General features: G+C 37.5%; 2 protein-coding genes and 1 pseudogene across 2 annotated transcripts; all 3 read right to left on the bottom strand.

Annotated features, from left to right (window-relative positions):
• Positions 1-29,094: 29,094 nt before the first annotated feature.
• Positions 29,095-30,072, bottom strand: LOC127081522 (beta-galactosidase-like). Its single transcript, XM_051021771.1, has one exon. It carries the CDS (start codon positions 30,070-30,072, stop codon positions 29,095-29,097), a length of 978 nt encoding a protein of 325 aa, XP_050877728.1.
• A 23,276-nt stretch (positions 30,073-53,348) lies between these two features.
• On the bottom strand, positions 53,349-55,158 carry LOC127081521 (probable 6-phosphogluconolactonase 4, chloroplastic). The gene is made up of 3 exons (XM_051021770.1): positions 55,148-55,158; positions 53,937-54,072; positions 53,349-53,849 (listed from the first exon to the last, which is right to left on the bottom strand). Exons 1-3 carry the CDS (start codon positions 55,156-55,158, stop codon positions 53,349-53,351), a joined length of 648 nt encoding a protein of 215 aa, XP_050877727.1.
• A 7,539-nt stretch (positions 55,159-62,697) lies between these two features.
• Positions 62,698-65,058, bottom strand: LOC127081520 (beta-galactosidase 7-like; annotated as a pseudogene).
• Between the last annotated feature and the right edge of the window lie 7,031 nt (positions 65,059-72,089).

The raw sequence follows: 72,089 nt of genomic DNA, 5'->3' as shown, positions 1-72,089 counted from the left end.
TGGTTTGGACTTCAAGTCTCATCAAACTCAATGGATCTTGGGTGTTGATGGGGTGGAAACCCTAATCCACCAAAATAGATGATTGATTTTGAAGATGACTTGATCAAAATTTTGATCCAATTTGGGTGTGACTTCTCTTGATTCCTTCTTCTTCATCTCCTTCTTTTTCCCTTTGATTAATTGGATGGCTTGTGTCCATCTTGTTCATGATGTGTGGATTGGTACTTGATGAACTTTCATCATTTCAAATCTACCTTCTAAGTGATCATGAATCATTTAAGGTACTTTGAATTGATGCATAAGTTTTTCCTAAGTGTCATGAAGTGCGCATTGAAGTAATGAACCATCATCCTAGCCTTTGTGCTTGATCATCCCCTTTTTTTTTGTGGCATGGCTTTAGGAGAATGATTTGCATATTATTTCTCTAGCATGTATTAACACAAACATTATTATTAACCGGCCTCAGATAGTTGTGACTTCTACATAAGTCCAATTACGACTGCTTAACATAGCGCTAAATTTGTCCCAAAGGCAATGGCATTTTATTAGTTAGATTGTAAGTCTCTTATTCCTCATGGTATTGTACGAAAATGTTGCTCCTTTTCCATTTGTGAGAGTTAGTGGCATACTTGTTGATTTTATCCAAGTTGGAGCCCTTCTCATAAATGGTGTATAGGTTCAATTTTTATGCTTGTGAGTGGATAGTTGAGTTTTCTTCAAAAATGACCAAAATATCTTTTCATCTTCACTAACATCTTTTACTAACTCTTCACTTGTATTAGCCTTTATTTTCAATTCATTTACTCTATGCTTTTATTTTATGTTATTTACTGTATACTTTATGTTTAACATTTCATATCATATTGTTTGTGATTATGTTATTTTGTTCTTTGTCCATTTGGACCTTTCTTTTGATATCATTGTAATAAAAGACACTAATAAAGAAAAACCTAAAAGGAATTTATTTCTCCTAACTCATGGACTTGTGGTTACTGTCCTTGGCATCATTGTGGAGTTATGGGCTCAGAATTAGGATCTTGAACTTTGCTTTGGGACTTGTGGTTTGAGACCTTAGAATTCATCTGATACCTTTGACTTTGGACTTCTTTGTGAAGACTTGGCTTGATTACTTTGGGTTCATCTGATACATGTATTATGATTTACTTATCTTAGCTTGTTTGAGGCTTGACCCAAAGGAGGGAATTATTGCTTGACTTATGTCATAAAGCTTGCTATCTCTTGGTTAGATATTTCCTCCCTAGCTTTTACTTTATGCTTTAGGATAGTCTCTTCTTCTCCTCCCCTTCTTTAATTTTCAAATCTTCTCCCTCTTTTCAAAAACCTTCTTGTTATTCAAACTTGAATAATTTTTCTCAATAAACCTTGACTTTTGTCAAGTGATTTTCAAAACTTTTTATTAATAAATTCTAATGCATCTTAAGCATATTTAGACCAATTTCAAAAGACTAAAAAATGTCTAACTCATTCAAACCATTTTTGTTCCCTTGTGCAATTTTCCTTTTAAAACTTTTATCAAGGCATTAGACATGAGTCATCTCCATGGTTGAGTTATAATTCTCCTATATCCATAGTATTGATGATAATCATTTTCCATTTATAAGAGTTGGTGGCATACTTGTTGATCCTTATCCAAGTTGGAGCTTTTCTCATGATGATGCAAAGTTCTCATACTAGTGGGTGACTAGTTGAGTATTCTTCTTAAAATGACAAAATATATTTTCCATAAAAATGAATCTAAACAAACTCCCTTTGTTATTTTTACCGCGAACTAAGACGTTTTGATCCTCCATTGCTCTTTGTTGGTACGTAGGCACGAGACTTCAAAAGTCTTGGCAAACATCAAAATAAAGAAAATATACTTCTTTTTCCATCTCTCAAATCTTTTAACAAACAACACATTTTTCAAACCAAAATGTACATCTTTTTAAAGAGGTTCCCATGGAGTACTATGGATGTTTATGGTGTTAATATATTCCCTTTGCATAACTAACCCCCAGGCCCTTGTTCTCTTTTTATTAGTTTTGTTTTTAAAACATCTTTGGGTTTTGTTCGTAGTTTTTCCCTTTTCCTTTGGAAACAATAAAAGCGCGGTGGCGAATCTTGCTTTGCGAGTTAAGTTAATCAATAGCTTAATCTCAAAAAATTTACTGCTAAGGTATCCTATGCATATGCATGTCCATTGTTGTAAATGAATCATTGATGTGTGTATTTAATACTTGTTTCGGGCGTTCCTTTTTTGTAGGCAAGAATTGAAAATCAAGGGGTTGCGTCAATTTCTCAATGGTAGATACAAGAACAAAATCAAATTTAGGACTACTTGAGCCAATGTACTAGAGGCCCTCTGATCGACTTGGTTTTGTTCTTTTACTTATAATATCTTGGGATTTTGGTTTGTAAAGATACCATGTTAGGGTCTTATATTATGGGTAACGATGCCACCTTTTAGTGTTCCTTGTAATTTTGCATGCGTTTGTTACTGTCTTTATGTGATTCTTGGGCATGTTACAAGAAGTTTCTTTTAGTAAATATAATGACTTTTAATAAGGACACAAAATTATTTACTACATATATTGCTCATTTCTTTTCCAACATTCTAAAATCTTGCAATGTAAGACAGATTCAAAGAAAATTTGGATAAATGGCCAAAAGAAAATTTCATCCATAGGAAACCTCAAATCCCCAACTTTTTAAGAGGTTTAGTTTTTTTCTTAAAAAGTGAACGAAATATGTATCAATTCTCAAGGCCAAGAATTCAACTTCTTAATTTTCAAATTAAGTCTATCACAACTTGTAATCATAACAAGTCATAACATGATGTGAACGGGCCTTGAGCATTGCCTAATATCATAGCCAATCATAGTTTTAATAATGCAATTCAAACAAAACCCCTCATCTACTCTCAAAATGCGACTAAGTGTAAATAGGGAAAATAAAGTTTTACACAGCTCAAAGTCCAATAACATGACTTTGGATGACGCATGAACAATAGGCCAAATGTCACGACCTAAGTGCACACGCATGCAACTTTTTAAGCAAAACTGAATGGGTGTACTTGAAGTACAAGAATATGCAGTGCAACATGTGACACTAGATTTGACGGAAAAAAGGTAAGACAAAATTGGGGTATGATATTAGCTAATATGATATATGTCACATCATTGACTTAAACATGAGTTACGATGAGAGCAATAGGTGGTAATTGTCAATATTCAGATAAAAAGATGCAGTAATAACAGAAGATGTAGTAATAACAGAAATATTGAAGATGGAATCAAGATCCATTGAAGAAGAATATGCAATAACATAATTTTTTATGAAACTGTTAGAAGGAAGCAAAATGATTAGTGTCTATTGTATTCACATTATCCACATAAAATGAATAATAAATATATGTATAATATACAAGGATATATATATGCTAATATCCCCCCTCAAGTTGGGCAGTGGATGGTACAAACTCCCAACTTGTCCAAACTACTCTTCAAAGATGGTGAATGGAGGGGTTTAGTAAAAATATTCGCCAATTGGTTATATGTAGAGAGAGGAAGCAGATGAGTAAGTCTTGAATTTATCTTCTCCCTTATCACATGACAATCCAATTCAATGTGTTTTCAAAGTTCATGAAATGTAGGATTATCTGCCAAGTAAATTGCAGACTTGCTGTCACAAAACACAGATGTAGGCTGCTCAAAATGAACTAAGAAATCTCGAAACAGAAAATTCAGCCATTGTAATTTACAAGTAATAGAAGCCAATGCACGATACTCTGCCTCAATGGAAGAACGTGAAACTGTGTGTTGCTTTTTGGATTTCCAGTATAGAATAAGAGGAGCCTAACATGACACAATATCCAGTGACTGATTTCCTGGTATCAGGGCATCTAGCCCAGTCAGAATCAGCAAAACCAAAAAGCTATAATTTGCTATTGGAGGAAAAGAAAATGCCTTTAGATAGGACGTCTTTGAGGTACCTGAGAATTTGAATTGTAACCTGATAATGAGAAGCACGTGGCTTGGACACATATTGACTCAAATGTTATACTGCAAATTCAATTTCAGGTCGTCAGTTGGTGAGGTAAATCAACCTACCAATTAACCTTCTATATAGGGAAGGATCCTCCAAAACATTGCCTTCATCAACAAACAACTTTAGGGTAGGGTTGAAGGGAACTGCAGATGGTTTTGCTGCCAAGAGACCAACATCCTCCAAGAGTTTAAGAGCATATTTTCTTTGATTAAGAAAAATACCAGTAGGAGATCTAGCAATCTCAAATCCTAAGAAGAAACGCAATTGACCAAGGTCTTCGATTCGAAACTTTTGATTCAAGAGACGCTTGACCTGTTGAATCTCAGGAAAAGAATTACCTGCCAACACCATATCATCTACATAAACAAGTAATTCAGTGAATTCATGTTTGACCTTTTTAACATAAAGGGAATGGTCGGCCTGGGATTGTGTGTAGCCAAGTGAGAGAAGGAAGGTGGAAAGTTTTGAGTACCATTGTCTGCTGGCCTGTTTGAGGCCATATAAAGACTTCTGCAGTTTGCACACTTTAGATTCGTCATAACCAAATAAGCCATGAGGGAGAGTCATATAGACCTCCTCATGTAAATCACCATGAAGAAATGCATTGTTCACATCTAACTGTTCTAAGTACCAACCTTTAACATCACCTAATGATAAAAGAACTCTGATTATAGTAATTTTTGCTACAGGAGAGAAGGTGTCAAAGTAATCAATACCCTCCATTTGTGTATATCCCTTTGCCACTAGCCTGGATTTAAATCTCTTAATAGCACCATCTTCCTTATGTTTGATTTTGTAAACCCATCTGCAGCCTATGGGTGTTTTTCCATGAGGTAGATCAACAACCTGCCAAGTATGATTTTCCTTAAGAGCAATCAACTCTGCATCCATTGCCTTCTTCCAACAGTTATGTTTATTGGCTTGGTTAAAGGTCTTTGGTTCAACATGAGAGGATATAGAAAGGCAATAATGTTTATAAGAGGGAGAATAATTATCATAGGACAACACAGAGGATAAGGGATAATCAACATTGGAAGGTTTTGGTTTGGTGTTAGAAGAGTGATGTATAGTATTATAGCAATGGTAATCCACCACATAACTTGTAGGATGAGACACTCTAGTAGAATATTGATTATGTAAAGGTTTAGCATTATTATCTGGCTCTGGTTCAGGCAAAGGAACATGTGATTGTTCAGTTATAGCAGAAGGTTGTATAGTAGTGGGTACAGCAGGGGAAACAAGGTATTATCCATTAGGTAATGGTAAAGGTGGAGATAAGGTATAAGGTGAAGGTGTTAAAGAGGTTCTGAGAGGTACAGTTTGAGTAGCATACCTATGTGCACCCAACAAGGGGCTAGAGTTGGACATTTGTGTAGAGTCATTCATGACAGGTTGTAAAGTTGGACTGATGATAGGTTATAAAGTTGGACTTATATGAGAAGGGTCATTAGTGACCAACTGCTGGGGTGTACCAACAGCAGGATGAATAGGAAAACAAGGTGAAAGTCTGTCATGAGTTGTAGAAGAGGGAATAGGCTGAATAGGTGGGTCATCATACATGGGAAAGGACACGAGAGTGCGGTTTTCAGGTTCAGGTACAGATGTGTTAGGAGTTTTAAATGGAAAGTAAGTTTCATAAAAGCTACATGCCTAGACACAAATAGATTATGATGTTGTAAGTCATAGAGAATATATCCCTTAGTCCCTTCCTTAAAACCAAGAAAAACAGCTTTTCTAGCTCTAGGTGCAAACTTAATTCTGTGAGCTTGTAATGAGGTAGCATAACTCAAACATCCAAAGGTTTTTAAATGGATGAGAATAGGAGGATGTTGATGTAGCAATTCATAAGGACTCTTGAGTTTTAGTAGGGGAGTAGGGAGTCGATTTATGAGGTGTATGGCATGTTGGATACATAAATTCCACATATTTAAAGGAATTGAGGAATGAATCAAAAGGGTTCTAGCTACATTCAATATATGTTGATGTTTCTTCTCTATTACCCTATTCTTCTTGGGTGTTTCAACGCAGGACTTTTGGTGAATGATACCTTTAGATAAAAGAAAATCACTAAGGACAACAAACTCACTTCCATTATCAGATCTAAGGCATTTCAAAGAAGTTTTGAATTGAGTCTCAATGTATGCTACAAACTGTATTAAACTATTCTTTGTTTGATCTTTGGATTTGAGGAATATGGTCCATATATACCTAGTATAATCATTTACCAAAGTCAAAAAGTATCTATGACCCAATATAGAAGTGGTGGCAAACGGTCCCCCACAAGTCAGCATGTAATATTTCAAAAGGAAAAGAGGAAACAGTAGTATTGTTAGGAAATGATAGTTTCTTTTGTTTGCCAAAATGACAAGAACCACGTGGAATATTATTGTGTACATAAGGAATAAATGGAAAAACTTCGGAAATGTATTTCAAACCATCATTAGAGATGTGGCCTAATCTTATATGCCAAAGATTACAAGAGGAAGCAGAATTGGAATGAAGGGCTTGTGATTGAGGAGTAGCATCAAGCACATATAATCCTCTTTGTAGGTTAGTTATACCAATCACTGTCTTGGAATGGTTCTGCAGAATGGTGCAAGAATTAGCAGTGAAGTTAACATGACAGTTATTGCTATTAACAAGTTTAGAAATAGAGAGTAAGTTAACATGGAAGGTGGGAATGTAAAGTACATTATGAAGAGTAAGGGTGGGAGATAAAATTATGCTACCAGACATAGAAGCACCTATTTGAGAACCATCTGGTAAACTAACATGGACAGGAGTTATGTCTTTGTATGTTTCAAAAGAGGCTAAATCATATGAAATATGATCTGTTGCACCAGTCTCAAATATCCATAAATTAGGGTTCTTACCTTGATCATTGTAAGCATGAGAAGTTAGGCCAAAAGGGGATGAGGATATGGAATTGGCTTGAGGTGTGAGCTGGGACTGTTGAATTAAGGCCAGAATGTTGTTGTATTGTTCTTGTGTAAAACCAAAACTTGGTTGAGATTCATTTGACCCTGCATGAAGAGATGCAACAACAGACTGATTTGAAGCATTGGAATATTTATGTTTACCTTTGAAGTCAGGTGGATAGCCATGCTTGAGGAAACAAGTCTCAACTGTATGATTATTTCTCCCATAATGAGTGCATACACGGTTGTGTCCTCGAGCTCTACCTTCTGGCTTGCCTCTGAAAGTCTGACCAGTCTTGCCATTAGCGTGTCCTGAATAAGAACTGTGAAGCTTAAATGCAGTCACTTCTTCGTTTGCTGAAGCAGTAAGAGTTACCATAGATGACCCTGTATAATTCATCTCTCTTTCTTGTTGAATCACCAATGAAAATGCATTGTCAATAGTGGGAAGGGGCTGCATCATCATTATTTGAGATTTGGAATGTGTAAACTTTTCATTCAACCCTTTAAGAAATCTGATAACATAGTCTTGCTCTATGTATTTTCGAATTGAACCAATGGCACCACAAGAACACGGTATGTGTTCGCTGTTGATTTTGGCGAACAACCTCCGGTTTTCCAAAACTTATTGAATTGGGTTACTTGCAGGATCAACGATACAAATCCTGGGACATGTGCAAATTTAAATAACTTTGTAACTCTTTAGAACAACCTTTGTATCCTTTATTTGGTTTACTAAGTCTTTCATGTACGAAAGGTATTGACTAAAGGTGCTTAAGTAAAAGTAAACTTAACAAGACTAAGATAAATGGCGAAAAATAAATGGCGAAGAATAAATTGCATAAAGTAAATGCAAAGGATAAATGACTGGTAAATGTAAAGGAAAATTGGTAAAGAACTTCGAAATTTATAAGATAAAACTTTAAAGAAATGGTGTTTGTTCACACGTACATTTTCCAAATAAGACTCTTTTCTCTCACACGGGTACTTTGAGTATTTTGCAAGAAATTTGTACAAGTTTTCCACCCCCATTCTGATAACAACTATCCTATTTATATACAAACAAAATAACTGTCACTAACGAATAAATCCTAAAACTATGACACTTGGCTCTCTGCATGACTTCCTTTCGCCAGGTGCTTCCACGCATCTTCTGCCAAACGTTATAACTCTTTTGAATTTGAACTTCCGCTTTACGTCGAAACGACGCGTCTCCTCAGACTTGTGGAATTGTCGAAATATCATAACATCATCCATACTTGTCGAAGACGTCTTTTCATCTGCAGACATCTTCTTCTATCGAAATATCGAACCACCAATTTGTCGAAGTGTCGAAAACACTTATCAACTAAACTGTTGAAAATTCTCTTCAAGTATATATATTTCCAGTTTTTTTTCTTTTTGCAAGCATCTCCATTTGTCGAAAACACTATTCTGCTTATCAATTTCATGGAGTCAAAAATACATGTATACAAATTGCCCCCCAGCAAAAATGTTTCGACTACTCTGGAGAAACAATCATTTGTTGTCAACCAATATTTCGATGCCATGTTATTTAATTCCACTATTTCCAAGATTTTATAATCTCAAGTCCCCAAACAGATTCATCATTACACTTTTTCAAAATCATCATGTCTAGCCCATGTTTAGACCTTACCCCCATCATTTCCTAGACCTGACATCATGGCCTTTTTCAACTTCCACATCTTCATCATCACCGTTGTGATTCAGCCACGTGTCCCACGATTATCATCAAAAACTCAAACGTTTTTATCATCTTCCCTTATAAATACTCACAACCTATTTTCTCTGAAACTTTTTTACGCTTCAAACTTTCTTCTTCATACCCATTTTCATACTTTCAACTTTCCTGAAAAAATTTCTTTGTTCTTCTCAACAATGGCTCCTCCAAAATCTTCCAGCAGCAAACACTCCAAGAAGACCCAAGATTCAACTCTTCATCCTGCGCACGAGTTGAATGGACCAATGATTATTGGAAACCAACAATACGTTCCTGAACCTCCCAATGAGAGAGAGAAGGAATGTATCTACAAATCCCAGGTATTAATTCCTGCTCTTGTTTCTGGTATTTGTCACGCTATGTTAAGTCCACTCCCAATCCAGATATTAAACCAGATCGTCTGAAAGAATTTTTTCCCACCTATTTCCGTACCAAACCCATAGGTGCTGGAGTAAAACCTCAACCTCAAGAGAAAACTGTAGAACAAATTGACCCACAAAGTTCGACTGATGATGGAGAGTTGAATTTAACTTATTTGAATTATGCTAGGATCTTTAGAACTTGTCCATGGTCGAAAGACCCTTCAGACTATTTATCCTGGCTAGATAAGGTTGAAAAGATTAAAGGAGATTTCTGGAAGGAAATAGGTATTTTCGACCTCATTCAATTGTCGAAAGTAGGACCCAACATTTGCCCCAATATGCTTTTAGCTTCCCTCTATTTTTGGGACAGTACCTATAACACTTTTCACCTTCCTTAAGGGATGGTCACACCCACTCTCTTCGACGCAGCAGTCATCGTTGGCCTTCGCCCCAATGGGATAGATTTCGACCCCACCAACCTAAATGAAGATTCTATAGCTTTCGACGCTAGCTTTGCTCCATACTCTTTATTCATGTCTCATTATCATGACAAGGATACCACAGAAGTCTCGGATGTCGAACATATAGCCTTTTTGACTCTATGGCTAACAAAATATGTGTTTTGCTCCCGTTCCCTCCAAGTTGCCAAAAGATTCATCACTATGGCCAATCAGCTTCACGCAGGAACCAAACTATGCTTAAGTGAAATGATTTTGGAGAATCTTTATGAATCCTTGAGTGAGAGTGTAAATTTTTTGAAAACCATCAAAGACAAAGGTAAAATAAATTTGTCAGGACCTTTCTAGCTTTTACAATTATGGCTCAACGCCACCTTTGAAGCTTCTCTTCCTGTAAAACACGAAGTGAATGAAGAAAAAGTGAAGGACAGGACTGTCGAATGGCCTAGGTTGGTGCAACTAACGCCAGTTGATGAAGTAATTAGCCTTCGACAAGCTTTCAACGGTTATGTCATGATGTTTGCCAAAAGGTATCATTTTACTTCGACCATGGCACCCTTTGCTAGTAGAAAAATTGGACCTGAATGGTTTACCCAACAACTGCCCTTGGAAATGCAGAAGGATGAAAATATATTTTTGGATGTTTGGGAATCATTTTTAACCCCCAGGCTCCTTTTTTCCCATCATAACGTAACCAAAACCCAAATAGCTTTAATAGTCTACCAACCCAATCTCGTTGCTAGACAGTTTGGCTTGATCCAAATAAAACCTCGACCCATCTTCCCAAAGAAAGGATCTATCATTTTTTACAACTTCCTTCATAATGAAGATAAGAGCAAAGAGTTGTCGAAGAAGCTAACTGATGATTCTCTTGATATTCGACCAGTGATCTTTCGACCATCTTTTCTCTGTACTCCTGAGTTTGATGAGTGGTGGAAGGATTATTATTCTACCAGATTTTTTGACATAACAACCTTCACCATACATTTAACAAATGCTTTTGCTTTCGTGCAGGATAGGACCAAAAAAGGTATTCAAAGACACATTAAAGAAATACAAAAATTTCAAAAATATTTTGAAACCGTGTATAGACCTGATGATCTTAGTCGAACCATACGCGAAGCAGCAGTAATTTTAAAACATAAATTGACGGAGAGGTTTGAAAAATTGTCATTGCCTTCACATGTTCGACCAGAAGCGCGCTATGACCTGGCTTTCAGCTGTCATCCACCAAAATTTCCTCCTCTACCAACTACTGAGTTTGGCATGGCATTAAGCCCTCCATTTCCAGATTGATTCGTTTGTGGGGACTATATGAAACTTCTTCGTCAATATTACAAAAAACCTGTTGAGCGTGTGGTTCCGACTAAGTATCATCTGGACGATTACCAAGGACACCTTCATATTGGAATAGAACACGTTCGTGTGGAAAGTCCCATTCTTGAAGGTGTTAACAGAAAACACGATTTTTCTTTTGTTATTCTAACTGTATTATCATGTATTTCTTATATTCGTTCCTAATTTTCCTTTCTTTCCTTAGTCGTAAAGATCCCTACCAAGAAAGCTTCCGTCGAAGCGTCACCAGGTGCTGCTAAGAAACCTTCGACAAAGGTACAAACCTCACCCTTTTCATTTATTCTTTTTCCTTTTAAGAAATTAATCGGCTTTGGTTTGCATGACTAGGTAAGTCGAAAGCCCCCACCAGTCCAAAAAAGAAAGAAAGAAGAGGAGAAAGAAGAGGAGAAAGTTCCCAATGAAGAATCTGGGGATGAATCTCCAGAGCCAAACCCCCATCCTCAGAAGAAGACAAAAATCAAGAGGGTCTCTTCCCAAAGATCCATTGTTAAGTCAGCTAAAAAAGATTCTTCAAGTACTCCAACTGTCAAACTTCAGTCGAAGGATACAGAGAGTGGGAAATCTAGTTTTAATATTGAGATTCCCTGAGGTAAATCCTTATTTCGACTATCTATGTTCATCTTCATTGCATTTCTTTCTTCTAACTTAGAATTATTTTCAGAAACAATTGGCTGTCGAAGGAAAACCTACAGATAAAAACAAGCCAAAACCTGATAGTGGTTCTGCACTCAAAATTGTCAGCTCGACGTCCACTTCTCCGAAGGATTCGACAAAAGGATCAACAATGGAGATGGCGCAGACAAAAATTAATCCTGAACCTGAGAAAACTATGGAAGAGACAGTCCAAGAAGAAGATATCCCCAAAAATGATCATGACAGGCATACTGTAGCAGAATTCGACGCTACAATGAGTGAAGCTTCTGAAGACGATTCTCCTCCTCATCCAGGAGTAAATGCTGCAAATAAGGGCGATGACACTGACATGAAACTTGGGGTTGAAGATGACCATGAAGAAGAAACTGCTAAAGATGAGGATGACCAGTCGAAACAACCAGATGTTGGGCAAACTTTAGGGCGAAGCACTCAACCCGCTCCTGACCAGACCAAAGGAAGTGCCATATCAACTGGTTCGACTGGTTTCTCTCGCGAAGAGCTTGAGAGTCTCAAGGTGCAGAAACCCTTAGAATATCTGAAGGCCATGCTTATCTCTCGTCACAATTTTCAAGATTCTTCGCAAAGCAATTCGACTACCTCTGGGGCCACTTCTGAAGTGCAATCTCTTGACAACATCTTGACCAAGATTAAGACGAAAATCCTTGATGTTGATTTGTTCAAAGTTTTAGAAGAAAGCGCCACTTCTCATATTGAACTCAAGAAGATTTTGAAACAAATAAACGTCTTGGAAACTTCTGCTGAGGTTGGCAATTTTGTGATGGAGCTGATGACCCTTATTGACTTGGCGACTGCAGACCTTCATCGTCAAAGAGATCTCTCCCAGCAAATCTCCACAAAATCTGAGACTCAAGTTCCTGAATGGGATGTTGTTGCTACTTCGACTGACGAAGTTTCAAAGCTGCAGCAGCTTTCTGAAACTTATATCAAAGAAGTTGTTGCTTGTGATGATAATATCCAGAAATGGGAGAAACAAATAGCTGTTCTTCAAGAAAAAAATCTCCCAAGAGAAAAAGCGCAGAGCATCCATATAGCAACCTAAGCAAAATGAGATTGACGACGAACTGAAGGTGGGTATTCGACATGCAGAAAGGGCTCAGCAACTTAGTCAATAGATTGAGACTCTCTCTACCCACAGAAGTCCATGTGATCATCGACTCCAGTTTCAGAAAATAAAATTTGCCACATTGAAGGAAGCTTTTGCTAGTATCAAATTGTAGTCGAATTAGTTTAACAATTCTCAGCCCTTTGAGGTTTTCTTTGTAATAACTTTGGTGCCATTTTTGTTTGGCAAAGCTATCACAATTATTTTCACAATTATTCTACTGCTATTTTTACTTCTTTCAATATTGGCTTATATTTTTTCAAATACTTGCCATTTATCTTTAAGATTCTCTCGTCTTTTCCTATCTCTTCAATCTCATACGCACCATTTGAAAAACTTTTCAAAATCTGGAAAGGTCCTTCCCACTTAGGAGACCATTTTCCCATTAATCTATCTTTTCGATCCATAGGAAGGATTACTTTCCAAACAAGATCACCAATTAAAAAGTTCTTGAATTTTACTTTCTTATTGTAAAACTTTTCGACTCTTTCTTTTTGTCTCTTTAGTAGATCCAGCGCACGCAACCTTTCTTCGTCTAAATCAACTAATTCGTCCATCATCATACTCCAATATATATCTGATGGGATTTCATGATGCCTTTGAACTCTAACTGATTGCAAATATATTTCTACTGGTAAAACTGCATCATGTCCATAGGTCAACTTAAATGGAGTCGAATTCGTTGCTTCTTTTGGAGATGTTCGACAAGCCCACAAAACTTGATCTAAAGTTTTATGCCAATTTTTAGGTTTTTTCCCCACATGCTTTTTGATCAAATTTATCACTACCTTGTTGGCTGCTTCAACTTGTCCATTGGCTTGAGCATAGTAAGGTGTCGAAGTAAGGAGTTTAAATCCTGTTTCTTGTGCAAATTTTTGCATATTTTTACCCGTGAACACAGATCCTTGATCTGTTGTTATTGTTTCTGGTATCCCAAATCTATAAATTATGTGCTTTTGGATAAAATCTATAACTGCTTCTTGATCCACATTTACCAATGGTATGGCTTCAATCCACTTAGTAAAATAGTCTATTCCAACCAAAATGTACTTTTGCCCTTTTGAAGAGGCTGGTCGAATTTCACCAATCAAGTCTAAAGCCCAACCTCTAAATGGCCAAGGCTTTATAATTGAATGCAACTCACTTGCAGGAACATGTGGTATGCCTGGATGTACTTGACATTCCTGACAACCTTTTGCAAATTCGACACAGTCCTTCAGCATTGTTGGCCAATACATTCCTTGTCGAAATAATAACCATTTCATTTTATGACCTGCTTGGTGTGCGCCACACGCTCCACTGTGCACATTCGACAAAGCTATGTAAGCTTCATCTTCACCTAAGCATTTCAACAAGACTCCTTCTGCAGTCTTTTTGAACAATTCGTTTCCAAAAAGTACATAACTTAAAGCTCTGTATTTTACCTTTCTTTTGGCTTTCTGATTTGGGTCTTGTAGATAATCCTTGATGGGCTTTCTCCAGTCTTCAATTCTTGAATCATCTATATTGAATATCTCAAAATTTTCTTCGTCACCATATCCTAATCTTAATGACTCCAAATCTGATGGGGACAATTTGGTAGATGTGACTCTTCCTCTGACTTCAATAGCCTTTTCTAACTTTTCCTTCGACACTTTGTATCCAGACGCAAGTTGAGCAAGGTCATTTGCCTCTTGATTCTCCACCCTGGGAATGTGCCTAAAGGCCACATTGTCGAATTCCTTGAGAAGTCTATTGGCTATTACAAAGTACATGATTAAATCTTCTTTCACACATTTATATTCTTTAGTCAACTGCTTTATCACCAGTTCAGAGTCACCCATTATTTCGACTCTTGTTGCCCCTAATTTCAACAATATTTCAAGTCCAACAATCAAAGCTTCATATTCTGCTTCATTATTTGAACACAGACTTTCAACTTTGTACTTGAATTTTGTTGGAATTCTGTCGGGAGAAATAATGAACATCCCAACACCAATTCCATTCTTATGATTGGAACCGTCGAAATACAATTTCCATGGTTCTAATTCGACATACTCTACATTTTCATATATAGAGTGGTCAGCTATAAAATCAGCAACCACTTGTCCTTTCATAGCCTTTAAAGGCAAATATTTCAAGGAATATTTTGTCAATGCTAAAGCCCATTTTCCGATTCGACTATGTAAAATAGATTTAGATAACATATATTTTATTACGTCGAAATGGGAAGAAATGTACACATCAACAGGCTTTATATAATGCTTTAATTACATACAAGAAAAATATACACATAAACATAGTTTTTCTATAATACTATATCTAGTTTCAGCATCATTTAGGACTCTACTAAGATAATAGATGGCCCTTTCGACGCCATTCTCATCTTCTTGGCACAACATACTTCCTAATGGTTTGTCTGATGCCGAAATGTACAATCTCATACTTATTTTTCTACAAGGAGAAATTAGAATTGGAGGACTAGCCAGGTATTCCTTGATTTTGTCAAAGGCAGCTTGTTGTTCTTGCCCCCATGCAAAGTCTTCCTTCTTTAGTCGAAGTAGAGGAGAGAAGGCTTGCGTTTTTCCACTAAGGTTGGAGACAAACCTTCTGAGAAAGTTGATTTTCCCCAGCAGAGACTGCAGCCCCTTTTTCGTTGATGGCGCTTTCGCCTCTATTATGTCTTTGGCTTGGTTTTCATTTATTTCGATCCCCTTCTTGTGGACCACAAAACCTAAGAAATCACCCGCATGCACACCAAATGCACATTTAAGGGGATTCATTTTTAAACCAAACTTCCTCATCCTTTCAAAGGATTGTTGAAGATGGTCTATATGACTTTTCCCTGAAATAGACTTGATCACAATATCATCAATGTACACTTACATGAAAGTTTCAATAAAGTCATGAAAAATGGAATTCATAGCCCGTTGGTAAGTTGCTCCAGCATTTTTTAAACCAAAGGGCATCACTACCCATTCGTACGTTCCTATTGCTCCAGGACAACGGAAAGCTATTTTAGGAACATCTTCTTCAGCAATAAAAATTTGATTATAGCCAGAGTATCCATCTAGTATACTTAAACACTTGTGGCCTGCTGTAGAATCTATAAGCATTTATGCCACTTGCATAGGATATTCATCCTTTGGGTAGCTGAATTTAAGTCTCGAAAATCAATGCATACCCTAAGTTTGCCATTTTTCTTAATTACAGGAACTATATTTGCAATCCATTCGACATACCTGGTTGTGCGGATGAACTTGCATTTTAGAAGTCTTTCGACCTCTTATTTTATTTTCGATAGAATCTCTGGTGCGAGGCGTCTTGGAGTCTGCTTTACTGGCTTCTTTCCTTCCATTATTGGCAGCTGCAATTCGACCAAACTTCTATCTAAACTAGGCATCTCGTCGTAATCCCATACGAAGCAGTCTTTGAACTCTTTCAGCAACTGGACTATTTCGACTTTGAATTGGGGGTCCATCTTTGCGCTTATGTAGGTTGGTCTACTTTCTGCCCCCAATCCTAAATTTATTTCTTCTAATGGATCCTGCGCCACCATCTTCACATTAGTTGACACTGGATCTTTTTCGAACCCCAGAGGTTCGTCATCATAAATGGCGTCAAGCTTTTGGTGTTGCCATTCGCCCATCTGGTTGTTATCATAATCTTCTGCAACGTCTCTTTGGGGACGTTGTTCGTTGGAATTTTCTTTGTTGGCTTCGACAGCCATATATTTTACTTCGGCCTCAAGGGCCTCTTTGAGTTTGTTTTCGGCTATGTAAGTCGTAATTCTTTCGAGCGCTGATTCTTTACTCATCATCATCAAATTCGCTTCCCCATCCTGTTGGCGCTATATGAGTAGTTCCCCACATGTAGTTTGATTCGCCAATTAATTTTTTGTCCCACTGAAAACCATGTGTAGGATGAAGGTACATGGAGCAGTAGGCGTTGTCTGTTGCTTTTAGGTCGAACTCGGCTGGGCTGCACGGAGGTATGTGAGCCAGGTTCTTGTCGAAACTTCGATTGTTGACATTTTTCACTTCTGTCATGAAATAACTTTGATCAGTTTCAATGTTTTTGACAATCCCGTCTGGTCTCCAGATGGCTATTCGCTGATGCATTGAAGAAGGTACGGCTCCTACACCATGAATCCACTCCCTTCCAAGTAGTAAGTTGTAATTCTCCCTTGAAGCAATGACCATGAACATTGTTGGCCTTGTTATGGTTCCAACAGTCAAATCCACCTGGATAACGCCCATAGTGGTTCCTACTTTTCCTTCATAGTTCGACAACACCATGTTGTGAGGTTTTGCATCTGAATCATCCTTCCCAAACTTCTTTAGCATGAAATGAGGCATCAAATTTACTGCTGCTCCGCCATCTACCAGTATCTTATTTACACCAACATTCTCAACCTTTCCTTTTATGAACAAAGGCTTTAAATGTGCCTTCATGGAATCATCTGGCCTTTCGAAGAAAGCATTCTTTTCTTCGACGCAACCATTGTTCATGACGTAGTAGCAAACGGGCCTATGTACCATTGTTTCCTCTTCCATCTCATCTTCCTCGTCTTCGACCTCCATGATTCTATCATAATCTTTAGGGATGACAGAAACCACATTGCAGATCACATTAAAGGACGCTTCTGAGTCAGATTCGAAGTTGTCAGTTATTTCGTCGTCTTCTTGCACCTTCTCTTTGGACACCACTGGTTCGACCATGCTTCCAGGATTGATCTGGTGGGAGGGCTCCTCTCTGTTTACTATCTGAGCATTGTCACTGGATTCTGCTTTATCTTTGCTGTCAGCATCTTTTCCAATCACGCTTTTTTCTGCAGCTTCTTTTTCTGCCCTCTTCTGCCTCTGGAATCTTCTCCATTGGGATCTTGACATAGGGTTTTTTCCTTTGTAGTTTTCTGAAGGATATGGTCTCGGCTTGTGCTTTTCCACCTCCTTCTTACCTTCCATCGAAGTGCCTCTCTAAACTTCAAAATTTCTCCATTTTTTCTGTCCTTGAGCATCTCTAATGGGTTGAACCCATTTGTCATCCGTTGCTTTGTTGGATGGTTTGTAGGTGCTATGGTGTCTTTCTCCATGCCTCCATTGGTGATGATCACTTTTTCTTGGGTCATATCCTGTTGTCCCCCAATTTCCTTTTCTCTTGGCTTTATCCACTGCTTCTAGATCGCTTGCTGCCTTCCTGTCGAAGATTGCACTGCAACGTGGGGATAGCATCACTTCAGTCCTCATCTTTTGGCACCTCTTGATGAATTCCACTAGATTTTCCTCTTCTTTAGGATATGCCAGCCTTTGGTACTCCTCTCGATGGCGATCTTCATCCACTTCTGCCTGGTTTCTCTGAGACACTTCCACCATATTCACCTCAACATTCTGTCTGTCAACAATGCTTAATTTTTTCATTTTTTTAATAAGTCTTTCTTCTTTGACTTCACCATTTCTTTGTATCTGGTCAAACTCCTTTTCTGGGCAGCAACACCAAGATATGTTCCTGGGACCATGTTTGCAACCACATTTGTTCGAATTTCTTTTGGGGTCCTCCATTACCCTACGTAGGATTCCACCGGTCACAGGCTTCATAGGACCATCCATAGCTTCTGCTTTGATTCCTGTGACCTCTTTATTAAAAGGTCCCACAATGTTGACGCAGTTTGCGACATCACCTATCCTTATTTGGTCAGGATCAAGGCCTTCAGTAGCCTCGTTTTCAATAGTGAGGTCTTCAGTAACCTTCTTTTTTATGATAGGAAGATTGTCAGTTGTCTCAGTTGTCTTTTCATTGTTGCTCAAAGGTAAATCCCCCCACCCGGTTGGCTGGATTGCGTTGATGTCGATACGAGAACTTGCAGGCGCAATGTATTTCGCGAGATAATCGTACTTCCCACTTGGCTGTCCCAAGCAATCCCAATTTGCTCCTTGTCGATCAACAACATCTTTAGCAATATTGTCATTGTCCTTTTTGTCGAAACCTTCAGTAGTTTCCATCTTTTTCTGGTCGTCAAAGCCTTCAGTAACTTCAACTTTGTTCTGGTTTGTAAGATCATCAGCAATCTCAACCATGTTGATATTAGTGTCGAAACCTCCAGCAGCTTCCACCATTTCAAAACTGCCGTCAGAAGCAACTTCGACCTCCACCATATTCACAATGGATGGTTCAGCATAATGGGCTTCGACTGGCTGCATGGGATTCGAATCAATCCTCATCTGTTGTTTTGGCTTATCACCAAACTTCAGCCTTCCGTCACGGATAGCATTTTGAACGAGATCCCTGAAAAGGAAACACCGAGACGTTTTATGGCCCAGAAAGTTATGGTATTTACAAAAACCTCTCTTTTTCTGTTGTTTCACAGGCGGTTCTTTAGCGCCTGGTGGTTTTATTAATTGACCATCTTTAACCAATAAGTCAAAGATCTCGTCACATTTGGTGATGTCGAACGTATAAGTTCTTTTAGGAAACTTATCATTGGTTTCAACTGGATTTCCGTTCGACGGAGTTAGTACTTTACACGAATATGGTGGGCCTTGCTTCAGTTCTGCTAAGTCAATCTCTTGTTCGTCGAAGTTACTTGGTTCGTTTTCGTCGTATTCATCATCTTGACATACTCCTACATAGGCCACCCTTTTTTTTTATTTGCTCTAAATTTTTCATCCCTTAACCTTTCGACTTGTCTCACCCTATCTGCTAATTGCGCCATATCCCTTAAATACTGAGTGTCTAGTTTCTTTCTTATAGAATAATCTAGACTCCCTGCGGCCATTTCGACTAACTCATGTTCTGGCACCCGAGTGAAACACCTAGCCTTTAGCAACCTGAACCTATTTAAATAATCACCTATTGGTTCTGAGTATTTTCTCTTAATACTGGCTAATTCCTTCAGACTTATTTTGGTTTGTCCCATGTAAAATTGTTCATGGAATAACCTCTCTAATTGGGTCCACGTATACACTGAGTTTGCAGGCAAGGATGTAAACCAAGTAAACGCGTTTTTCGTCAAGGAACTAGGAAAGTATTTTATTTTCAAATTTTCATTACGGGCCATCTCTCCTGCTTCAATCAGATAACGTGCTACATGTTCTATGGTGGATTCACTAGTATCCCCTGAGAATTTGGTGAACTTAGGAACTTTCCATCTTGGGGGCAATTCTTCTTGCAGAATATATTCCGACAGTGGGGAAGCGTAACTGGGCCTTTGTAATCCTACATTTACCCCATTTTGTGCCATTATCATTTCGACCATGGCCGCTAAATTGTTTTCGGCAGGCAAGTTATTATACCGGATTCGCTGTTGCAACACAGCATCACTGTCTTGGCCTCTCTGGACTACTATCCTTCTAGGCTCTTGTGGAACAGGAATTTCGACACGAGGCTGTTCGACTACTTCCTCTTGGTTTCTGATGTTTTCCTGGGGATTATCTAAAGGTATTTGATTTATTGTAGGCTCTTCTTAGACCGCCACCACTGGGTCCTGAACCACTTGTTCTCTGTGTCGAGTTTGAGGGACCCCAAAAAAGTCAGCAATGCGCATCATTTGCGCTTCCAACAATTGGTTTGTTTGGGTGGTGTTTTGTATTAGAGGATTAAACACCGCCCCCCATTTGTTGTGTCAACATTTGGACCATATCATGATTACTCTCGTCCATTTGTTGTCTAATTACTTGCGTAGAAATATTTGTTATTGTCGGCATGTAAAGTGGTTGTTGGTTTAGTCTACTCGTGTTTCCGCCATATCCTGACCCTTGTAATGGTGAAGACATATTGGCCATAGAATCAGAATATAATACCGGCGAATTGTTTAAATTTGCCATTACCGAAGTTGGCATTCCAAATGGTTGTTCCCTACCAGACAGAGGCATGGTGAAACTTGATATAAAAGGCCTAAAAGCATTCCTTATAGGAGGAGGTGTCCCAACAGGCATTTGTTGCGTCCTAATGGACGGACTGGGCGCATTTTGCGATAATGAAACCGCTGGTATTGACCCTGTTAGCGAAGGCACAACCTCTGACACAGGGGCTGATCCCACATTTCCTCCTGTCGAAGGGATAGGGTTGGATACTGGGATGGCTTCATTTGGATTAGGACTATTTGGATTATTTGGCTGACTCGCCATTTTCCTTACTCTCGTTCTTTTAGGTCTTTCTACGTCAGATACGGCTAATTTACCACTTCTTAGTCTCATACAACGAAGAAGAAACCTTGACTAAAGATTATTTAAGTTTTAGATTTTGCATTGGTCCCACTGGGCGTGCCAATTTGTTCGCTGTTGATTTTGGCGAACAACCTCTGGTATTCAAAAACTTATTGAATTGGGTTACTTGCAGGATCAACCATACAAATCATGGGACATGTGCAAATTTAAATAACTTTGTAACTCTTTAGAACAACCTTTGTATCCTTTATTTGGTTTACTAAGTCTTTCATGTACGAAAGATATTGACTAAAAGTGCTTAAGTAAAAGTAAACTTAACAAGACTAAGATAAATGGCGAAAAATAAATGGCGAAGAATAAATTGCATAAAGTAAATACAAAGGATAAATGACTGGTAAATGTAAAGGAAAATTGGTAAAGAACTTCGAAATTTATAAGATAAAACTTTAAAGAAATGGTGTTTGTTCACACGTACATTTTCCAGATAAGACTCTTTTCTCTCACACGGGTACTTTGAGTATTTTGCAGGAATTTTGTACAAGTTTTCCACCCCCATTCTGATAACAACTATCCTATTTATATACAAACAAAGTAACTGTCACTAACGAATAAATCCTAAAACTATGACACTTGGCTCTCTGCATGACTTCCTTTCGCCAGGTGCTTCCACGCATCTTCTGCCAAACGTTATAACTCTTTTGAATTTGAATTTCCGTTTTACGTCGAAACGAGGCGTCTCCTCAGACTTGTCGAATTGTCGAAATATCATAACATCGTCCATACTTGTCGAAGACGTCTTTTCATCTGCAGACATCTTCTTCTGTCGAAATATCGAACCATCAATCTGTCGAAGTGTCGAAAACATTTATCAACTAAACTGTTGAAAATGCTCTTCAAGTATATATATTTCCAGTTTTTTTTTTCTTTTTGCAAGCATCTCCATTTGTTGAAAACACTATTCTGCTTATTAATTTCATGGCGTCAAAAATACATGTATACAATATGGCACAAGAATAAGCTGGTACGGGTCGATAATTCTCGAGTTCATCCCACATTACCTTCAATTGAGTGAAATAGTTCGAAACATCAAGAGAACCTTGACAAAACTTGTACAAATCTTCTTGAATATCTGAAATGCGGAAAATATCACCTTGCAAAAAACGGAGCTGCAAGTTCTTCCATACTCCAGTTGCGCTTTCGATCCACAACACTGACTTAGAAATAGATTCGGATATTGAACGGTGAATCCATGCCAAAACCATTGTGTTACACCGAATCCATGGAGCGTATAAGGGATCAGAAACGAGAGGCTTTATGAGTGTACCGTCAACGAACTTGTCCTTGTTCTTGGAGATCAACGCAATATGCATCAATCTCTCCCAAGTATGGTAATTTTTATCATCAAGTAAAGGTGAAACGAGGACGATTGAAGGATTTTCATTCGGATGTAGGTAATACATATTCGACAAATTTGTGGAAAAATTGGTGAAACTCTGGTTAGCCATGAAAACATAAATGAAGAAACAGCAAGAATCTGCAAATTAGAACAATTGATTGAAAGATAACGCAATCGATTGGAGAGGGGAAAGGAAGAATAATTGCTACCAGAGCTATTGAAGCTCTGATACCATGTCAATGTTCAGATAAGAAGATGTAGTAATAACAGAAGATGCAGGAATAACAGAAATATTGAAGATGGAATCAAGATCCATTTAAGAAGAAGAAGATGCAATAACAAAATTTGTTATGAAACTGTTAGAAGGAAGCAAAGTGATTGGTGTTTATTGTATTCACATTATCCACATAAAAATGAATAATAAATATATGTACAGTATATAAGGCTATATATATATATATATATATATATATATATATATATATATATATATATATATATATATATATATATATATATATATATATATATATATATATATATATATATATATATAGATATGCTAATAGTAATATTAATGACTTATTAGAATTGCATATTAATGATCAAGGATGCTACATAAGAACAGGTCAATAAAGTCTAAGCCCGACAAAGTTTTCTCATGGTTGAAACAACAAACACTTATTCTTTATTATTTTACTTTTCAAATATTCACCAAACAATAAATCTTTTATTAAACCAAAGTTAAAGTCTTATAAACTATTGAACGGTATTTGAAAAACAATCCGTCCATGTGGAGACGATAAAAATAGACCTTCTATCTGGACGACAACAAAAATGACGTCATTATCGGGGAGTGACATTAATTTTCAAAGATATTTTGATAATTTTATCATTTTCAGTATTATATTTATATTTGTGCATATTTCGCTTTAGTTCGACTAACATATCTATGGATAGCTCTGTTTAAATTTGTTTATGCAAGGAAATAAAACGGTCAAAGCTTTCACACTAAAATTGTTTATTTTGGGAACTGTACGCTGGAAATCATGCCAAGGGATATTACCCTCCACCAAATGAAGTAACAAACTTATTCACATAGTATTTTGTTTATATTTTATCATTCTAATTCATCACATTTATTTGTAGTCCCTACACTACGTTCAACCTAATACTCATTTTAGTTATATAAATCAAATAACTTTAAGTGTTGAGTATGATTTCACTTTCAATTAGGTATGTCACAAAAGCATGACCTTCTAGCAAATTAAATATTTAAAGAAGTAAAAATGATTTTAACTTTTATAATATAAATGTTTAGAAACTAATACAAACCTCCACTTACAAGTCATGTTGAGAATACAATGGCCTAGAAATTTGTGGAAAATAAACTTGTAGGCAATATGTTCAAAACACAAGCTTGTTTTGGATCAATATTGGCTCAAAGCTAAAACGTTATTGAGTTTAAAATTTTGAAATAAAAATCTAAATAATATATCATAATTACTATTTTAATAATTATTATTTTAATGAATTTTAAAATTTAATAAATTACTATTATCACATGAACGGAATTAAACATTGATTTATGATGCTAAATTGATAAATAATATATATATTTCTAGTAAATGAATTTCAAAAGTTAATAACTTATCATATAAGTTAAAGTAAACATTAAATTCCAATGATAAACTTCACATGCACTCATATCCTTCACACTTGGGTTAAAATCTTTCATAAAAATAAACATATAAGATTTACAAAATACACTTGTACCTAAAAAGGAAAAAGAAATAAAAGACGCATAAAATTATGATTTATTATTTAAAAGAAAAATAAAATGTGTGGTGCAAGTTTTGTATGACAAAGAAATAGAAAGCTTTAAACATGAAATTTTTGAAGCAAAAATATGTGGTTTTCATTTGTTTCATTGTAATTTTATAAATTTTCAATGAAAATCAGAATCAAAATTTAATGTTGTTGAGGTATAACATCTAGTGTGCAACTATACGATTTATTTTCTTCTCTAAGAATGATACAACTTTTTATGATAGAAAAGTTGGAAGAGATTGGATGGTTGCTCAAATATCTTTTATTGTTTAAATTAAAGAAAAATGATTTTAAGTTGCGATATGCATTAATGTGAAGTTTTTAATGTATTATTTAAATTTTGATCATGGAACATTTAATTTTTAAATTAACTTGTATAAAATGTTGATATAACATGTCACATGCATTGTTAATCTAGTTGTACTATTTGTTACTCCAAGTGGAATACTAAACAATTCTTTTATAATTATAAATTCACAGTTACTTTTTCCTATGCATGCAGCTTCCACAACATATTTATTATTTGTAGCTTCCCAAAAGTCTTTCTTAAAAGAACCACACAGGTCCTGTGGATTCCCAAAGCTAGCATATTGGATTTGTGAAATAGCTTGTCCAGTTTGGCATGATAGTTATAGATGTGTCAAATACATTAGCACAAAGAATTTCTCATGTCAGTCCAAAGCCCTAAAGCAAGTGGTCATTAAGGGTTAAATTCTTAATGAAATTATTTTGATCAACCATCACGTGGGAGTGAGATTTGTAAGAGCGGTGTACTTCTAATTGGTGTGTTCATGTCCGATTGACCAAAGAAATACTTTTGCTTGTTATAAGTGTGTTTATTATGTCGAACTCAACACGATGAGATTTATAATATCTTTTGAGAAGAATTCTCTTTACTAGTTGATATTTTTTCAAAGAGAATATAATCGTATATATTTTAAATTATATTTTGAAATGGTTAATATATAGTAAAAAAATTATATTATGATGATTTCATACTCGACCCGTACATGAAAATATCACTTTCAGAGATTTGTTATAATATGTGGCATATATAACTTATTGTTCTTGTTCAAAATAGAGATACGTCATTCAACGGTAGATAAGTCCATGATTTAGTGAAATTAAGATTTAGATTAAAAGACATTTAAAATAGTTATTCATAGTTTGTCAATTTATAAGTTGAACTTGTTCATATTTTATACTTCTTAGTGATACATGTTAAGATAGTGATAGATTGATCGATATGGTTTTTTATTTAACCTAGTCCATGAGTGACCCAGGATTATTTTCTCTTCATTCATATCCACATCCTCTAAACATGAGATTTGTAAGGATGATATGCTTTAGAAATATTTATCTCAAATTAAATGGCATGTTAGACATTAATTTATGGTGCTAAACTTTATATATATATATATATATATATATATATATATATATATATATATATATATATATATATATATATATATATATAACTTATCACATAAGTTAATGTATACATTGAATTCTAATGATAAATTTCACATGCACTAATATGCTTTCATATCTTTCACACTTGTGATAAAATCTTTCATAAAAATAATTATCCTAATAAATATATAAAATTTGATCTAAGAAAATTTCAGTATAAGGATAAACATATAAGATTTACAAAACACACTTATACCTAAAAAAAGAAAAAGAAATAAAAGACACATAAAATTATAATTTATTGTTTAAAAGAAAAATAAAATGTGTGGTGCAAGTTTTTTAATAGAAAGAAATACCAAGCATTAAATATGAAATTTTTGAAGCAATTATATATAGGGAAGGAGGCAAATGTATTGGTATGGGGGCATGTGCCCCAACTATGTTTCTCAAAAAATAAATTATATATATATAAATAAATAAATATATATATATATATATATATATATATATATATATATATATATATATATATATATATATATATATATATATATATATTAGTAGATTTTAAATTAATTGAAATAATATTATTATTATGAATATATTATTAAAAATTATAAAATATATGAATATTTGTTTAGGGTATTCTTTGAAATTAATGTGAGTTTTTTTTCCAATGTAAATAATTAAATCAAAATATGTCAGACTAAATATACTCGAATTATTACTTTTTTTGTATAACTTCAAAATATTTTTTACCTAAACCTTTAAAAAATTTGATTTATAGGATTTTATATTAATATTGATCTTATAAAAAATGCAAACAAAAAAATATTATTTTTTATAATAAAATTTAAAAAATTACAAAAATAAAAGATTTAGAAAATTATTAATTTTTTTACATATAAATTTCATTAAAAAATAAATATAATATATATTTATGTTTAAAAATAAATGGAAATAAATTCATTCATTAATATATTATCCTTACAATTTAAAGCTTCTAGCTCCCTCCCGGATGATATGTGTTTTTGAGTTGTTTCACTACAATTTTATTAATTTTCAATAAAAATCTAAACAAACTATAATGTTGTTGATGAGGTATAACATCTAGTTTGCAAATGTACGGTTCATTTTTCTCTCTAAGAATGATACAATTTTTCATGGTAGAAATATTGAAAGAGATTGGGTGGTTGCTCAAATAACTTTTATTGTTACCACAACTTACATTAACGTTTAAACTAAAGAAAAATGATTTTAACTTACGATATGTGAGATTTTTAATATATTATTTAAAATTTGACAATTGGACATTTTAATTTTTAAATTAACTTGTAAAAAATTCCGACTTAACATGTCACCTGCACCGCTAATTTAGCTGTACTATTTGTTACTTCAACTGAAACACTAAACATTTCTTTTGTAACTATAAATCCACAATTACTTTTTTCTATGCATGCAGCTTCCACAACAGATTAAGTATTTGTAGCTTAGGGGATAGCATCTTAAGACTTATTTGTTCTACTAAGTAATTTTAACATGGTCCAAGTATCACTCATGATATTTTGATGGATAGATGCATGTTGTCAACCAATTTAAGGGAGAGTATCACAAGACATAGTTCCTCTACCAAGAGGATTTTTATCACATTCATTCCATTTCAGTTGGTTTTTTAATCAAAGATATAAATCTCATGCGGTAAAATGAGTGTATAAATAACATAAATACAAAATTATATCAACTTTATTGTTGGTTTTGTGAGATTATTTGACATATTTCGTCCTTTTATATATAACTGGTTATCCTTTTAACTCTTCACCTAGTAGTTTAGTTATATTTTATTATTTTAATTCATCATGTTTATTTGTTTTCCTTACATTAAGTTCAACAAAATACTCTTTTTTGTTACCTAAATCAAATAACTTTAAGTTTTGAATACGATTGCACTTTATATTAGGTATGCCATAAAAGCATATCCTTCCCGAAAATTAAATTTGTAAATAAGTAAAATGATTTTAACTTTTATACTATAATTTTTAATAACTTATAAAAATATCCATTTACAAGTCATATTGATAATACGTTGGCTTACAATTTAGGGGAAGCTACTAACGATTTACATTAAGAATCATGGAAAACCAAAAATAAATAAAAATTTGTAAGTAATATATTAAAAATAGAAGTTTGTGTTGAATCAATATTGGTTCAAAGCTAAAACATCATTGAGTTTAACAATTTGAAATCTAAATCGAAATAATATATCATAATTACTATTTTAATGAATTTTAAATGTCAATCAATTACTATTATCACCTGAACGAAATTAGACATTAAATATGGTGCTAAACTTTATATATATATATATATATATATATATATATATATATATATATATATATATATATATATATATATATATATATATATATATATATATATATATATATAACTTATCACATAAGTTAATGTATACATTGAATTCAAATGATAAATTTCACATGCACTAATATGCTTTCATATCTTTCACACTTCTGATAAAATATTTCATAAAAATAATTATCCTAATAAATATATAAAATTTGATCTAAGATAATATCAGGATAAAGATAAACATATAAGATTTACAAAACACACTTATACCTAAAAATGGAAAAAGAAATAAAAGACACATAAAACTATGATTTATTGTTTAAAAGAAAAATAAAATGTGTGATGCAAGTTTTTTATTAGAAAGAAATAACAAGCTTTAAATATGAATTTTTTGAAACAATTATATGTAGGGACGGAGACACATGTATTGGTATGGGGGCATGTTCCCCCACTATGTTTCTAAAAAAAATTATATTTTAGTGGATTTTAAATTTACTGAAATATTATTATTATTATAAATATATTATTAAAAATTATAAAATATATGAATATTTGTTTAGGGTATTCTTTAAAATTAATGTGATTTTTTTTATTTTCACTGTAAATAATTAAATCAAAATATGTCAGACTAAATATACTCGAACTATTATTTTTTTTGTATAACTTCAAAATATTTTTTCCCTAACCCTTTAAAAAAAATTGACTTATAGGATTTTATATTAATATTATGATCTTATAAAAAATGAATACAAAAAAAATATTATTTTCTATAATAAAGTTTAAGAAATTACAAAAATAAAAGATTTATAAAATTATTAAATATTTTTTTAGATATAAATTTCATTAAAAAATAAATATAATATATATTTATGTTTTAAAAATAAATGGAAATAAATTCATATATTAATATATTGTCCTCACAGTTTAAAATTTATGTCTCCGTCACGGATTATATGTGTTTTTAAGTTGTTTCACTATAACTTTACTAATTTTCAATGAAAAACTAAACTAACTCTAATGTTGTTGATGAGGTATAACATCTTGTTTGCAAATATATGGTTCATTTTGCTCGGTAAGAATGATACAATTTTTCATGGTAGAAATGTTGAAAGAGATTGGGTGGTTGCTCAAATAACTTTTATTGTTACCACAACTTACATTAACGTTTAAACTAAAGAAAAATGATTTTAACTTACGATATGTGAAATTTTTAATATATTATTTAAAATTTGATAATTGGACATTTAATTTTTTTAAATTAACTTGTACAAATTTTGGCTTAACATGTCACCTGCACTGCTAATTTAGTTGTACTATTTGTTACTCCAAGTGGAACACTAAACATTTCTTTTGTAACTAAAAATCCACAATTACTTTTTTCTATGCATGCAGCTTCCACAACAGATTGAGTATTTGTAGCTTCCCAAGGCCCTTTCTTAAAAGAACCACACTGGCCTTGTGGATTCCCAAAGCTAGCAAATTGGATTTGTGAAATTACTTGTCCACTTTGGCACGATAGTTCGAGTTGTGCGCCTTCATATACATTAGCACAGATAATTCCTGTTGTCATAGTTTGGAACTGAACACTCTGAGGATTACCACCTATTTCCTCAAATAAAACCAATATGTTCATGTCATCATTCAAGAATGACCTTGGTACATGATACCACCTTTGCGATGGACTTCCATAATTAGTGTTGCACTTTTCCTTTACATATTTTCCTCGATAATCGCACGTGTCACTGCATCCATTTGTAGCTGTAACCCAAGAAGCCCAATAACGACCAATGCTATGTCCGTTCACCCAAGCATGTCCTTTACCTAGGCCTTGGAAGTCCACCACGATAGGGTTTGTTCCAAAAGGGGCTTTAAACTCTGCCTTATACCAAGTCATAGGTTTTCCAATAGGAATATGAGGTGAATTAGTGTTCCATGATACACTGAGATGTTGTTGCGAATCATATAAACGTTTCCTCTCACCATTCAAACCAACCTTATAAGACCAAAGGTTGGTTGACAAATCCATAGTAACATTATTTTTTCCAATCAATTGAACAGGGCCACCTGATATGCCTGTTTTTATCTCGTCAAACCATGCACCATAATTTGCAAGCCCGGCAGTGGTACTAAGCAAAGTTATAATGTTTGTTCCATTCTTAAAAGAAACTTTCTTTTCATAAGTGAATTTATTTCCCCATTGGCTAAATTGGTATCCTATATACCTCCTATTAACATAACCGTGAAGTGTATGCCCCATTGGCTAAATTGCTTCTCAGTTCTGGGAGTAGGCATCTCTTGTATTGCTTGGACCTTTGCAGGATCAACCTCAATACCTCTCTCACTGACAATAAAGCCCAATAACTTGCCAGAATGGACTCCAAATGTACACTTTTTGGGATTCAGACGAAGCTTATATTTCCTCAAACGCTGGAAAAGCTTCAACAAATGCTCTACATGTTCAACTTCCGTTCTTGACTTAGCAATCATATCGTCAACATATACCTCAATCTCCTTGTGCATCATATCATGAAACAAGGTGGTCATAGCTCGTTGATACGTGGCTCCGGCGTTCTTCAAACCGAAGGGCATCACTCGATAACAGAATGTTCCCCAAGGTGTGATGAATGTTGTCTTCTCCATATCCTCGGGTGCCATTTTAATCTGATTATATCCGGAAAATCCATCCATAAACGAGAAGACTTTGAATTTAGCTTTATTATCTACCAACATATCAATATGTGGTAGAGGGAAATCATCTTTCGAACTAGCTTTATTCAAGTCTCTATAGTCCACACACATCTGGGCTTTTCCATCTTTCTTAGGCACGGGCACAATATTGGCCACCCATTGAGGATATATAGAAGTCACCAGGAACCCCGCATCAATTTACTTCTGAACTTCCTCTTTGATCTTCACTGCCATATCAGGATGAGTTCTTCTGAGTTTCTGCTTCACAGGCACGCACTCAGGCTTTAAAGGTAGGAAATGTTGCACCATATCAGTATCTAGACCAGGCATGTCTTCATATGACCAGGCAAAGACGTCAACATATTCTCGTAGAAACTTAATCAACCCCTTCTTAACAAATTCTTCCATAAGTGCCCCAATCTTTACCTCTCGCACACAATCTTCAGACCCCAAGTTGACTGTTTCCAGATTCTCAAGATGCGGCTGAATGATCTTCTCTTCATGCTCAAGTAGCCGGGTGATCTCATCAGGAATCTCTTCAACATCATCTTCCTCTGCCTTAAATACAGGGAATTCAAAATTGGGAGATGGTGTTGGGTCATTATGTTCAATGGGTTTGATCAACCTGCATAGTGATTTTGGATATGAAAAGCTTTTAGAAATCAAACAAGGCAAATCATTATGTAGATGAAAAGATTGATTTTATTATATTTTTAGGGTTTTATGTGATCACCAATTTCATGCAAAAAGCAAAAAGGGAAAATAATTGGAAAAACAAACATTTAACATGAATTTATTGAATGGAAATATCATCGCATTTATGCGCCAACAATGTCATCACTCCTCCTTTTGGCATGGGAGAAGGGTTTTCAAACAAAGTGATCATTACGCTGACTTGTGGATAACTGTAGGAATATCCACAGCGGCCCAATTGTTGCAGACCCCTCCAGGGATGATGAAATTGCCAGAATCCTTTGTATCTTCTTCTAAATTAGCAGCAACCTCCTCATCTAGACCAGTGTGGATGAAACCTCCACTCTTTAATAATCCTTGCTTGTTGAAAGTACCAGAAGAAAAACCTATGCCAGCCCGGGACTCGTTGTCTTCTAACTCAATCATTTTTCCTACACCAGTGGTTGCACCACGCTCAATTGCCAACTTTGCATCTTTGTAGGAAGCAAATGAAGGAGTTCTCTTCTCAATAGGCTCAGCTATAAATAAAGCTTGGAAAGGAGTTCCAATTTCAACCTCAGCATCTATATAAGAGAAGGAAGACAAATGGCTAACCAGGAGAGCCCTTTCTCCCCCTATCACTACCAGTTTCTTGTTCTTCACAAATTTCAGCTTCTGGTGTAGGGTGGATGTCACAGCGCCTGCTTCGTGAATCCATGGTCTGCCTAAGAGACAACTATACGATGGGTGAATGTCCATAACCTGGAAGGTAATCTGGAAATCACTTGGTCCAATCTTGATTGGGAGATCAACTTCCCCAATCACAGTTTTGCGAGACCCATCGAAAGCCTTCACAACTACTCCACTCTGCCTCATGGGAGGCCCTTGATATGATAGCTTGGAGAGAATGGATTTTGGCAATACGTTCAATGATGACCCAGTGTCCACTAGTACATTGGACATGGCGTCGTCTCTACAACCCATAGATATATGTAATGCCAGGTTGTGGTCTCTTCCCTCCTCAGGGAGATCAGAGTCACAAAAGCTCAGGTTGTTGCAAGCAGTAATGTTTGCAACAATGCTATCGAATTGCTCCAAAGTGACATCGTGATCCACATATGCCACATCCAACACCTTCTGCAGAGCTTCTCGGTGTGGTTCTGAATTTAAGAGTAAGGATAACACGGATATTTTGGATGGCGTTTGTAGAAGTTGGTCTACAACATTGTACTCGCTCCTTTTGATAAGTCTCAGCATCTCATCACAGTCTTCTTTCACATTGCCACTCGGGCCAACAGAAGTAGGAGTTTTCAATACGGAGGAGGGCTTAACAGCAAGTGTCGGATTCGGAGAATTCACAGCGTTCCCGATCGGGCGTTCAACAAAATAAGCATTAATTTGAGGCTTCGGCGGTGCTGAAAATACACGGCCACTACGGGTCAAACCGCTAACATCGACAATATTCACAACAGAAGAAGAGGGCAAGGACACCTCTTTCCCATTCTCTACTGCTACGGCGTTGTAGCGATAGGGAACTGCCTTTTCAGAGGAGTAAGGCATAGGACCAACAGGCTTAATGATTAGAGCGGGAGAAGCCTTCTACTTGCTACCATTGTACTTGATGATAACAGGCTCGAGTATCCGGAACACTAGGGAGATCACATTGACCTCAGCCTCACTTTCATCAACATTCCTGTTTTGAAGGATCTCAATGACTCCTTCGTCCATGATTTCCTGAACATCCTTGCGCACCTGGCAACAACCCAATCGGTTAACAGAGCAGACTCGACATCTATCATGGTCATGCTCATAATGACTGTAGTTACATAACAAACGATGCATTTCGACCAGAGACTGTCGAATATGACTAACATATTTGACTTTGTACTTGCCAGGGCAACCCTAGACCATGTTAACAGATTTCCCATGCTCGGGCAATGGGTTCTTCTTCACATTAGGACCTACGTCCTCAAAACACAGAATGCCACACCTCACAAGGTCTTGAACCTTGGTCTTCAAAGGGTAACAATTCTCCACGTCGTGGCAGGGAGCACCAGAATGGTAAACACAATGTAACTCGGGCTTATACCACCACTGGGGGTTAGCAGGTATAGCCGGTGGGTCTCTCAGAGTAATCAGCTTCCTCTCTATCAAAGAGGGATATAACTCTGCGTACGTCATCGGAATAGGATCAAAAGTGACCTTTTTCCTCTCGTAACTTGTGCTGTTCTAATTACTGTTTCGAGGCTGGTAGGCCTGCTATTGCGGTTGGTGCTGTTGTTGCTGATATTACGGATGTGGTTGCTGATTGTTACTATGTTGCTGATACTGTTAATTGTCTCTGAAAACAGGTGCTATATGAGCCACCTGGTGCTGGTTACTGGCGGGATGCACAGTCTGCCTCCTCCCAGAGGGTCTTCTTGGTTTCTCATGGGAGATCATAGCATGTGCCTCTCCATCTTTCTTCTTTGCAAACGCCCCATAACGTTTGGCAGAAGAGCCTTCTTTTCTGGTTAACCGTCCTTCACGGACCCCTTCTTCTAGACGCATCCCCATATTCACCATCTCGGTGAAGTCAGAAGGAGCGCTAGCAATCATCCGCTCATAATAAAAAGAACTTAAAGTCTTCAAAAAGATCTTAGTCATCTCTTTCTCTTCTAGCGGAGGCACGATCTGTGCTGCCACCTCTCGCCACCTCTAGGCGTACTCCTTAAATGTTTCTTTATCCTTCTGGGACATGGCTCTCAATTGATCTTTATCGGGAGCCATATCCATGTTGTACTTGTACTGCTTGACGAAGGCTTCGCCGAGATCATTGAAGGATCGGATGTTCGCGCTGTCTAAACCCATGTACCAACACAAAGCGGCACCGGACAAACTGTCCTGAAAGTAGTGGATGAGTAGTTGGTCATTATCGGTTTGAGTCGACATCTTCCTGGCATACATGACCAGGTGGCTGAGAGGACAAGTATTTCCTTTTTACTTTTCAAAATCAGGGACCTTGAATTTCACAGGGATCTTCACATTTGGAACCAAGTAGAGTTCGGCAGCAGACTTGCCGAAAAGATCCTTCCCTCTAAGAGTTTTCAATTCCTTGCGAAGCTCAAAAAATTGATCGTTCATAGCATCCATCTTCTCATAAACATCTGGACCCTCAGACGACTCACAATGATAGATGGTGTCGTCTACCCTGGGAAAAGTATGCACGACAGGAGGAGGAACGGCAAGGACCGGGCTAGATGCCGGCAGAGAAGCAAAGGTAGGAACAGGACCCTCAGGCATGAAATTGGGAGGCATCCCCCACGGGAACCTGGTTGGCATGGTTGTTGGAACAAAGTGTGCACTGGCAGCGGGCACAGTAGAGGAGACAATCTCGAAGATAACTGTCCTCTGGGGAGGAGTTGAAGGTGTTGGAGAAGACTGGCTCTGGGCAGCCATGAGTGACTCCATTAGGGCAGTCAATCTGGCCACTTCCTCTTTCAGCTCGCGGTTCTCTTGCTCTAAGTGATCCATCAGTCTTGAAATGTTGGCTCTAGTGTAATACCAGTGAGTCAGCTTGTCTTTAAAATAAATGAAGGACACAGAGTTAGACCACAGGGCAAGGGACCGGAAACAAAACCTGCTTATGCATATGATGCATGCAATGTTTGTGCATATGATTTGTTTTTTATTTCAAAGGAACTTTAGAGTTTTATTTGCAAATTCTGGAAATATTAAGCATTTTGTCACATATGGAAATATCTCATTAAATAATATCAGGGAAAAGAAGTGCAGCATCGTCAATCATGTACAAGAGAAAAGGAAAATAATCATCCTATGGATCCCTAGAAACAATCATCTAAAGCTCGGGACACAGGAAGATAGGATGCATGAAGCCTCTTCACCTCCCTCTCGTAGGCTGCCTCCATATCTGCTTTCTCTTTGGCGAGTCGATCATACCTCCTCTTCCAGAACTTAGAAGACTGAGGAAGTAGAGAAGTCCATGCATCATCAGGATCATCAATAACCTGATGCTCAAGAAACTCAATCAACGCATCCTTCTTCTTAATCTGCTGAAGCAACTCTTCACGTTCACGGATCCAGGCACGTGAACGGTCTTCGTCTCTCAACTCCTCTACTCCTTGATTAGGGAGGGTTGAAGGCCCAGCCATAATCATAGGTGTAGGTCTCGGATACTCGTAAGGCATGAGATACTCAGACGCTCTCTTCCTAACCCAAACAGTGTAAGGCTCCAAAGCGATGTAATTCTTAGGACCCAACTCTTTCCTTCCTTTCCTATGAATCTTGCGCCAAGCGCGGACCATCCTAGATTTCAAGCCTTGGGGATATTTACCATCCTGAAAGAATACACCCTCTAACATAATGTTATTGGGTTTATCCTTTAAGGGGAACCCAAGCTGCCGACGTGCCAAAACAGGATTGTAGTTAATCCCACCATATGTACCAAGAAGAGGTACATTGGAGAATTCACCACAAGAGTCGATAATCTGCACACCATCATACACACGGTTGTACCAAAAGATATCATCATTAGTGAGAGACATAAGTCTCGTGGACCACCGTAGACATTCCTTGTTCTCCTTGAAAACGACCGTCTGAGGTAAGTGACAAATAAACCACTTATACAACAGAGGCAAACAACACACAATGGCGCCACCACCCTTTGCATTCCTCAGATGCAAAGAGAAATAGGTATCACCCAACAGAGTTGGAACGGGATTAAGAGTAGAGAAGATCCTAATAGCGTTCACATCCACAAACTTGTCGATGTTGGGGAACAATACCAACCCATAGATGAGAAGTACAAATATGGCTTCAAAGGCATCCTCACTCATGGCCTTCCCATATATAGTAGCTTGAGCAATGAGGAACTCAGAAAGGAGACCTTGAATTCCACCTTTGGTAGTCATATGAGCACCAACCAGAGATTCATCTATGTGTAACATGTCAGTTATCTCTCGAGAAGTAGGAATACTCTCTAAGCCACTGAACGACAACTGATCCAGAACAGGTATACCCACAAGATAAGCATACTCCTCAAGGGTAGGCAAAAGCTGGAAATCCGGAAACGTGAAGCAACGGTACAAGGGATCATAAAACTGCACCAATACACTCACCAGTCCTTCATCCACCTGAGTAGTCAGAAGAGGAATAAGTTTCCCAAAACGAGCTTTGAAACCCAATGGATCTAATACATAAGATGTCAAATTCCTTAACTCTTTCAAGTCTGGTTGTCTGAAACTGTACTTCTTTGTATTCCTTATTTGTCTTTCCATTTCTGAAAATTTTGCAAATAAACCCCTTAAGTTCCTTGAAAAATTTCTTATTTATTTTGATGATATGAATGCAAATGGGTGCATGAATGCATGAATGCAACAATCACACTCAAGGATCAAGCAAAGCACACCAAAAAAAGGTCATGGGATAGATCATGTTATCCTTAATATCAATCATCCATTTTGGTGGATTATGGTTTACACCTTATCAACACCCAAGTTCCATTGATATTAAGGATACCTGAACGGATCAACAATGAATCAAGGGTTTGTTGCAAGTCACGAGCATGGAGTTTAGGTTAAGAACCACCCAAAAGGGAGTGTACTAAGGTTTAAACCTGCCAAACATGTTTTACAAAAGGTTCCCATAGTCATCATCCCATCTTTCGGATATTATCGGATAAACGACTACTCGTATTCCAAAAATATTCCCAAGAGAGACTCTTATGAGTGTAGTATCGCGTAACAATCGTATCAAATCTTACACTTGAACGACTTTCGCACTACATCCTAAGAATAGGCTAAGATGGGCTTGGTAAACTAAGGTCCTTGGCTTCTAAGGTCTATATTGGAAAGAGTAATGTCTAACCACAACTTACTTGTGTGACATTATTGATCCCAACATGACCTCCACCAAGTGAATGGGCTTGCAAGTCAACTTGCTAAGGAATAACTCCACACAAGTCGACAAGACTATGCCATTCTCCTATCCTAAGTGCACTCGAGTCCGGGTATAGAACTCATTTCACAAAGATCACCAAGCGTACAAGGAATTAATATCAAGCAAATCAATCATTACATACAATACAGTAATCCCAAATTGCACAAAAATATGTCACAAAAAAATATATACAATACAATACAACAAATATGAAAAGTAGGTAAAACCCACTAGGATTATTTATCCCCAGCAGAGTCGCCACTTTTCTGTAGCAGGGTACGTTACCATTAGAGATATTGACTAAATTCAAGGTAAATCATACAAGTCGAGTCGCCACCGCACTTCTATTTATCCAAAGGAATGGTTAGAAAGCGAACAAAAACCTAAAATTTTTATCGAATCAAAAACTAGTAAAAATGTCAGAGATCTGGGTAAGGGGGTTGGTTATGCAATGGGAAGGTATTAGGCACCTGATCGGGAAAATAGCAAGTGTACTATTTTACCGATGTAGTAATAAAAGGAATTATTCTGAGTATCGATCTCGAGGACTGCGTAGGAACTATCAGTGTTGATAATGATTCAATTAAACAAAATAACCTTAGGTTGGTAAGTGAAAAGTGAATTTGCTTTGTTAAATATAAAGGTACAATAGAGATTTTTGAATGCAGAAACGTTAAACATGCTAGATCAAGGGTGTATGAATTGCTCTGAAATAAACTTAATCCTTATTTTATGATATCTATGTTCGAATGATTCAATAAGGTTCTCAAGAGAAGTTTCCCCTAATTCCTTAGCCAGAAACCATTAACATTCAATTTTAAATCCCAATTCCTTAGCCATTCAAAAGAATATTAATCCCATGTATGAATATCAAGAATTTTCCATCATCGCTATTAGATCCTCATTCCTAAGAGAAATTAGCGATGTTGTTATACACATAGTGATAAAGGGATTTGTCAGACCTCCTTTACCTCCAATTCAATACCTAATTTTCCAATACGGCAAGCATTACACTCGTGTTATAACAAATTGATTTCATAAAAACATAGACATTCATAACATTGTAGGAAAAAGGTTCATTACAAAAGCAATTCAGGGACACCCCCCTAGCATTGGGAGGTTTAGCTCATGATAATATTCAAAGAAGGTACAAATAGAAGATTAGACATTACAAGAGATTAGATAGCTTCGATCTTCAATTGCTTCCGCGCTTGATGATCTCCGTTCTCCAAAAATCTTGATTCTCTCGTTCTCTATGTTCCGTCCTCCTTTTTTCTTCTCTTCTTAGGTCTAAATAGTACAATACACATTACAATCAAGCCAAAAAGTCAAAATTGCCCTTCGGGATCACTTCATGAGTGAAAATAGAAAATCAGAAAAATTCAGCGCGCTAGCCAACACGGGCCGTGCCAAGCAACACGGCCGGCCGTGTTGGCTCTCTGGTTTTTGTATGGGAAGAAGTTCTTCTTGCAGCACGGGCCGTGTCAGGAGACACGGGCCGTGTTTGGCTCCAGGATTTTTATTCTATTTTTTTATTTTTTTTCTTTCACTCTTCCATTGTTGCCTTGGCACTTCCGACTCTTCAACTACTTCTGAAACATGCACAATACCATGGAAACGACATCAAACGCATCTAAAAACTTAAAATAACACAAAAAGCAAAATAAACATAAAACTACTCAAATATGAAATACTTAAAATTCAAACACTAAAACTCAAAATAAAGGGTTACCACATTGATGAATTTTGACCGAGAACATGATGGAAATCAAGTAAAATGGTGACCGATCACAACCCCAAACTTATCTCATTGCTTGTCCTCAAGTGATGCAAGAGACAAAAAACAGAGGTCACCCCAGAATTCCTTTTCACCATTATACAGCCGATGTTATTCGCACCGAGTTTCCTACCTTCATGGTCAAGACGTTGGCCACCCGATCCGAACTATCCGCTAGACCTCACAGTCCAGCACCTCTTTACCTGCAAGCTTTTCATACATCTCACACAATCTCTCAGGGTTAGCACTAAAGACTCAGTATATGCAATATCGACTCTTAGTTTTTGAATAAATTCTACTTCTATTGCACAAACATAATTCACACACTTTAGGAGGACTTAGGGTTGTAACGGGGCTTAGGACAGGTGGGATAAACAACAAACGGATACACAAGGGGTTTTTGGGCTCGACACTCCTGTTATTTTTCTTGTACCTGTGCTTATATTGATATAAAGGGGTTCGACATCGACTATTTAACTTTACTCAATTGATTGAGTATTTCAAATGTAATCAAGTCGTTTAATTGGGACAAGTGCGTTTTGATGAGTTCTATTTTTCTTTTCTCTTTTTTTTTCTTTTTCCGGAGCATTCAAAAAGCCTCCAATTTTTCTTTTCTCTTTTCTTGTAACAGTTTTTCGCACACTTGTCCCTTTTGTATTAGATCTACCACCCCAAACTTAGAATTCACACAGTTTCCAAAAGCCACAACATTTATGCCGAGCAAGGGTAGAAGAGATTATTATATATATTTTTTTCTTTTTCTGGCCATAGGGTAACATAAGCGGTTTACAAACAAACAAAATGGTTAAAGGCTCAAAGGGGTTCGCAACGGATAAAACGTACAAGGGTGGCTGGAAAGGCTCAAGGTTAAACAACAAAAAAGTGCCTCAGTGTGTGTCATAATGCAGTGCTATGTCAGTAGAACGTACGCAAAACCAGAGCGATAGAGTCATACCTGGATTAACTCTCATGATTATCTCTTAGTATTTGGCTTTTTGTAATCTCACCATGTGGGGTAAACTTGCAGGTTCCAAAGCACTCTCTGTGTAATGTAGCTTCTTTTTGGTTCAGGTGTACCATACTTCTATCTCAATCCAGTTTTCATCCCACTGTGTCCAACAATAGTTTTTCTTCGACTGCATAAATTTCCAGGGTGCCTCGGGAGCGTGAGTTCGGGTTGTGTCTTTCATCCACTAACCATCTTTCCATCACGCCTCTGGTTTTTATCCATCAATCTGTAACCCAACATCCAAACAGTTGAAAATAAAAGAAATCAAAGGAAAATTAACTTAAAAAAAAAATGAAAAACCAAAACGGAAAATAAATTAAGACAATGAAAAATATGAAAAACCAAAACGGAAAATAAATTAAAACAATGAAAGGAACCCCCCCCCCCCCACACTTGAACTAAACATTGACCCCAATGTTTAAACCCAAATGCAAGAGGGACTTACAGTGCCTACTGCGGAGGAGGGTGCTGTGGAAATTGCAACATCATATGTTGCATCATCCTTTGAATATCATCAATGGCAGCCCCTTGGCGGAGCTGCTCTGTCACGATCTGATCAATCTCCGCTCCCTGGCGAGCCTGCTCAACACGGAACTGCTCCATGTCCATGGGTGTCCATCCAGCAGAGGAGGCTCCCATACCTCTGTGGTGAGAGGTGTGAGGGTGAGGAACAACCCTCTCCCTTGCCGGTGCATCTTCCTCCCTCGTATCACCTGCAAGAAATTCATCTTCTCCCGCCTCTTCGGGGTCAACAGAGGTATACAACCAATTCTCATTGTTATCAACATTAGTTTTATCGGTGTTCGGTAAGCGGAACAGCCGGCGTGTTCGGCTTACCAACACATACCCATGACGGCTTTGTTCGAGCATGCCTTGCGTACACAGGGCATTGAGGTCAAGCTTACCCAACGCCTGCATCGGGGTTTCTCCGTCCAACACCGGCCTACAACCACACCAGTCAGCAATTTGTGTTATCATACCTCCCACAGAAATGGCTCATGAGCTGGCACGCCCCATGGTACCTAAATGGTCCGCGGCGAATGCCGCCACATTCACTGGTTCCTCATTAACCATGGCATGCATCAAATATAACTCCCGCTTTGCCGCTACACCTGTACTATCTCCTCGTCCAAACAAGGTGAATGCTAACCCTTTTTGAGCGTATCGGAAGCACGGGTTTTGAATCCATAATGCCTTTGCACTCCGGGGTTCGTACTGTGGTAAACCTGTAATAGAGGACCAAAAGGAACCTGCAGAAAAGTCATTTGGCACTGCCCCAGATCCTACCAATGGTAACCGGAGGCATTGCCCAAGCTGAATAACCGACATCGAGTAGTCTTCGTTATAAAGTCGGAAACTCATAGTACCAAAATATTCATAGACATGACCAGTCCAATTTTTTTCCAATTTAAATTTAACAGTGCTTAGGAACTCTAGAGTGATGCGTTCATAGGTAGGCACATCAGCATGCATAAATTCAAAAATACCTAAATTGTGGAACATTTGGGATACATCATCTAAAATTCCTAACGCACTCATAGTCTCATCACAAACATACCTTGTAGGTACAAGCTTCCTTTTAAGGTGAGTCTTGTACCTTTCAACATGGTCATCATCCTCAAAAATAATTCCGTGTGCATTCGGCATCCTCCGGGCCCTTTGTCTCGGCCTTGAGGTCTCTACCACCGCCTTTCCTCGCTCGGCTCTTTTGGGGGGCATAATGGTCACCTGAAAAGTTAGCGGAAAAAAAATAGTGTAGATAGAGAAAAATAATACCGTCACGGTGTAGAGTGCGAGAAACGGCTCAACTTTTGTGAAGGAACTTTGAAAAATAATGGTTGGATGATGAAGAGATATGAGGTTTAAGGTGAAAGAAGTTATGGAGTTTAGGAGATATGAGGGAAAAATAGGGTTGGAGGAGATGAAGTGGCTGAAAAGTGAGTGGGGGAGGGGTAAAAGGTATTTAAAAACGTGTGGGCACCACTCCAACGTCTCTAATTTTAAAAAAAAATTCTGAGTTACGCACTGCAACACGGCCCGTGCTGGACCACACGGCCGACCGTGTTGCACCCCTGGAAAATGTATGGGAAAAATGTAAGCATGCAACAAGGCCCGTGTTGGCACACACGGCTGCCCGTGTTGCTCCTCTGGAAAATGTATTAGCTTCTGAAAATTGAGCAACATGGCCCGTGCTAGCTCACACGGCCGGCCGTGTTGCACCTCTTTTCTGACTACTTCCTTCATTGCTGGGTTAAGTCGTTGTTGAGGTTGGACAACCGGCTGGTGATCATCTTCCATGAAAATTTTGTGCATGCATATTGTAGGGCTTATTCCCTTCAAATTCTCTGTGTCGAGGACGACATATTTGAGGTTCTCCGGTAGTTGTTTCAATTCGGTTCCCTTCTTTTGTTCATCTTTCTTTTCTTCCACTAAGGGTTGCCTTAAATCTTTCCACCGGTTGTGTCGATAACCTTTAAAAGGTGGTGATGCTTCCTTCATGGCTAAAACTTCCATATCTTTCTCGTTAACTACTTCCTCTTTGTTAAAAATTGATAAGCTCAACACCCTTTCCAAGGGTAATTTTTGTGTTGTCAAGCAATTTTTCTTTTCACATATCTGATCGATTGTCTCAATATGTTGGCTAGTAGCAACCTCATCCTTGTACTTCATGGTGTTTCGCACATCAATTTTTAACTCTTCATCATACACTTTCAAAGTCATCGTGCCTTCTTCTATGTCGATCAAACATCTCCCAGTCTCTAAAAATGGTCTCCCCAAAATGATTGGTATCTCTTCATCTTCCGGCATTTCCAAAATGACAAAATCCACCGGAAACATAAACTTGTCGATCTTTACTAGCACATCTTCTACTATCCCATAGGGTCTCTTCACAGAGCGGTCAGCAAACTGGAGTGTCATTCTCGTATCTTGAATTTTACCTATCCCCAACTTCTTATAGATAGACAGTGGCATCAGACTTACACTCGCTCCCAAATCAATTAGAGCTTTCTTGAAGGATCTATCTCCAATGGCACACGGAATGGTCAGAGAACCTCGATCCTTCTTTTTCACCGGAACCTTCATACCCTGCAAAATGGCATTACAAGTTTCCGTTAGAATAATCGGGTTAGTTTCTATGGTCCGCTTCTTCGAGATGATGTCTTTCATGAACTTTGCGTAGGTAGGCATTTGCTCAAGCGCCTCCAAGAAAGGAATGTTTAGCTCAAGCTTTTTAAACATTTCCAAGAACTTCTCAAAGTTTTTCTCATGCTGCCCTTTCTTCTTATTTCTTGTTGGGAATGGCAGTTTGACGGCCGGTTTTTGATTATTCACTTTATCTTTAACCACTCGTTCATCATGAGTGACCTCTTCATTTGCAACCTCATTTTCTTTTATCTCTAGATCAACTTCAAGCAATAAGTCTTCTTCTTCAGAACTCTTCTCAGGTATTTCTTTTGACTTACCATTCCTGGTGGTCACCGCATTCACATGATAATTTTCTCTTGGATTAGTAACCGTAGAACTTGGTAACACTCCCTGTTGTGGAGAACCCGCTAGTTGTTGTGCTATCTGACTCATTTGTATTTCAAGATTCTTAATTGAAGCACCTGTGTTTTTTAAATTACTTCGAGTCTCTTCTTGAAATTGAGAGCTTTGAGCGGCCATCTTCTCAATGGCAATCTCCCAATCAGCTTTTCTTGGTACCTGTTGCTGAAACTGTTGTTGAGGTTGTTGATACGGTTGTTGTTGTTGTGGTTGGTTCTGCACATTTCCTTGTTGATCCTTCCATGAGAAATTTGGATGGTTTTTCCAACCCGGATTGTATGTGTTTGAATAAGGGTTGTTCTGCCTAAGAAACTTGATCTCCTCAATTTGTTGTGCGGTAGCAAAGCAATGTGCGGTAAGATGAGGTCCTCCACAAATTTCGCAATTACTAGTTTGAGTTGGTTGAACCTGTTGAACCTGTGCCACAGTTTGGGTATCAATAGCCATCTTCTTCAGTCTCCTTTCTACTTCAGCTGCTATTTGATCTTCCATCTTCACCACTTGGCTTGCCAATTTCAGGTCAATTATCCCTTCGGGTTGACTAACACTGCGGTCATACAACTCCAAGTGCTCATTGGCTGCAATGGCTTCGATAATCTTTTTAATACCAGTGGCTGTTGTAAAGTTGGTTGAGCCACCAGCTGCTGTGTCAATGAGTTGCTTAGTCTTCAGCCGAAGACCATTCACAAAATTCTGCATTTGCTCCGTTGCATCCATATTATGAGTAGGACATGCAACCAACAATCGTTTGAACCTCTTATACGCATCTCCAAGCGACTCTCCTTCCTTCTGTTTAAAATTCACTATGTCGTACCTCTTTCGGATGTACACAGAGGCCGGAAAGTACTCGTTGAGAAAAGTTGTCTCCATCTGTTGCCAAGTTGTGATGCTTCCAGCAGGTAAAGAGTAGAACCACTCGTCAGCATCTTCTGACAATGTAAACGGAAACATGACCAGCTTCTTAGCTTCCTCAGAATGTCCCTCAATCTTTAACGACGTAGTCATAGTCAGAAACCTTTGCAAATGCTTGTTGGCATCTTCGTTAATTTTTCCTGCGAAAGGTCTCCTTTCTAGTTGCCGTATCGTTGAGGGGTGAAGTTGAAAGTGGGAAACATTGACTGGTTGATTCACGATTGTCATCCTTCCAGGCGGGGCATTTGCTCCCCCGTAATCACCTAATAGTCTCTCCGCAGGAGGTGGATCAGCTGCCATAGTTTCAGGTTCGGTATCAGAATTTCCAGTATCAGAGTGTTCCGAATGAATTGAAACGGTTCCCTCTTTATCAGAATCAGAAACTATCAGCGGTTCTTCTGTTACTTCCAGTCTGTCGTGTCTGGCTTTTCTGATTCGTGCTCGCAACGATCGTTCTAGTTCTGCGTCAAAAAGAAATTCAGCTGAGGCCTTACCTCGCATAAACTATTAGACAGTTGTTAGGATAGGCAAAGTGATATAAACAAATAAAATAAAGTAAAATTTTAGTTGCAGAGCAACAAAATTCCAATTGAATAATTATTAACAGATAGTTTGGCAGTCCCCGGCAGCGGCGCCAAAAACTTGATCGGGAAAATAGCAAGTGTACTATTTTACCGATGTAGTAATAAAAGGAATTATCCTGAGTATCGATCTCGAGGACTGCGTAGGAACTATCAGTGTTGATAATGATTCAATTAAACAAAATAACCTTAGGTTGGTAAGTGAAAAGTGAATTTGCTTTGTTAAATATAAAGGTACAATAGAGATTTTTGAATGCAGAAACGTTAAACATGCTAGATCAAGGGTGTATGAATTGCTCTGAAATAAACTTAATCCTTATTTTATGATATCTATGTTCGAATGATTCAATAAGGTTCTCAAGAGAAGTTTCCCCTAATTCCTTAGCCAGAAACCATTAACATTCAATTTTAAATCCCAATTCCTTAGCCATTCAAAAGAATATTAATCCCATGTATGAATATCAAGAATTTTCCATCATCGCTATTAGATCCTCATTCCTAAGAGAAATTAGCGATGTTGTTATACACATAGTGATAAAGGGATTTGTCAGACCTCCTTTACCTCCAATTCAATACCTAATTTTCCAATACGGCAAGCATTACACTCGTGTTATAACAAATTGATTTCATAAAAACATAGACATTCATAACATTGTAGGAAAAAGGTTCATTACAAAAGCAATTCAGGGACACCCCCCTAGCATTGGGGGGTTTAGCTCATGATAATATTCAAAGAAGGTACAAATAGAAGATTAGACATTACAAGAGATTAGATAGCTTCGATCTTCAATTGCTTCCGCGCTTGATGATCTTTGTTCTCCAAAAATCTTGATTCTCTCGTTCTCTATGTTCCGTCCTCCTTTTTTCTTCTCTTCTTAGGTCTAAATAGTACAATACACATTACAGCCAAGCCAAAAAGTCAAAATTGCCCTTCGGGATCACTTCATGAGTGAAAATAGAAAATCAGAAAAATTCAGCGCGCTAGCCAACACGGGCCGTGCCAAGCAACACGGCCGGCCGTGTTGGCTCTCTGGTTTTTGTATGGGAAGAAGTTCTTCTTGCAGCACGGGCCGTGTCAGGAGACACGGGCCGTGTTTGGCTCCAGGATTTTTATTCTATTTTTTTATTTTTTTTCTTTCACTCTTCCATTGTTGCCTTGGCACTTCCGACTCTTCAACTACTTCTGAAACATGCACAATACCATGGAAACGACATCAAACGCATCTAAAAACTTAAATTAACACAAAAAGCAAAATAAACATAAAACTACTCAAATATGAAATACTTAAAATTCAAACACTAAAACTCAAAATAAAGGGTTACCACATTGATGAATTTTGGCCGAGAACATGATGAAAATCAAGTAAAATGGTGACCGATCAGCACCCAAAGCATCCTAGGTACTCCTAGGGAGCCCTTTTCATATTCGTTGCAAAGGTTATTGTTTTTTTTTTAATTTATTTATGCAAACATGATTGAAGGGATGAGGAAAGCATGTATGTTTATCTAATGTACTACTTACTAAAAGAAGGGTCAAAAGAAAATGACTCGCACGGATGTCGCATCCACTGCATACGTATCTCATCTGAATCTAAGAATCAGAGTCTTCGTAGCTCGGTTACCTATAGGTTAAAGAGGAGTGTGCTCGCTAAGACATCGCGTCTTATGCCTACGTATCTCATCTGGGATGAAAATCAGAGTAAAACGTAGTTTGACTAACTACAGGGTTAAGGGTTTGGATTTGGGGCGAACGACGTTACTACGCAATCTACCGGATGCTCGACCTTTGGAGACTTACTCACCTATAGTAGAAGGAGTAAACGTGTTCTTAGGAGAAGAAAAATCAATAGGTTTGGTTGCGTTTTAGGAACGCTCATGCAAAAGGAGTCCTGGACGAAGGAACCTGCATAAAGTAAACACACAAAAACATTGCCTCCTATCGAGGTCTTCCAGCTAAGAAAGCGGTAAAATGCGAAAAAAATGTAAAAGTACCACACGGATGAAGATCCGAGGTAACAGCAATTAAAGGAACGAGAACCCCAGAGATCCTTCCAAGCTAACACCATGAAAGAAAGTGAGTCAGTACAGGTAATCGGAATAAACCTCCAGGTGGTATCCCACAAATAAAGTGGAACACCAGGCAAGCCATCTCTGCAAGAGTCATATGAGCCCTCACAAAACAAAACTCAACAAACATGTTAGAGAAACAAGATAGGGTAATCAAGAGTTGCCCCCAAATCAAAATGTAACCACATGAATCATGCCATTAAAATTCACAAAAAGCTCACAAAAAGCAACCAAGGGTAGGAGGCCTAAACCTCTTGTTAAACACATGCATCAAAAGGGTATCAAATTCACCCATAATACCTCATACATTCAGAGCATTCAAATTAAAAGCATAAAGTAATGGGAATAAGGCAAACCTGATTGGAGAGATCGAATGAAATTGAATTGCCTGGTTGGGTTTGCAAAACACTCTTAGAGTTTATATGAGAGGGAATTGGTTCTTTGCCGATGAGTTCCCTTCAGTCTCTAGAGGTTGCTCTGAACTCTGTTAGCTCTTCTCTCACTATCTTTTTCCCTGCCAGGGTAATAGGAATAGAATGAAATTTTGTTTCGCTGAAACTCTGAATTTATAACCTGATTTTGTGGACCTGTGGGCTCAAACGAGAGAGGCCCAAGTCCAAATTTTTTTTGTTATATTTTATTTATTTATTTATTTATTTTTCGTTTTTCTTTTTTTTTTCGTTTTCTTTTTTTCATTTTTTTTTATTTTCATTTTTCGTTTTTTTAACACGTGGGCTTCGCCTAGCGAGCATGACAGTTCAAGAAATTCCTCTGAGCGTAGGTGATTCTGGTGGCTTTTCTTGGGACTCGCTAGGCGACCCATTCTGCTCGCCTAGCGAGTATGACAGCTCATGAACAAACTTTTGCTCCTTCAAGATTAACGTTTTGACTGACGAATAGACCCCATTTGAACCTGTTGGAAGTATCTCAAGCCATTCCCTTGTGTTGACTGATCATCTAAATAGAACCCACAAAGTGTCTTGGATGATACTCAAGCTTCAAACAAAAGATGTTAGTGACACATTTTTGTGCTTTTGGTTAGTAAACAAAAGTAAGAGAAACAATGATGTATAATTCAAGCATGCTTGGTGATCTCAAACCAATCACAAGGAGTCCCACCCAAAGGCAAAGGGAACCAAGATGCTAAAGATCCTTGAGGCAATGCAAATGCAATGTTATGATGCCATGAGGGATCTTAGGGTCAAAATTGGGGTCTTACAGGCATCGATATGATTGGAAAGGTTGAGCCGACCGCCTCCAATGGGCATCGCTTCATCCTTGTTGCCATCGACTATTTCACCAAGTGGGTCGAAGCAACATCATTCGCGAATGTCACCAGACATGTGGTTGCCCGATTCATTAAGAAAGAAATCATTTGTCGTTATGGGATTCCTGAAAGAATCATTACTGATAACGGTTCTAATCTCAATAACAAAATGATGAAGGATTTGTGCCAGAACTTCAACATTCAGCATCACAATTCTTCCCCTTATCGCCCTAAGATGAACGGCGCTGTTGAGGCGGCAAATAAGAACATAAAGAAGATTGTGCAGAAGATGGTCGTCACGTACAGAGATTGGCATGAGATGCTACCCTTCGCCTTGCATGGGTACCGTACTTCAGTACGTACATCGATCGGGGCAACCCCTTACTCCCTTGTGTATGGTATGGAAGCAGTCCTACCTGTTGAAGTGGAGATTCCTTCTCTAAGAGTCATGTTGGATGTCAAGTTAGACGGAGCTGAATGGATTCAGACAAGGTTCAATGAGTTGAGTCTTATCGAAGATAAGCGAATGGTAGCCATTTGTCATGGGCAGTTGTATCAGAGTCGGATGAAGAGAGCCTTTGATCAGAAAGTGCGTCCTCGATGTTTCCAGGTCGGAGATTTGGTGTTGAAAAGGATCCTTCCTCCTCAAACAGATCACAGGGGCAAGTGGACTCCTAACTATGATGGACCGTATATTGTCACCAAGGTTTTTGATGGTGGGGCCTTAATGCTTGCAACTATGGATGGTGAAAACTTCACTTCCCCTGTGAACTCAGACGCAATTAAAAAATACTTTGCATAAAATAGACCCGCTGGACAGTAAAAAGAATAGTCCAGGCAAAAATGGGCATCCCGGCGAACCAAGAAAATGAAAAGGTTCGGGCAAAAATTAGGGATTAAAAAATGAAAAGATTGTACACCCGGTAAGTTGACAACCTGAAAGGGCAACTTAGGCAAAAATGGGTATCCCGGTGGATTGAAAACCCGAAAAGGGCGATCCAGGAAAAAGTTAGGGATTAAGCGAATGACTGCATTCTGAGTAGTTCTGAATCTCATCCCATGTTGATAATCGGAAACTTCCAAAGGATAGGAAACAGTCCAATCATCTTTTTCAGAAAGCTGATCATCTGGAGGATCTTGAAGACGAGCGAGTCATAGCAGAATTGGAACCCGATAGAAATCCATTTCACATTGCCATTAGATTAATTTCTGTTTTTATCTTTTGTGCGATTACCTCTTTCTAGGAATTGCTTCCTGATGTAAATGCCTATTCAGAGGCCGTTCAATCAATAAAATCATGTTATTCAGTATATCTCTGTTTTCATTTTCATTTTTCTATTTTGTTTGCAAAAATGACGTTTGAATTTTTGATAAACATTGCATCATGACACATAAGAGCTTTACAGGTACATGCTTAATAAACATTTAAAATTGCTATAAATTTTAAGTGCTTTGGATCGTCTATTCAGAGCAGGTAGACTCAGGCATTTCCTTAAGGTACCCAGCAGATGATCGCATATGTTTTTCCCCAACAGTTGGAATTCGGTATCTTATCCCTGCAGAGCTGATCAGAGCGTTGGATTCTTCAATCCCCAGCAGGTTCTCACCACTGTACCTCCCCCCAAGCGGTTGTTTCAGATTATACACTCCCCAGTAGAGTCAACAGTGCCAGACTACATTCCCTTGTAGAGTCGACAGTGCCAGACTACACTCCCCAGTAGAGTTGACAGTGCCAGATTGTATATCCTCAGCGGAGTTGATAGTGCCAGACTGTATCTTCCCAGCAGAAGCGGTTGCTCCTCAGGGTTCGATGCCAGATCGATGATCTCGACGCCAGATCCATGGTATCTTTCCTTGAAGCAGAACCTCGGTACCGTATCGGTGTTTGCTTCCCCTGCTGAGTCATCTCTCGCAGATCATGGTTTCCAGAACCACTGTCGCCTTCGTCCGCAGCGAGCTTTCGGTGTCGTTCTCTCCCCAGTCAGAGTCTCGATATTTTGTCATTGCTAGAACACCGGGTGGCAGGTCACTTCCCCACAGAGTTCTTTGCGTTGTGCATCTCCAATAGCCTTGTCAGGGTCCAGAAGATGGTGATCATTTCCCCAGTAGATTCCCTTGCCTCGGCTTGGCGTTCTATCCAGCATTTCGCATCCCTGCATGTAGAATCATATTGCATTGCATCCTCCCAAATCGCGTAGCATTTCCATTTTCATGGAGCATTACGCCATTGAAAAATTCAAACATACGCATGTAAGCATAAAACATTCTCGGTATCCCAAGTGATAAGCCAGAAGTTGTTTCCAGTACTCAGACTGAAGATTGTTCATGACTTACCTTTATTATCCCCAGCAAGTGTCATTGGCCCATGCGCCGCCTCTATTATCTTTCCCTATTTCTGCCGATGCTGACAGGCATGAAGTTTTTCCGGTATTCAGACCGAAGTGGCGTTCAGGCCAGTTTTCCGATGTTCAGATCGAAGAAGTTTCTGACATTCAGGTCGATGCAACTTGTGGCATTCAGGCCAATTTCCGGTATTCAGACCGAAGTGGTATTCAGGCCAATTTCTGGTATTCAGACCGAAGTGGCATTCAGGCCAGTTTCTGGTATTCAGACCGAAGTGGCGTTCAGGCCAGTTTTCCGATGTTCAGATCGAAGAAGTTTCCGACGTTCAGGTCGATGCAACTTGTGGCATTTAGGCCAATTTTCCGATATTCAGATCGAAGTGGCATTCAGGTCAGTTTTCGGTATTCAGACCGAAGTAGCGTTCAGGCCAGTTTTCCAATGTTAAGATCAAAGAAGTTTCCGACATTCAGGTCGATGCAACTTGTGGCATTCAGGCCAATTTTCCGATATTCAGATCGAAGTGGCATTCAGGCCAATTTTCTGATATTCAGATCGAAGTGGCATTCAGGCCAGTTTTCCGATGTTCAGATCGAAGAAGTTTCCGACATTCAGGTCGACGCAACTTGTGGCATTCAGGCCAGCCTCTCGATGTTCAGACCGATATTAATAATTTCATATCTTCCGATGTTCAGATCGAAGTCATTTCCAGTATTCAGACTGATGAGCGGCATTCAGGCCATGGTTATTTCTGTGTTACCATTTATTTTGGTATCCAGGTTAACATTCTTTTTCGGTATTCAGACTGACTCTCACCGTACCAGACAGATTCTTCTTTCAAGACCACCTCTTTGCCGATTCTGACAGGCATTGTTACTTCACTTCACTTCAGTGTAAATTTTCAGGTTTATTGTATTCAATTCCTTGATACCTCGAAAGTGCGAAAGCCGCTGCTATCTTCTTTCCGGGTCTCCAGTTGATTGAATAGGGGCAGCTGTAATACCCCAAAATTTAACCCCCTCATTCATGCATTCATTTTTAGGTCATTTAACATTTCATATAGCATTTTATCATGTCAATCGTAATTAGATCCAAGAAGCTTGAATATCATCCAAGACACTTTGTGGGTCCTATCTGGGTGATCAGTCAACACAAGGGAATGGCTTGAGATACTTCCAACATGTTCAAATGGGGTCTATTCATCAGTCAAAATGTTAATCTTGAAGGAGCAAAAGTTTGTTCATGAGTTGTCATGCTCGCTAGGCGAGCAGAATGGATCGCCTAGCGAGTCCCAAGAAAAGCCACCAGAATCACCTACGCTCAGAGGAATTTCTTGAACTGTCATACTCGCTAGGCGAAGCCCACACGTTTTGGAAAAAAAAGAAAAAAAAAGAAAAACGAAAAACGAAAAACGAAAAAATAAATAATAAAAAATAAATAAATAAATAAAATATAACAGAAAAAATCTTGGACTTGGACCTCTCTCTTTTGAGCCCACAAAGTCACAAAAATCAGGTTATAAATTCTAGACTTCCATCTCCCAAGAAAACCCTGGGGGAAAAAGATAGTGAGAGAAGAGCTAACAGAGTTCAGAGCAACCTCTAGAGACTGAAAGGAACTCATCTGCAAAGAGCCAATTCCATCTCATATAAACCCTCAGATTGCTCTGCAAACCCAACCAGGCAATTCAATTTCATTCGATCTCTCCAATCAGGTTTGCCCTATTTCCATTACTCTATGCTTTCAATTTGAATGCTCTGAATGTATGAGGTATTATCGTTAGGTTTTGCATGTGGGTACATGTTTTAGTATGTATATCATGTCTTGATGTGTGGATCCTTGCCCCTGACTTTGAATTTTGATACCCTTTTGATGCATGTGTTTGACAAGAGGTTTAGGCCTCCTACACTTGGTTGCTTTTTATGAGCTCTTTTTGTGAATTTTAATGGTATGATTCATGTGGTTACATTTTGATTTGGGGCAACTCTGGATTACCCTATCTTGTTTCTCTAACCTGTTTGTTGAGTTTTTTTGTGAGGGCTCACATGACTCCTGAAAGGATAGCTTGCTTGGCATTCCACTTTATTTGTGGGATACCACCTGGAGGTTTATTCTAATTACCTGTACTGACTCGCTTTCTTTGATGGTGCTAGTTTGAGAGATCTCTGGGTTTCTTGCTTCTTTAGCTGTTATTACTTTGGATCTTTATCCTTGTGGTAGATCTCTTGATCCCTTTACCTTTCCCGCATTTTACCGCTTTCCTAGCTGGAAGACCTCAATAGGAGGCAATCACCACGCCAAAAATGACTTTTAACAGCGCATCTTAGACAGCGCTTTTAAAAGAAAGCGCTGTCTAAGGTTAAAATTAAAATAAAACACGGAAAATGTTCCAAAAAAATAATGAAAGCGCTTTTAAATATAGACCTTAGTCAGCGCTTTTGATAAAGCGCTGTCTAAAGTCTTTAAATTAAAAAAAAATTAAAACCAAAAGCGCTGTCTAAGGGGGGGTTTAGAAAGCGCTTTTGGAAAGCGCTGTCTAAGGCATACCTTAGAAAGCGCTTTCCACAAAAGCGCTGTCTAAGGTCTAATTAAAATAAAATTTCAGACTCCATTTCAATTTTCGTTCTCTGTTCTTTTGTTTTCCCTCCTGCGAACGTTGAAACCCTATCAGTTCCTCTTCTCTAGCTAAACCACAAAACGCCATAAATTCCTCTTGAAACCTAACCCTAAGCTCCAATCAAGCCAAACGTTGAATCGAAGGTTGCAGCGCAAGGAGATCCTTCGAAGTGGGGGTTTGCTCTTGCGAACGTTGAATCGAAGGTTGCAGCGCAAGGAGATCACTTGAATACGGTACGTTCTGCTCTAATGCTCTTCCTCTTCTTCCATCTTTTGAACTTGTTGTGAATTCTCTGGTAACCACCATTGCTACATTGGAAGAAGCATTGATCACTGGAAATGTGAAAGTGATTCTCTCTGGTGGTTGTTTTGGTGAGTCATTGAGGAAAGAATTCCATTTCTGATCCTCATTGAGAAGAGGATGACCCGGGAATAAAGATGCAACATGTCCATCCGGACCCATACCTAGAAGCATGAGATCAAATTTTGGTAACCCATTGGTTGATGTGGCTATCACATTGCTAGTAACCAAGCGTCTAAGGGTTGTCTCATAAACATCTGCTGCTCCATCAGGTGGTAGGGAATCATCAATAGAATAAACATTGAGAGGGGGAATTGGCACCTAACAGAAGAATGTGATTAGAATAAGAGACATCATTAAACTTAACACCTATGATATTGTAATAAACAAAGCACATGAATTAACTACCTTGGAGAGAAATCCATCATTGGCAAGCTTATAATTACTTTCTAAGTTATCCTTTGGGACAACCCTCTCGTCAACCCAGAAAACATGCCATTTTGACCAATCTATGGTTTCAGCATATGGCGAATCAACCAATTTCCTGAAATCGAAACATACAATTTTTTTTGACAAAGCGCTTAATGTTCCTAAATTGCTCGATTTAATTTGCTTATATTCAAGATTAGAGAGACAAATTTTACATTGATAATACTCACCTATAGGTTTTTGAAGTTTAAAATGAATTGAACTTTATAATTGTTAGGATATTCAAAGATACTACCTTAGTTATGTATTTTCGTCTGGATTAATTGTTTACTTTAATAAGTAGGAAAACCATGGATAAAACATGGATCTGTGCCGATCGAATGACCAAAGAGTACGAGAGTGGGGTTGCGGAATTCGTTAAGTATGCTGTTCAACACGCTGAAAAACCCCAGACGAATGCATTGTCCTTGCTTGTGTTGTTGTTATATTGGTAAGGTTGACGCACATGGATTAAAATCGCATTTGCTGAGGCATGGAATTGATCAAAGTTATCAGTGTTGGATATTTCATGGTGAGAAAATTAACGAGAATGTTGAATCGAGTGGAAAAAGTAATACGACCTATGCTTCATACGACAAAGACACGGAAACATACGATTGTGATCGAGTTGAAGAGATTGTAGAAGCACTGGAAGAAGATCTTCATGATTGTCCTGAAATGTTTGAGAGGATGGTAAGCGATGCAGAGAAACCGTTGTACAAAGGTTGCACTAAATTCTCAAGACTTTCTGCGGTATTAAAGTTGTACAACTTAAAGGCGGGCAATGGATGGTCGGATAAAAGTTTCACAGAGTTGTTGGCCCTTATGAGAGAAATGCTACCAGATGATAATGTTCTTCCTAATCGAACCTATGAGGCAAAAAAAATGTTGTGCTCTATTGGCATGAGCTATGATAAGATACATGCTTGTCCTAACGATTGCATTTTGTTTCGTAACGAATATGCAATGTTAACTGAGTGCCCTAAATGCGGTTTGTCTCGATATAAGAAAAGATTATCTCCCGCAAAAGTCTTATGGTATTTTCCGATAATTCCGAGATTTAGGCGCATGTTTCGTAGTGAAACCGATGCAAGACATCTTACTTGGCATGCAGATGAAAGAATTATTGATGGAAAGTATCGGCATCCGACTGATTCACCATAGTGGTCGAAGATTGATAATGATTATCCTGAGTTTGGATCAGAAGCAAGAAACCTTCGATTGGCATTATCTACTGATGGAATGAACCCACATGGTCTTCAAAGTATCTCACATACCACATGGCCTGTGATTCTTATGATTTATAACCTACCTCCGTGGCTATGTATGAAGCGTAAGTACATGATGTTATCTATGTTAATCTCTGGGCCTAAACAACTAGGGAATGACATAGACGTATACTTGACACCTCTGATCGAAGATTTAAAGATTTTGTGGGAGAACGGTGTGGAGGTTTATGATGGATATAGGAAAGAAAGTTTCAATTTGAGGGCGATGTTGTTTGGCACAATTAATGATTTTCCAGCATACGGGAATCTATCTGGGTATAGCATTAAAGGTCAACGTGCGTGTCCTGTTTGTGAAGACGGAACCGATACGATTCGATTGGAACTTTGCCAGAAGAATGTGTTTCTCGGTCATCGTAGATTCTTACATTCTAAACATCACTACCGTGGGTGGAGAAAAGCATTCAATGGAGACACCGAACATCGTAGAGCTCCACCCGCATTGTCAGGTGAACAAGTTTTTGAAAAGGTGAAAGATGTGCGTACTGAGTTTGGCAAGCCTTTTGCACATAAGATTGTGAAAGGTGGGTGGAAGAAAAGGTCGATATTTTTTGAATTGCCATATTGGAAGTCTTTGTACGTGAGACATTTTCTCGATGTTATGCATATTGAAAAAAACGTATTTGAAAGTGTTATCGGTACATTACTCAATATAAAAGGCAAGTCTAAGGATGGCCTTAAAGCAAGGGAGGACATGTTAAAAATGGGAATGAGAACTGAATTAGCACCCGTGAAGAAAGGAAGACGAACATATCTACCACCTGCTGCTTTTACTTTATCTAGAAAGGAGAAAAAAAATTTGTGTAAGTCTCTGAGTGAAGTTAAGGTTCCAGAAGGATACTCATCTGATATCAGAAGACTTGTTTCTATGAAAGACCTCAAGTTGAAGAATTTGAAGACACATGATTGCCATGTTATAATGGAACATTTTCTACCGATAGGTATACGTTCTATTTTGCCAGAAAAAGTAAGAAGTGCCATAACTAAATTGTGTTTTTTCTTTAGGTCAATTTGTAGTAAGGTGATCGATCCCGAGATCTTACCAACACTACAAAAAGAGATTGTAATTACCTTGTGTGAGCTTGAAATGTATTTTCCTCCGTCTTTTTTTGACATAATGGTTCATTTAGTTGTTCATCTTGTGAAAGAGACACAGTTGTGTGGACCAGCTTATATGAGATGGATGTACCCTGCTGAACGGTATATGAAAATATTAAAAGGGTACGTGAAATCCCGAAGTCGACCAGAGGGTTGTATTGTTGAACGATACATTGTTGAAGAAGCTGTTGAGTTTTGTACTGAATATTTGTCTAACGTTCAATCGATTGGACTCCCCAGAGCTCAGATTTTCGACAAAATGGAAGGTAAAAAATTAATTGGGAATAAAATTGTGACAATATCAAGGGATGAACGGGATCAAGTTCATTTGTATGTTCTGCACAATAATAATGAGGTTGAGCCATATGTTGAAATGCACAAGGATGTACTCCGAAGGTTAAATCCGAACAGAAATGAAAATTGGATAGTTATAGAGCACAATCAAAGTTTCATACAATGGTTGAAGGATCATATTTATTTGAAGCGCTCTTCAGATCCTTCTTCGGTAACAGAAAGGTTGAGATGTTTGGCATATGGTCCAAGTTTGCATGTGTTTTCTCATAGCGCATATTCAATTAATGGATACACATTTTATACCAAAGAACAAGATGATAAGAGTACTATGCAAAATAGTGGTGTCACCGTGCTAGCTGAAGCAATGCATATATCAAGTATGAAGGACTTAAACCCCAAATATGCAAATTTGTCATATTTTGGAGTTATTGAGCACATTTGGGTGTTTGATTACGAGAAGTTTCAGATTCCCATCTTTGGTTGCAAGTGGGTGAATAGTAGTGGCATACGAATGGATAAGTCTGGATTTTTGCAAGTTGATCTTACTAGGGTGGGGTACAAAGATGAACCTTTTATTCTAGCATCTCAAGCTAAACAAGTGTTCTATGTGAATGACCCGAAGAGTACAAAATGGTCTATAGTGCTTTTCTCTAACAAAGTGACTGATGATAGCGGTGTCGATCAATGTGATATTGATGTTGAGAATGAGTCATGCATTAGACGGAATGAGTTGAATAGAAATGATGAAGTTGAGGATCTTATACCGGATGAGTCATATATAAGAAACGATCATAATGAGGGAATTTGGATCAATTCATCCGTACGCATTGCTAAGAAACAAGTGATTAATATTCCAACAAAGAAAAGAAAGAGATGTTAGTGACTTAGGTAAATTATCCATGGTTTCTTTATTTTTTTTTCCAATTGTTTTGATTATAAGTTATATGTGATAATGTATGATTTCATTATATTTTTGTTTTCAATTGCTTTGATTATAAGTTATATCTGATAATGCATGATTTCTTTATTTTTTTGTTTTCAATTGCTTTGATTATAAGTTATATCTGATAATGCATGATTTCGTTATATTTTTGTTTTCAATTGCTTTGATTATAAGTTATATCTGATAATGCATGATTTCTTTATTTTTTTGTTTTCAATTGCTTTGATTATAAGTTATATTTGATATTTGATGGTTTCCTTGGTTTATTACAGGTTAGACATGGTTGATGACCAACATGAGGAAGGAATGAAATTCCCATTACATGTGATGATTGGAGAAACAAAGAGCTGAATGAGTCCAAAGAAAAAATTTGGAGTGAGATAAAGGTACAATCATTTGGCCCTTAACTATACGGTATCAATTATGTTTTTTCAATTACCAATACTAACTATCAATCTGTATGTTTTTCTTAACGATGTTTTAACATCGAAGAAGAAAGAAGAGGTTTTTGTATGAAATTGGCCGGAAAGCTTCTAAGAGGGTTTCGGACATTTTTATCATCCAAGTTCCTTAAGGATGCAGATGGTAATTTTGTGGATGCGGAGCTTCCTAAAAAATATGAAAGTTTGATATCGGCTGAAGAATGGGAAGCTTTCAAATCCAAAAGACAAGACCCGGTTTTTCAAAGAATAAGTGCTACAAATCGGGAAAGAGCATCAAGTCCCGCATATCCGTACCGAAAAGGACGTGTCGGATATGGACGCTTAGAATAATCCATGGTAAGTATTTATAAATTGCGATAACAAATTTGTTCATCATATATTAGTTTTATCTGATCAAATTGTATGACTTAATGTGTAGCTGCAGAAGGAGGAAAGTTCAGAAACATCTCTTCCTGCACATGTTTTGTGGAAGGAAGCCCGTGTGGGCAAATCTGGAGTTCCTCAAGAAGAAGTTTTACACGTATACCAGAAATGTGTAAGTATAACATTTTTTCATTAATTGAATAACATTTTTATACACAAATATTTGACAAGTATACGGTATTCATCTGATTTTTCAGGAGGAGCTATCTCAGTCTTTATCTCCCGATGATACTAAGGGCATACTTAGTCGGGCATTAGATGTCCCTGAGTATTATGGTCGGGTGAGGGGTAAGGGATTTGGAGTCACTCCGACCTCCCTGAGTATTAAAAAAGGAAAGGCTCCTAGTAATCGGGAGCTTCATGCAAGATTGGAAGCCATGCAAGCTGAGCTTGATGCATTGAGGAGAGAAAGAGAGGCTAGCGCATCAACAGTATACAGAGATGCTTCGGACAAAGACAGTATCAACTGTACCTTTCAGCCGAACATTCCAGAGGTAATTACATATAATTGTCTTAAATTGAACTATTTGCTTAAATTATGTATTTGACATATATACACATTAACGATTTCTTGTTATTATTGGTTTTAGGGCATTTCCCATTGTCAGCTGTATTTGTCGTCACCATACTATCGGATGGTTGGCAAGGGAAATGTGCATAACGTTAGCGGAGTATTACTCCACACTAGAGAGCTCCCTGCTGGATGTTTGAAGGTATCAGTTGATATTGCAGTTGAGCCGAATGCAGCATTACCATATCCTAGCGATGATTCGGATGCAACAACGGTGCACGAAGCAGTAGGTTCGTTTGTTGCATGGCCGACAAACCTCATATGCGTAGGATATGAGGTATGCTTAAAACTTATGTTAACTTTAATGTGTATATTCAAAGTTTAAAATTTATGCTTAAAATTTTACTTACATATTTTCCTTGGTTATGTTAAATAGACTCCCACAAAATCCAAATCAAAAGATAATGCGATTCCACGGCATACCGAGTCCACGGTTTCAAGAAAAGAGGTAATATACAATTATATGACATATATTCATGGAAGTTGTTACATTCTTAATTTGATCTAACTATTTATATGACATGTAGCTTCAAGAAAATGAGGTTAGCAATGCCTCCGCACAACAAAAAAAGGAGGTTAGCAACGCCTCCGCACGGGTAAAAAGTTCTGGTGCTAAGAAGACCGTGGCTAGGAAAAAAACTACCACCAAGTATAGGTCGTGCCTCAGGACATTTCTAGAGATGACCGATATACCGACCGGAGGTGTTCGGACCCTACATATGGAGGTAGGGATTTTCGGCTTTGATTACGACCAAATGATTGGTAATGAAGACTTCATGCAAGTTTTTAGTCATGAAGAAATCGGCGTCAACGTTGTCAATACATATATTAGGTAAATCCGGTCTACTTTGTTTTATTAATTAAACAACTTATGTTAATGATGTTTACTTTATGTTAATCCGGTTTACTTTATGTTTCAAAAGAGGTGTTAATGATGTTTTTATATTAGGTTTTTGTATGACAAATTGATGCGCCCCAATGGTTTGGACGTGTCATTCGGATTCTTAGCACCCGCGACCGTCAACTTAGTTTTAATCTTAAGTAGACCGGATACCGTGACGGAGTACGTTCTTCGGATCCTCATGGACAATAAAGATGCGGAGAAGTTGTTTTTTATACCGTTTAATACTGGGTTAGCATTTCATTCTAAATTCATCTATTATAATTATTTTCCAAGTTACCATCTAACATTTGCCTAATCATTACAGTGGACATTGGTTGTTGCTCGCAATCAATCCTATCCGAGAAATTGTGTATTATCTTGACTCGTTAGGAAATGATTGGACAACATACCCGGATATGAAGGTCCTAATTGACACGTAAGTGAGAATGTTCAAAAATTTTCTTAGTTTATGTGAATTGTTCTAATTGCTTCATTTTTATTTTATTAGCGTCCTACAAGCTTTTCGGGCCTAACGAGATATCCAAACCTCAAGGAGGGGCGCCAACTCCATTACATGGATTAAAGTGGCGGTATATTTTTAATTACCACATTTTTTTATTATATTAGTGATGACACTTGATAAAACTTAGGATTTATAATCCATATTTTTTTTTCATATGTAGTGTCCTCAACAACGTAATCAAATAGATTGCGGGTATTTCATGTTGAGGTTTATGCGAGATACTCTTGCTTTGGGCCGATTAAAGATTCCCACCGATGTATGTATTTCTAACTTATGAGTTATTTTTATATTTACACATATCTCATATAATTAAATAGTTGGAATTAATTCAAAATATGTTATATTATTATGTAGTACTTTGAGGAATTCAAGTGTGCATTTTATACAAAGGATCAAGTGGACGAAATCAAAGAGGAGTGGTGTCAATTCATGATAGAGCTCAATGTTTGTTCATAAATTTGTGTAATTAATGTGTACATTTGTAGTATATGTAATGACTTGTAAATGTGTACATAAATTTGTATATATTTTGATACATTTAAGGCAAAATTGGTTTGAATTGGTATATATATATATTTGTTAGCCAAAAATTGGTAGAAAAAAGGCCAAAATGGCACATATAAAATGTGATAATTGTCTGTCAAAATCTGGTTGAAAACAGGTAGAAATTCTGGTTTATAAACCTGGAAAAAATGTGGTTTAAAACAAAAGCTTCAAAATTTTTCGTATACCTTAGACAGCGCTTTTGTAAAAAGCGCTGTCTAAGGGGGGGATTAGAAAGCGCTTTAGGCAAAAGCGCTGTCTAAGGGGGGGGGGCTTAGACAGCGCTTTTTGAAAAGCGCTGTCTAAGGTATACCTAAAAAAATTAAAATAGGAGGGTCTTAGAAAGCGCTTTTGGCCAAAGCGCTGTCTAAGGGGGTGGGGCTTAGACAGCGCTTTTCAAAAGCGCTGTCTAAGGTATACCTAAAAAATTTAAAATAAGAGGGTCTTATAAAGCGCTTTTGGCCAAAGCGCTGTCTAAGGGGGGGGGGGGGGTGCTTAGACAGCGCTTTTAAGATTTAAAAAAGCGCTGTCTAAACCTTTAGCAGCGGAGGTTTAGACAGCGCTTTAAAGCGCTGTCTAAGGCTAAAAAAAGCGCTGTCTAAGATCTTGTTTGTTGTAGTGAATGTTTTATTTTGTTTGTTTACTTTTGTGCCCAAAGACCTCCAAGAAGAGGCATCAGTGCTAAAGACCTCCCTGAATAGGCAATTGACAGATAAAAGGGATTAGTAATCAATCCCCCGTTATTCAGTGTGTCGTTCTTTATGCTCGCACTACGTGTTGACGCTTCAGAACAAAAGCCCAAGATCTTTTGTCCGGTCAGTCAGTGGAGAGGGTTCCACCTTTCTGAATCCCCACTTTTTGTCATGAGCTCACCCTGTCCAGGGTTAAGAGCTATGAGGTCTTATCCTCATTATCCTTTTGATCTGCTCACCCTGACGTTCAATGTCAGTGGTTAAGAGCCCATTTGATTACCTTTCCATGGCTTGTTTGTCGAGGTTGATATGACCCCTGTTGACTAAAGCTCTACCCATGTATGTTTGAGCCCCCTTGTTGCGGTGTTTACTTTAAGATACATGTTTTGTGTGGTTTGATCGTCTCCCCATAGGGTTGCTAGGCTTCGTATAGTCTCTCGTTTGCATGTCAATTAAGGTAGCACTGTTCCTTCGTCTAGGACTTCCTTTTTGCATGAGCATCCCTAAAACACCCCAACTCATTGATTTTTCTTCTCCTAAGAACACGTTTACTCCTTCTACTACAGGCGAGTAAGTCTCCAAAGGTCGAGCATCCGGTAGATTGCGTAGTAACGCCATTCACCCAAAAACACTCCTCTTTAACCCCTAGGTAGCCGAGCTACGAAGACTCTGATTCTCATATTCAGATGAGATACGTATGCAGTGGATGCGACATCCGTGCGAGTCATTTTCTTTTGACCCCCCTTTTAGTAAATAGTACATTAGATAAACCTACACCCTTTAGACAAGAACAACAAGAGTGGATCCCGTAGAGTACTACGGATGCGTAGGGGTGCTAATACCTTCCTTTCGCATAATCGGCTCCCGAACCCAATATTTGGTTGCGAGACCTTGTCTTTTCCTTTCTTTCTTCAGGTTTACTTCGAGCATTTCCTTTCCCCCCTTTGGGATAATAACGCACGGTGACGACTCTTCTGTCATTTCTTTTTTCACATTCTTTTTTCAGGTTGCGACAGCGGCTTCCACAACAGATTGAGTATTTGTAGCTTCCCAAGGCCCTTTCTTAAAAGAACCACAATGGACTTGTGGATTCCCAAAGCTAGCAATTTGGATTTGTGAAATTACTTGTCCACTTTGGCATGATAGTTCTAGTTGTGCGCCTTCATATACATTAGCACAAATAATTCCTGTTGTCACAGTTTGGAACTGAACACTCTGAGGATTACCACCTATTTCCTCAAATAAAACCAATATGTTCATGTCATCATTCAAGAATGACCTTGGTACATGATACCACCTTTGCGATGGACTTCCACAATTAGTGTTTCACTTTTCCTTTACATATTTTCCCCGATAATCGCATGTGTCACTGCATCCATTTGTAGCTGTAACCCAAGAAGCCCAATAATGACCAATGCTATATCCATTCACCCAAGCATGTCCTTTACCTAGGCCTTGGAAGTCCACCACGATAGGGTTTGATCCAAAAGGGGCTTTAAACTCTGCCTTATACCAAGTCATAGATTTTCCAATAGGAATATGAGGTGAATTAGTGTTCCATGATACACTGAGATGTTGTTGCGAATCATATAAACGTTTCCTCTCACCATTCAAACCAACCTTATAAGACCAAAGGTTGGTTGACAAATCCATAGTAACATTATTTTTTCCAATCAATTGAACAGGGCCACCTGGTATGCCTGTTTTTATCTCGTCAAACCATGCACCATAATTTGCAAGCCCGACAGTGGCACTAAGCAAAGTTATAATGTTTGTTCCATTCTTAAAAGAAACTTTCTTTTCATAAGTGAATTTATTTCCCCATTGGCTAAATTGGTATCCTATATACCTCCTATTAACATAACCATGAAGTGTATGCCCCATAGTGTTCACACTGAGAGTTGCATTGCTCCAGATTGAAGTGTCATTGATATCAACACTAGTCATGTACCATAAATAGTCACTAGCATCCAAGGTTAGTTCCTTCGGCTCCAAGAGCTGATGTGCTTTAATATTTCCCTTTCCATTCATGATGTCTTTCTTTGGCTCCATTTTCCATTCCCAAGTGAGTTCATTAGAACTATTATCACCACTCTTTTTCACCATTATTGAGGTCTGACTATTAACTTTTGTCGTATTGAAAATTTCTTTGTTGCATCCATCAAGAATGGTGACAGACCAGGCAGGAACAAAGTACTTACCATCATTTTGTAAGTCAATATTTGCATCTTTGTTAGTGTCATTATTGCTCAAGATCCTTGTGGAATTGGCGTATGTTGTAAGTGTGATTCCATTGCCAAGATCCTTGTCATTTACTGATATATAATTTGTAAGAACATTTTCACCCAATTTAATTGCTGCATGAAGTTTCTTAAGATGTCCCCATTTTGGTTGATTCAAATTCCCATACTCATCAATCGGTGCATCATAGTCATAAGATGTTGTTATATATTGTCCACCTGATGTGCGGCCAAAGTTGGTTCCTCCATGGTACATGTAGTAATTGTTTAATACACCTCCATTTTGGAAAAAGCGTGCAACTGAGAAAGCTGAAGCTTCAGCACTTCTATGGGGAACCCTTTCATCCCATTTTTGGAACCAACCAATCCAATTTTCAGTGAACATTTTAGGACTTTTTGGGTTATTAGGTTTAAAATTATGACAGTAGTATCCATTGCAAGTATTGATGATAGGTTGGGGAGCATCACCTTGCTGACACATGATCCATGGAACCCCAATATTTTGTGCTAGAGCCATTTGAGCACACCATTTAACGTATTCCTTCCCGGCATGTTTGTAATTCCACATGATATCTCCTTATTCATTCTCAATTTGAGCTAGAACAATGGGACCTCCTTGTGATGCAAACAGATTTGCTTCTTTTGCCACATTCACGATCTTTGTGGTGAAAATCTTCATTTCTTTCTTGTAAACCTCATTATTTGTTCTTAGCTCGATCCCAGGAATATTGTGAAGCCACAATGGGAATCCTTCGTAGTTCCATTCCGCACATGCATAAGGACCAATCCTCATAATGGCATATAGTCCAGCTTCTTGGATAAGCTTGAAAATTTTGACAAAATCCAAATTTCCTGAGAAATTATATTCACGTTGAACAGGTTCGTGACGATCCCAAAATATATAAGTTTCAATGGCATCAAGGCCACCATCTTTGGCCTTTTGAATAAGGTCGGGCCACATCTCCACAGTGCTTCTTGGATAATGGATTGCACCTGAAAAAATAAGACGTCTTTCTCCATTGATAATTAGAGCTTTTGAATCATAAGTAACCTCTATGGCAAAACACGAGTGCAACATAATCATACTCATTAAGAGAATGCTATAACAAGATAACAAACCCATTTTGAACATGTATGATTCTCCCGTCTTTTTATTGAAATATTATAATTGAGAAAATGAATTATATAGGAAAATGTAGTTTGGTTGTTCCCCAAAAATAGTGTTGAACTATCTAATCAATATTCTAAATTAGATTTCTCTTCATAAAAAGTATGTTATATGTGTTGGTCACAAGAAAAAAAAAGATACCCAAGGAGTGAGTAAGAACTCGTCAAATACAACTTATATGTTCTAAAAATCTTCAAATATTTAACTTTGTTTATCCAAATACAATTATTAATTTTTAATTTAAGTAATGGAAATAATGAATGACACAAAAAAATCTTGAACCGAAGTGTACATAAAACTACGGAATAACAAAATTATGCTTGTCGCATATATCTAAATTAGCATATTTAAATTTGCTATTATAATAATTTATATATAGTAAAAGAGATATAATTCCAAAATATTGATTACAAATTATTCAAGGTTTGTTGATGGTTTAGGATAAGATAAATACAAATATAAGATGAATGAACGGTATAAAACACGAGAAGATCTAATTATATCATGTATTTTATATAGACAAAAAAAAGTTTGCTAACATAATCTATTTGATATGTATATGACAATATCGAATCTAATCCTCCACATAAAAAATAACCCTTTAAATGACTTATAATTTTGATTTTACTTTCACAAAAAAAAACAGTAGTTGTCTCCTTATATCAAATTATTATTTTTATTAAAAATAGTTTATTATATAAATAAAAAAAGATATATTGAAATTTAAAGTAATAAACTATTGTTTAATTATTTTTTATCAATCTCTTAACACTAAACATGCAAAGTGAAGCAAATTGTGTCTTATATTAAAAATTAAATACCTTACTATTTATTATATGCTTATTAATTATTTATAAATGTTCATATTAGAAACTATTTTACTGCCCCCATTATTAAAAAATTATGGATCTGCCATTGATAACTTATACCATTCAATTATATATTTTAGTTATACCAACAAAAATATTTTATTATTATATATTTTAAATTATATTTTGCAACGGTTAATATATAGTAAAATAAATTATATTATGATGGTTTCATACTCGACCCGTACTTGAAAATATGATTTTACTTTCAGAGATCTGTTATAATATGTGGCATATATAACTTATTGTTCTTGTTCAAAATAGAGAGACGTCATTTAACTGTGGACATGTCGAAGGTTTAGTGAAATTAAGATTTAGATTAAAAGGTATTTAAAATAGTTGTCCATAGTGTGTCGATTTATAAGTTGAACTTGTTCATATTTTATACTTCGAAATAATACATGTTGAGATAATGATAGATTGATCGATATAGATTTTTATTTAACCTAGTCCATGAGTGACCCGATATTATTGTCTCTTGATTCATATCCACATCCCCTAAGAATGAGGTTCTTAAGGGTGATATGCTTTAGAAATAGTTATCCCAATCTAAATGGCATGTTTGACCCGTGTAACGAGTTGCAGGGTCCATATTTGAAATCTAGGCTAGTTTTGTTTGAGGTCATGATCATATCCTTAACCCTCATGTTTGTCCAAAGCCCTAAAGCAAGTGGTTATTAAGGGTTAAATTCTTAATGAAATTATTTTGGTCCACCAGCACCTAGGAGCGAGATTTGTATGAGCTGTGTATTTCTAATTGGTGTGTTCATGCCCGATTGACAAAGAAATATTTTTGCTTGTTAAAAGTGTGTTTATTGTGTCGAAGCCAACACGATGAGGTTTATAATTTCTCTTGAGAAGAATTCTCTTTACTAGTTGATATTTTTTTCAAAGAGAATGTACCAGTCAGATCTCTAAAAGCTTTGTTGTTGTTGTTAAAAACAATTTACATTGTAGTATCTCTATGATATCACATATTGTAGTTTATAGATAAATGGTTCTTCTTTTATCAGATGAACTACCAGTTGTATATTTTTCCTAATTAACGAGATATTCATTTGGTATTTCGAGCTTTTTCACGAGTACGAAGAATATAATTTATATCTGAAGAATTGTATCTTCTTAGAAATCTACGATCATTTAATGGGGAAAATTTCTCAATGTTATATATATAATCACATAGGAATTACTATTTCTCAAGTAAATCTTAATGTTTATCCCGGTACTAATATATCTCCCTCATCTCTTAGTGGTTTTATTTATTTATTTGTTATAAATTAGTGTTGTTTTTATGTTGCCATTTTTTATATTTTGTTAGGGTTTTGGATACTCCGTTTCTTTGTTGGCATGAGTTATAAAGTGTACCATACCAACTTCTTTAATAGAAATGTAAACTTGTTAATCATAACACACGGTCTATATTAGGGGTGAATAATGCAAAAATTGATGCCTTTTGTTTTTGGCGCAGTTAAAATAAAGCCATATGTCTTTCCGCGAGAGGTAGATTTGTTGAAAATCACAGTCGAACACGAACATTGTTAAATGATAGTATTACAAGAGTTAGCCTCCTTCTTCAAATGAGTTTAATGTGGTCCAATTCATTTTAAATATATGCCAACACATAGAGATTCTATTTGATTTAGGGGAGAGTTTACAATACTTAGTCCTTTAACTAGAAGGATTGTAAGGTGGCCCTACTTCTTTTAATGATACATATGCGCGTAGATGATTATTGTAAATCCTACTTAGGGGATAGTGTCGCATCCGCGAAAAACAACCGGCGGGAAACGACACAGAGCCGCCACCGTGCGTTATTTATCCCAAATGAGGGAAAGGAAACGCTCGAAGTAAACCTGGAAAAGGGAAAGGAATGGTCTTACGACCAGAGATAGAAAGGTACGGGAGTCGGTTATGCAAGGGGAAGGTATTAGCACCCCCTCACGTCCATTGTACTCGACGGGATCTGTAAAGACAAAGTGTCATACAACATACGATATCAAGTTTCGATGATGACAAAAGACCATCATGCACGTCTACGAACAAATGCAACACATTACCCACCATATCCTTTTTCACGTTATCCTAAAGCTACTATAATCATTAAAAACATATAGACAAAGTGTGATCATGACCAAATACATGAAAATCACTAATCACAGTTTTTTTGCAGATTTGAAGGCTTTGAGTCGACCATAGGGGTCAGCTCAAAGCTCACGGGTCGGCGCAAAGGCTCTGCCCAAACTGGAGGGAGTCAGCGCAAAAACCCCTTGCGTCGACGCACAGGGTCGACGCTTAACTCACGGGTCGGCGCAAAAATCCCTTGCGTCGACGCATGCAGTCGGCGCGTGCCCCACGGGTCAGCGCACGCCGACCCTATGGTCGACCGTTCGCGCGCAAACTCAGCTTTCTGAGTTATTTCAAAGTTTAAATTTCTGTTGTTTGTTTGGTTTTGTCTGTTACTATAAATAGAAGTCAAAACACTTCTATTAACTAACATTTTGCTATTTTTTGAGTACAAGTGTTCAAGGAAACAAGAAAGAGTGAAATAGTTGTCAAAGATTCATCATCTTCATCTTCAACAGTCCACAATACATCAACTGCACACAATAACTTTTGATGCTATTTGTGATAGTTTGAAGGTGATAAGGTTCGAGGTAGCGATTGAAGAATCGGGTTCGAGTTGAAGTCTTGGCAGGTTCTTTCTTGAATAAAACCATTAGGGTTTTATCCTCCAATACCGGTTTGCGTTTGGGGGTTTTTGGACGGGTTGCTTCATTATCTTTCAGCTGAGCGAAGGTAACTGATAAGAGAAAGTCTTCATCAGTTTAGTAGCGGAGTCGGTGTTTGAGTAGTGAAGAATCCGGGTTTGATTCGTTCGTGTTCGTGATCAGCCGGGCCAAGGGGTTGAAGAACGGTAGGTTCATCAACAAGTGGCAGGAAACGGAGGTCAAGCATCAACAATCAAAGGTCTTGATTCATCTTGAATCAAGGGGCAAGGAGAAGAAGTATCATTCAACATATTGGAAATTCTGTTGTTTACATACTTTGCACTCCTTGTAAAAACGATTAAATCTCACAGGTGATATCTAATTAATCATCTCAATTCTATTTTTAGAATTGAGGGCAGACGTACCCCGAAGCGAGGACGGCGGGGGAACTGCCTCACCAAATCTCTGTCTCCTTTAATTTTCTGCATAATCTGTTTTTCAGCTTAAAATTTAAGTGATTTTAGTTTAAGCAATTTTTGCCAAACTTTGATATAAGTTGAGTAAGTGATTAAAACAGCTGTTGGAATACTAAGTACAATAACATATTGTACTAGGATAAATTGACTTACTTACTCAACTCAAATATCACTTGGAGTGTTTATACACACCAAGTGTTTGTAAAATTGCCTAAGCCAAAGTTGCCTTAAGTTTGCACTGAGTTTCAATTTGGTATTTTGGTTCATTGGAACTAGGCTTGCTAGTAAGTGAACTCTATCATTGATTGTGCAACTAGTGTAGCGAATTGTATCTCGTTTTATCTCTTATCCATTAGCTTAACGCATATCCGGTTTTCCAATAACGGTTCGTTTTTAGACTAAATTTTCCTCGGTCGCTTCCGCACCTAAAACATTTTTAAAACCAATTTTTCGTTTAAATTGGTAGCGCCGACTCAAGTTTTTAACTGGGATCTATTCAACCCCCCCCTTCTAGATCCGTGCCATAGTCTAACAAGTGGTATCAGGAGCTCCGGTTCACTCCGTGCTTCAAAATACAACGTTGATAGAAAATGGCTAACGAACCTAAAGGGGCTTACAATAGAGCTCCCGTTTTCAATGGTGAAAATTATAGTTATTGGAAAGACTGTATGCGGGTGCACATAAATTCCATAGATAGAAAAATATGGAATGTTATTCTCAATGGTCCAATTGAAATAACCATGACCAATGAGAATAATGAAATAGTGCCTAAGCCTGAAGCACAATGGACCGATGATGATGAAAAGAAATACAACTATGATTGGAAAGCCAAAAACATCTTAATCTCCTCATTAGGGGTAGACGAATACTATCGTGTATCCCATTGTCCTACTGCTAAGGCCATGTGGGATTCACTTCAAATTGCCCATGAGGGGACGAACGATGTTAAATTGGCTAGAATCAATACACTAACGCAAGAGTTTGATCTCTTTTTCATGGAGCAAGGGGAAACCATTGCCGACATGCAAAAGAGATTCACTCATCTAATCAATCGATTACATTCACTAGGTAAACCTATTTCCAATGATGTTGCTACTAATAAAATCTTAAGATGTCTTAACAGGGAATGGCAGCCGAAAGTGACCGCCATCAAAGAGGCAAACGATCTTACCATATTGGACTTAACAACATTGTTCGGCAAACTACAAGAGCACGAACAAGTTCTATTAAGCTTGGAACAACATGAAAAGAAAGATAAGAAAGACAAAGCCAAGGTGAGCGAAAAGAAATCAATAGCTCTAAAGACTTCCTCCTCAAAGTCTCAAGCAAAAGAGCAAAGTGATTATTCATCGAGTGACGAAGAAGAAGAGGACAAGAGTGAAGATATGGGGCTGTTCGTCAAACGCTACAACCGTTACGTGAGAAAGAACGGCATCCAACATTCCGAGAAGAACTTAGTTAACTTCCGGAAGCAATCCAGGTTCTCCAAAAATGATGACACCAAAGGAAAAACAACTAGAGGGTCGTGCTACAAGTGTGGAAAGCCGGGTCACTACAAACCGGACTGTCCGATGAACAAAAAGACAAAAGAAAAAGATTCATACAAATCACATAAGAAACCATCAAAGCCAAGGAGGGCATACATTGCTTGGGAAAGCGATAGCGACTCCTCCGATGATGAAAGCTCCAGTGATGAAGATGAAAATGCAAATCTATGTCTCTCTGCTCATCAAAAGAATAAGAAGAAACAGGTACAATGCCTCGAGACTACCGAGAGAAGATGGGTTCTCGATAGTGGATGCTCAAGGCATATGTCAGGAGACATATCTCTCTTCATTGACTTCGTGGCTAAGAAGAAGGGGTATGTAACTTATGGTGACAACAACCGAGGAGCAATACTTGGTAAAGGTAGTGTAGGTAATCCCTCTTCCACTACTATTTCTGACGTATTGCTTGTCGAAGGTCTTAAACATAACCTACTTAGCATCAGCCAGTTATGTGACAAAGGATTCAATGTATCGTTTTCAAAAGATTGTTGCAAAATTGTGCATACTGATGATAAGAAGAGCATGTTTAATGGTCTTCGTGTGAACAATGTCTATATGCTTGACTTAAATGAAGTATCGTTAACAAGTGACAAATGTCTTGTAACAATGAATCAAGATTCATGGTTATGGCATAGACGTTTAGCACATGTTAATTTCGACTTACTTAACAAAATAGTCTCAAAAGATCTAGTCCTAGGTCTCCCCAAAATTAAGTTCACCAAGGATCACCTTTGTGATGCTTGTCAAAAGGGGAAGCAAACGAGGATCTCTTTTAAATCCAAAAACATCGTTTCAACAACGAGACCTCTCGAGCTTCTCCATATGGATTTATTTGGGCCATCTAGGATTAAGAGTCTAGGAGGAAACTATTACGGTTTCGTAATAGTGGACGACTTTTCTCGATTTTGTTGGACTATTTTCTTAGTAAGTAAGAGTGACACATTCGCCGCCTTTGAACGATTTGCTAAGCTTTCTCAAAATAAACTAAATACAAACATTGTTGCAATTAGAAGCGATCATGGAGGTGAATTTGAAAATCACCTATTTGAAGAATATTGCGGTAACCATGGTATTGATCATAACTTCTCCGCTCCACGTACTCCTCAACAAAATGGGGTTGTGGAGCGTAAAAATCGAATTTTGGAAGAATTGGGAAGAACAATGATCAATGAAAGTGGCTTACCAAAATATTTTTGGGCTGACGCCATTAGTACGGCTTGTTACGTTTTGAATAGGGTGCTCATTCGCCCCATTCTAAACAAAACACCGTATGAACTTTTAAAAGGGCGAAAGCCAAATGTTTCTCACCTGCATGTCTTTGGTTGCAAATGTTTTGTGTTAAACAATGGAAAGGAAAACTTAGGGAAATTCGATTCTAAGGCCGAC

This window comes from Lathyrus oleraceus, chromosome 5 (assembly GCF_024323335.1).
Source record: "Lathyrus oleraceus cultivar Zhongwan6 chromosome 5, CAAS_Psat_ZW6_1.0, whole genome shotgun sequence".
NCBI classification, from domain to species: domain Eukaryota; kingdom Viridiplantae; phylum Streptophyta; class Magnoliopsida; order Fabales; family Fabaceae; genus Lathyrus; species Lathyrus oleraceus.
Note: the sequence above shows the minus strand (reverse complement) of the source record. Positions and strands in the feature narration are given on the sequence as shown.

What these genes read in the sequence shown, in the direction of transcription:
- LOC127081522 (XM_051021771.1), bottom strand. Translation starts at nt 30,072, where the DNA reads ATGGGGCATACACTTCACGGTTATGTTAATAGGAGGTATATAGGATAC.
- LOC127081521 (XM_051021770.1), bottom strand. An exon ending in ATGATGGATTTCTCTCCAAG is followed by an intron (nt 53,850 to 53,936) that starts GTAGTTAATTCA and finishes TTCTTCTGTTAG; the next exon opens with GTGCCAATTCCCCCTCTCAA.